This window comes from Aquarana catesbeiana, linkage group LG09 (genome assembly GCF_042186555.1).
Source record: "Aquarana catesbeiana isolate 2022-GZ linkage group LG09, ASM4218655v1, whole genome shotgun sequence".
Classification (NCBI taxonomy): Eukaryota; Metazoa; Chordata; class Amphibia; order Anura; family Ranidae; genus Aquarana; species Aquarana catesbeiana.
In genome coordinates, this window is record NC_133332.1 from 81,911,948 (window position 1) to 81,984,036 (window position 72,089).

General features: G+C 42.9%; 1 protein-coding gene across 1 annotated transcript; it reads left to right on the forward strand.

Moving 5' to 3' along the window:
• The first annotated feature begins 22,554 nt into the window (after positions 1 to 22,554).
• On the forward strand, positions 22,555 to 48,047 carry LOC141107855 (uncharacterized). The gene is made up of 4 exons (XM_073598886.1): positions 22,555 to 22,799; positions 30,870 to 33,452; positions 33,531 to 33,605; positions 43,802 to 48,047. The coding sequence occupies exons 1-4, from the start codon at positions 22,739 to 22,741 to the stop codon at positions 43,834 to 43,836; spliced, it is 2,754 nt and encodes a 917-aa protein (XP_073454987.1). The 5' UTR covers positions 22,555 to 22,738; the 3' UTR covers positions 43,837 to 48,047.
• The last annotated feature ends 24,042 nt before the right edge of the window (positions 48,048 to 72,089 follow it).

Genomic DNA, 72,089 nt, shown 5'->3' on the forward strand with positions numbered 1-72,089 from the left:
ATGTGTGCATGGACACAGTGGAGTTGATTTATTAAAACAGGATAGTGCAAAATCTGGTGCAGCTGTGCATAGAAACCAATCAGCTTCCAGGCTTAACTGCTTGCAGACCAGCCGTCGCAGTTATACTGCGGCAAGCTGGCATGGCTGCACGAATCGCCAAAACTGTACGTTGGCTTGTGCATGGCCCTGTACTGTACACGGCCCTCCCCCAGCAGGGGAGCCAATCAGCGGGTCAGGCAGATTCTATGTCTGCTGTGCACCCTCGATCGTTCCCCACAGAGACAGAACTGGGATCTGCTGAAGTAAACAAGGCAGATCTCCGTTCTGACAGGGGATGACACAGGATCTTGTCTTCCTGCTATGGAAGAAGACAGATCTCCGTGTTATCCCAGGTAGCCCATCCCCCATACAGTTAGTAAACACACTGACCCCTTGATCGCCCCTGATGTTAACCCCTTCAATGCCAGTGTCATTAGTACAATGTCAGTGCATATTTTTAGCACTGATCAATGTAATAATGTCACTGGTTCCCAAAAAAGTGTCAAAAATATCAGCTATGTGTCCGATCTGTCCGCTGCAATGTTGCAGTCCTGCTAAAAATCACTGATCACCACCATTACTAGTAGAAATAATAATAATAATAAAAATGCCATAAATCTATCCCTTTTTTTGTAGAACTGATAACTTTTGCGCACACCAATCAATATATGCTTATTGGCGTTTTTTTTACCAAAAATATGTAGCAGAATACATCTTGGCCTAATGTGATGAAGAAAGTCAATTTTTAAAAAAAAAATTATTGTGTATGTTTTATAGCAGAAGATAAAAAAATATACTTTTTTCAAAATTGATGGTTTTTTTTTTTTGTTTATAGTGCAAACAAAAAAAACACAGAGGTGATCAAATACCACCAAAAGAAAGCTGTATCTGTGGGAAAAAAAGCACATACATTTTATTTGGGTACAGCGTCGCACAACCGCGCAATTGTCAGCTAAAGTACCGCAGTGCCGTATCGCAAAATATGGCCTGGTCATTAAGGGGGTAAATCCTTCTGGTCCTTAAAGAGGAGTTCCCATTTTAAAAAAAAATTAAAAGTCAGCAGCTACAAATACTGCAGTTGACTTTTAATAATCGGACACTTACCTGTCCCAGGGTCCAGCCATGCGAGGGATAGAAGCCCCGCTCGTCTCCCCCTCCGTTCGGCACCGCCGGCATTGCAACTGTGGGCGCCCGGCTGTGGCTTCACAGCCAGGCACCCACTGCACATGCGTGATTGGCCGCTCAGTCATCTAGGACATGTAATGCGTCCCAGATGATTGGCAAGAGGGAGGGGGCAGAGCTGAGCCCTTCCTGCGCCGAGAGGAAGTGATGTCACCAGCACAGGCACTGAAGGAGGCAGACTACGAGGGACCCCCTAGCAACAGCCATTTAGAGGTGAGTTAAAAAAAAATTCCTTTTTTTTTTTTTTTTTAGGCACATTAATGCTTTTTTTTTTGGGTGGAACACCACTTTAAGTGGTTAAACAAGCTGAAGTTAGAAGCTGATTGGTTACCATGTACAGCTGCACCAGATTTTGCACTCTCCAGTTTTAGTAAATCTACCCCATAGGCTTTTATGGAGTTGAGCAAAAAAAGCCAAAAGCTCCTAAAATCAAGTTTCGAAGCTGAGCCCTTAGTAAATACCCATATATATATATTTCAAACAATTGAGTTCAGGTGTTTCCAGCGAAGGGTATGAAGGCCATTTTCACACTGATGCTCAGCAGTTTGGCTAGAGCCCAGGTGCAGAGTAGCGTACCAGCAGCTTTTGTGCAGATTGCCAGTGGTTTCCAATAGTTTCACCATTTTGGTGCGTTTTCTGAAAGCACACCAAAGATGCAGCATGCAGGACTTTTGGTGTGCTTTCAGAAAACACACCAAAATAGCGATATATAATAGAAAGTCTAAGGAAAACGGCAGGTAACCTGTACAAAAACCATGGCTACACTGCGCTGCACACGCACTGCAGCCAAACCACAGCACAGCAGTGTGAAAGCACCCTAAAGCATTTCTTAATCCAAGAAAAAAAAAGTATTATATTGCAGCTTATCAGTTCGTAGATGAATTGACTGCATCTGATTATTTTTTTTCAGCCTAAGTACAGTTTCTGCAAGTATAGAAAAACATCTCTTGATCCTTGATCCAATATCTTTGTAGATTTCTGAATTCTGAATTGAAATCTCGAACAAAGTTCCCCAAACATGGGAAAAATACTCAATCCTGGACTAACTTCTACCCAATTTCATTAACCACTTAAAGGAGAAGTCCAGCCTGAGCTCATTCGGCTGGACTTCTCCTCTGGGTCACAGGAGTGCAATTTGTTTTGCACTCCTGTGACCCGTTTTATAGCAGAGAGCGGTCTGAAGTCCACCCTCTGCTGGCGTCACCAAGATCAGTCCAGGCATCGCGTCATACCATCCCCGCCCCTCCACAGCTCAGCGCTCCAGCGCTCCAATGAGCGTGGAGGAGCAGGAGAGATGCTGACTGACAGGCAGGAGCTCTCCGCTAGGGAGGTGAGAGAACCGAGCCATCGGTGGCTCGGTTCTCAGTGAAGAGATGCCGGTGGACAGATGCAGCATTGGACCAATGCTGCATCCACCTAGGTGAGTATAAATATGGGATAAAGAAATCCCATACTTCTCTTTTAAGGACCAATCTTCTTTTTGAAACTTGTTGTTTACAAGTTAAAATCAGTTTTTTTTTGCTAGATAATTACTTAGAACCCCCAAACATTATATATTTTTTTCAGACACCCTAGAGAATAAAATGGCGGTCGTTGCAATACTTTATGTCACACCGTATTTGTGCAGCGGTCTTATAAGGGCACTTTTTTTGGAAAAAATACACTTTGACTTAAAAAATAAGACAACAGTGAAGTTAGCCCAATTTTTTTTTGAGATTGTGAAAGATAATAGTACGCCAAAATTGATATCCAACATGTCATGCCTCAAAATTGCGCCGGTTCAGGCAATGGCGACGAACTTTAACACTTAAAAATCTCCATAGGCGACATTTCAAAATTTCTGCAAGTCACATGTTTAGAGTTAAAGAGGAGGTCCAGGGCTAGAATTATTGCTCTCGCTCTAACGATCGTGGCGATACCTCACATGTGTAGTTTGAACACCGTTTTCATATGTGGGCACGACTTACGTATGCGTTCGCTTCTGCATGCAAGATGTCCTCCCAGAATCACGCTCCCGCACGCCCCCTGGGCTGCGCATCTGGCTCGATGCTCCCTCTCCCCCCCCTCGTAAAATCAACCTGGACGGTTGTTGGGAAAATGAAGGTCCCGTTCGTGCGGAAAAGCTACAGTCGGAGCACCCTGGAGGTATGGGAGATATGGGAGGCTCTGCAGCACCCTAGCCTGTTAAGAGGAGAGGAGGTGTGCAGGAAACCGAACAGCAAGCCTGGGGATTAGCACGGCTAAAGGTGGAGCAGTCAGAGGCAGGAACAGAGTGCCCTGGTGGTTGACAGAAAGCCAGCTGATGCCCCGGGAAGTCGTGAGTGATTGAGGAGTGAATGGACTCTCCCCGGTGGGGGAGAAGCAGAGTTGAGAGGAGAGACCCATACAAGGAGGGTCTTACCAAGCCCTAGCATACAATCGTGCCTGCATGATATCACTAGCAGAGCCCCACACATATTCAGCAAAACCCTAGGTAAACGGCAGGATATATTAAAGGGACCCAACCCGTGGAGCAGGGGAAAACACGATCCCAGAGTAAAGAACTCTTAAACAGCAAAGAAACAGGAACCACTGATTGGAGTGGTGAGTCTCTTTTAAATCTTTTTTTCTTGAATCATGAAATATAAAACAAAACTGTGAGGCCATATACTGTTACACCTGTGTATTAAAACAGTGAAAGACAGAGGTACCTGGATGAACGTGAGGATAAACCATATGTATTTGACTAGTGCAATGTTGGCCATTATACACTGTGATGAACTGTGATCTGAGATAGCTAACACAAGCACCACTGGACTGCAGTGGTGGCTAGTGTTCAAAATTATTGGGGGGGGGGCTCGCAAACAGAAAAATCCTGAAAAAAAACCCATCAATTGCATCCTCACTGTGCCATCAAACACAGCCACTGTGCCCATCAATTGCGGCCACTGTGCCATCAAACACAGCCACTGTACCATCAAACGCAGCCATTGTACCATCAAACGCAGCCACTGTGCCATCAAAGGCAACCACTGTACCATCAAGCGCAACCACTGTACCATCAAACGCAGCCACTGTACCATCAAACGCAGCCACTGTGCCATCAAACGCAGCCATTGTGCCATCAAACGCAGCCACTGTGCCCGTCAATTGCTGCCACTGTACCAACAAACACAGCTACTGTGTCATCAAACGCAGCCACTGTGCCCATCAATTGCCGCCACTGTGCCGTCAAGTGCAGTCACTGTGCCCATCAAACGCAGCCACTGTGCCATCAAACACAGCCACTGTGCCATATCAAATGCTCCCACTGTTCCATCAAATGTTGCCACTGTGCCCCATCAAATGCTCCCACTGTGCCCCATCAAATGCTCCCACTATGCCTCATCAAACGCAGCCACTGTGCCATATCTAATGCTGCAAGTATGCCCCCCCCGCCCGCCATCTGCACTTACCCTATCTCGGTGGGACAGCTCCTCGATGTCTTCTCCTATCCTCTCTTCCTGTCCTCTGCTGTGATTGGACGCCTGATAGGTGTCAGGTGATGGGTAACAGATCCGAGCACCTGATTGACTTAGAGGAGGTTTTGTGTTAGGAAAGCGAATATGACTCTAATCAGGTGCTTTAAAAACACCCCCCGCCACTGTAATTCAGGCGCCCGGCGCATGAAGAGGGGCCGGGCGCCTGAATAGGGGGTGGCAGCGGCGGCCATCGATAGATTCATGCAATGCATGAATCTGTCTATTGGTGCTAGAGAGGGTGGCAGGAGAGAGGGGGCAGTACCAGTGCGCCCTAATGGATGCACCGCCACTGCTGGACTGTGATAGTTAACCTATGCACCACTCAATGTGGATTGCTAGTTTAGACACAATTGAATTGGGAGTGCTAAACTTATATGCCATTGAATTGTGAATACTAGCATAAGTCCCACTGAACTGGGATTACTAGCCAAGGTACCGTTGAACTGAGAATACAAGCCTGTGCACCATTGAACTGAGATTACTAGCCAATATACCACTAAACTGGGAGTACTAGTCCATGCACCACTGAGCTAAGACGGCTGGCCTATGCACCTCTGAACAGTGATTAATAGCATATATATCATTGAGCTGTGATCACTGGTCTATGTTCCATCGAACTGAGATTGCTAGCCTATGTATTACTGAACTGTGCTTGCAGGCATATGCACCACTGAACTATGTCTGCTGGCTCATGTTCTAATGCACTGTGATCGTAAGTTATGTACTAACGAACTGTAACTGGTGGCCTAAATATCATAAATCTGTAACTGTTGGTCCATACAACACTGAGGTGGGATTACAGGCATATGTACCACCGAACAGGGAATCACAGTGTAGGCATCACTGAAGGATGAATGCTAGCATATACACCATCGAACAAGGTTTGCTAGCTTCAGGCACTGCTGAATTGTGAGCACCAGTCTATACACCACTGAATTGGGCCTGTGGACTTACGTACTACAGAGCAGTGAGGTACTATCGAACTATACATGCCTGAACCTTTTGGTGCAGGCAGAGTTGGGACTGTGTGCACGCAAGTAAAAATACCTTGGACTGGCTCTTAAATATACAGTGAAAAAAGATAGAGAAGATCATGAGAGGAAAACCAGTAAATGGATGAGAGGCAAATCCCCCTAAAATAAGTGCTAGCCCAGGTACAATAAAAAAATATTTGACACAAGATGGAAATCAGGACAGCACAGCATCAGGAAAACAGCCTGGAGCCCAGAATAAACAATTTGACAGGGCTAGTAAAAACGGTCAAAATAAGAAATCTATGGGTCTAAGTAGTTTAAATCAATCAAAAGAAGAGTATAAAATAGACAGTGATTTGGAAGGCATGAAAGCCCACTCTTTAACTAAATCTGACATGGCAGATATGCTGGCAAAACTGGAACAGTCTTTAGAAAAGGATATGGCAACAATACATGAAGATATGGGCCAGATATTAAAGCAGGTTGAAAACACAGAAGAAAAATTAGGTACCCATACATCAGAATAATAGAACTTAAGGAACAAATGAAAAAATACAAATTGACCAGAGGAATATGCTATACAAAATGAAAGATCAGGAGAACCAAAATAGAAGGAAAAATCTAAGAATTAGGGGTATCCCGGAAAGATCACAAGAAGAAGACCTAAAAAGTATAATGGATAAACTGTTTTGCCCTTTACTTAGAAGAACAACAGCAGAGCCAGTGAAGATTGAAAGAGTACATAGAATAAGAAAACTTTTAAATATGGCAAAGGAAATTCCAAGAGATGTAATCGTAAGCTTTCACAATTACAAAGATAAAAAACAGATCTGGGAGAAACTAAGAACATTCCAATAAAGTATGAAGAAGTAGTGTTCCAGATATATGCAGACTTAGCTCCAGAAACTTTAACAAGAAAACAACTTAAAGGGGGTGTAAACCCTTGTGTTTTTTCACCTTAATGCATCCTACGCATTAAGGTGAAAAAACACCTTGCAGTGACCAGCCCCCTAGCCCCCCATTTTACTGACCTGAGCCCCGTATTTCCCTCGGCGAGGGCTCTTGATTGGATAGATTGATAGCAGCACAGCCATTGACTCCTGCTGCTGTCAATCAAATCCAATGACGCAGGCTATACCCGAAGTTTTAGGCTGGTCATATATACAGAGAGAAGAATCAAGTTTGGAAGATCAACAATGGCATCTTGTACCAAAGAAGACAACAGCAACAAAAAGAAATAGGAAAAGATGAAGAAGGAGAGAAAGATGGACAGGGAAGGGGATGGGGGGGGGAATAGGACGAGTAGTAAGATCAAGAGAGGATACAAGGAAATAAAGCGAGAAACAGAGAAGGGATGGGAACCTAGGAGTAAAGCCGGGACAGGATAGCCACCCATATGAAGAATAGGCATCTGACCCAGTTCGCGTTCAAGGACAGAGCTCAACCTCAAGGGGAGAGAACTGATAGGCAGGTAGAAACAAGATGCAAAAGCCTGCAATCAAACTGAAGGCCAAAGAAGGACCAAAACACCCCAACAAAAGGGCAAGGGGGCTGGGAAGGGAGAGGGGGGGTTGAGGGGTGGGCAGGAGGGAGGAGAGAGGGAGAGGTGAGGGGAAAGGAGGAAGGGAGGAGGAAAAGGTATTCTCTCAATTAACAGCATAGAACATTTTCCTCAATCTTCTTTAAATTCTCTTTCCCATCTCTAGCGCCCTATGGCCCCTGCGGATTCCAAACAATGTATAAAACATGGAAGTCCCCAAGGGCAAGAAGGGAGAGGGGCAGATAAAGATATAAGATGACAAAGATAGACTTTTTAACATATAATGTTCGGGGTCTGAATATACCCGGGAAAAGACACAAAATACCAAAAGAATTTAAACACTCGGCTGGGATAATATTCCTTTCAGGAAACACATATTACCCAATGATTCCAAAATAATATAATATTCAAAAGAACACCCAACCTGGTACTATGGGGACACCCTAATAAAAAAAGCAAAGGTAGTAGCGATAGGCTTGGCTAGAAACATACAGTTTACGCTAAAGGAGAAAATGGTAGACCCAAAGGGTGGGTTTTTGTTCTTGAAATGGAAATAGTTTGCTATGGAATGTACATTAGCAAATATATACTGCCCTAATGAAAATCCAATAAGATACTTAGAAGAAATTATGAGAAAATGAATGGACTTTAAAGAAGGTAACATGATTCTGGCAGGTGACTTTAATGTCTGGGTAAATCTGAATATGAATAGTACATCCTGTGCACGGGGGATAAAAACAATCAGCAATCAAATAAGATTAAGAAGATATTATATCAAAGTCAAACGATACACATGTGGAGGATGCAACACCCAAAAAGGTACATTATACATATTATTCCCCGTCCATGGGACGTACTCCAGAATCGACTATATTTTAGTGGAGCATAGAATAATGCATTTGGCAGAAAAAATGAATATCGAGATAACATCAATATCAGATCATGCCCCAGTATCAATGAAAATTAGGATACTTGGAACATAAGAACACATGGAGAATAAATGAGGAGTTATTGCAGAATAAAGTTGTTGAAGAGAGGATAAAAAAGAACTGGAACAATATTTTAAACTAAATGAATCTTAGTTTAGTTAGTTATGGGAGGCCCATAAGGCATATATAGGGGGCATTTTGATAGCTATTGGGCCAGAAAAAAAGAAGGAAATTGTTAATAAAAGAAATCTATGACCTTGAACAAAAAAATAAACAAAAAGTAGATCCAACATGCTTTAGTGATAAAAAGAGATATGTTAAAAGAGCTAATGGAACAAGAGACTAGACAAGTATTTAATCAAATAGTAAAGGAAAGGTATCAATGGGGAAAAAAAAACAGGGAAATACTTAGCGAAAATGCTCAGAAAGAAAAAATCTTCATAGAGAAAATAAAAGATAAAGGGGGAGAAATGATATTCTTAATGCCTAAAATAGCTGAAGTATTTAAAAAAATATTATGGTACATTATATGCCATAAACCAAGAAGATAAGGGACTATTTAAAAGAGGCTAAACTACATAAAATCTCAGAAGAAAAACGAAAGGTGCTAGAGTAACCTATAACAGAAGAGGAGATTAATATAGCATTTTAAGAAACAGCAATGGGAAAAAGCCCAGGTCTTGACGGGTTTACAACCCTTTATTTAAAAAAATTCAAAGAAGTATTAATATCAAAAATATGTTCGTATATGAATGGACTAGGAATAAACTTTGAGATGAGAAGAGAAGCATTATTAGCCTCCATTACCGTTATACTAAAAGAAGGGAAAGATGCAACCCTATGTTCGAGCTATAGACCAATAGCATTATTTAAAGCAGATACTAAGTTATTTGCTAAAATATTAGCAATGAGGATGAAAGACCTGATGAGGGACTTGATACAGGCAGACCAGGTAGGATTTGTATCCGGGAAGGAGGGGAGAGATAATGAAGTAAGAACACTCCTCCTGCTAAACAATATCAGTGGAAGTGGATCCCCAACTCTTCTCCTGTCAATATATGCTGAAAAAGCATTTGACAGGGTAGATTGGGAATCATGATTTGTACACTAGAGGCAATAGATATTGGTCCAAGCAGGCCCAGACTGGAACAAAAAATAGGCCCAGGCATTTTTGACTGAGCAGCCCATGACATGTTAACCGGCCTCTTCCCCACTTCCCACCCCGAAGGATCCCCCGGAAGGGGTGGGACTAGGCAGAGGTGCAGGGGGTACCGGGAAAGGGCATGGGGGGGTGGAGAGCACAGGGAGGAACCTTGAGAACATTGGGTGGGGCGAGAGCACAGGGGAGAGGCAGAGAACACAGGGAGGAAGAGGAGAGCACGGAGGGCCGGAGAGCATGGGGAGCTGGAGAGTACAGGGGGTGGGGGGTTGGAGAGCACAGGGGGAAGCAAAAACACGGGGTGGAGAACACAGGAAGGGGCGGAGTGTTGGTAAACAAGAATAGGAGCTAAAAAGAGAATCCATTTTTATGGAAAACAACAGAATTGAAATACTTAAGAATAAAACTGACACCAACATTGGGGAAAATATATCAAACAAACTATATTGCTCTCCTCAATGAAATTAAGACAGAAATAAAAAGTCTATCAACAAGACCACTCTCTTGGATGGGTAGAGTGAATACAGTAAAGATGACAATATTACCAAAAAGTATGTATAAATTCCAAATGCTTCCAATTCCTATTCCTCAAGCACATTTTAAGATACTAAAAACAATAATTTCAAAGTTTATATGGCAGAATAAAAAGCAGAGAATAAAGTTCTCAGTAATAAGTAAAAACAAACTGCAAGGGGTCTTAGTGGTACCAGATGTTAAGGTATATTATAATTTGGTTTTAATTTCATGGGTATTAGATTGAGCAAAAGACACAAAGGAAAAAAGTTAGGTTCAAATAGAGAAAATAATGAGTGGAACACTGATGAGTAAAATTTTATAGATTCCTGCACAATACAGGGATCTGGGCACTGAAACAAAAGACACAAAGAAAAAAAGGTGGGTTCAAATAGAGAAAATAATGAGCGGAACACTGTTGAGTAAAATTTTATAGATTCCTGCACAATACAGGGATCTGGGCACTGAAACACATGCACTGACGTTAGATGTATTGAAAATATAGGACTTAATACATAAAAAAGCAAAGTGGAAGTTTAATTCACCATTAATCCCATTAGGGGACACAAGTTATTTTGCACCAGGGAAAGAGAGTTTATACGGGTATTGGATAATGGATAGAAATGCACAGTTGAAGGACATAATGGGAAATTACTCCCCTTACAAGATATAAAACACAAGAAAGAACTGATGATGATCGATGAATGGCGGTATTTTCAGTTAAACTGCGTAGCATTACTACCGCCAACAATAAGATCTGGAAAAAATTTACTACCACTAGAACAGATATGTACTTCTAAAATTACTAGACACGGTATCTCCCAAATATTTAAAATACTGGGGACGGCAATAGCGGGAACTAAAAAACCAAAATACATTGAAAAACGGGAAAAGGAGTTGGGGTCACAGGTGAATAAGGGGCAAATAAGGAAAATAATAAAAATTGTACATAGCTCTGCAGTAGATATAAACACAATTGAAATTAATTACAAATGCTTATCCAGATGGTATATAACCCCAGATAAAGTATATAAGTACCAAACAGGAAAATCACCAAACTGTTGGCGAGGTTGACATGCCTTAGGAAATATGAAGCATATTTGGTGGGATTGTCCAAAATGAAAAAAATTCTGGAAAGAAGTGTTATCACTGATTAATGAGATCATGAATATAGAAGTCCCTGAAGATCCATGGTATTGTTTATTCTATAGTATAGAGACCCCAATAAACCAGTATACAAATACTCTCCTACCACATTTAGTGAATGCAGATAAAAGTTTAATACCACAACATTGGCAGGAACAAGAAGGTCCCTCAGTTATAGAATGGATCAGGAAAATTGAATTCAGACATAAAATGGAGTACCTGAGAAGCAGTTACTGTGAGGAGGGTGAAAAAGTGGGGGAAGTGTGGAGAAGCTGGACTGAATTTAAAAGGAAATACGTGTAAATGATGGGAAATGATAAATTATGAGGGAGTAAAAAAAAGGACCGCAGAAATAAGAGAAGGAAATAGAGAGAAGAGAAGAGAGAGAGGATAAAGGGAGGGGAAGGGAGGGATTGGTATAATAACGAATGTTGCTGGATAAATGCTTTTTAATGTTTTGTATGAGAATTATTAAAAACGGAATAAACAAACAAAAAAAAAGAAAAGAAAAATTACTAATTTGCAAAACTGTATAACAGAAACAAAAAAAAATGCATTTTTTGACAAAATTGTCGGTCTTTTTTTCATTTATAGCACAAAAAAACCCAAAAAAACAAAAGGTGATCAAATACCACCAAAAGAAAGCTCTATTTCTGTGAAAAAAAGGACAAAAAAAATCATATGGGTACAGTGTTGCGTGACTGATTAATTGTCATTCAAAATGTGAGAGAACTGGAAACTGAAAATTGGTCTGGTTAGGAAGGGGGTTTAAGTGCCCAGTGGGCAAGTGGTTAATTAGAGGCAGGGCATTCATTGAAAATGGGTGTGGTTCTACAAGGATCACATCATTAACATATTTAATATATTTATATTAACATATTAATATTAACATCTTTTTAGAGAGGGGGTGAAAGAGAGGAAAGTGAGAGAGAGGAGAGGGGGGGTTGGGTGAGGGAGGGGGGGTAGAGAGATAGAGGTGTTCAGAATGCCTGCTAATCACAATCATGAGAAAAAGGACAAGAGGTCCGAAGAGATTCATCGAGAAACAACCGGTATTATCACATACCGCAGCCCAGGCTCTGACCTAATCAACACACCAGTGCGCAAGAGTATTTGCTTTCTTGTTGTTCTGACAAGTGTGTACGGAGGTTGCACTGTATAGTGTTTGTTAGCCCAGGGAGCGGGATATATTTCCCCTGATAATCTCGGCAACAGAGAGACTACAATCCAGCCTCCCTATTTTACCACCCAGGTGCAATCAACCTCAGCAGTAAATCTACTGCGTGGGAGTCAGTTATAAGAACATTTAAATGGTCCCAACATGGAGAAACATAATTGGTATCCACTTGTTATTTAATTTACCCAGGGGTTGTCCAAAACCCTGTCCACATATATATATATATATATATATATATATATATATATATATATATACACTGACCTTGGATTTACAATAATTAATCAGTGGGAATATCACAGTGATCCATTTACTGGGCAGTTAAAGTGGAGTTCCGCTAAAAAAAAAAAAAAATTAAAAGTCAGCAGCTACAAATACTGCAGCTGCTGACTTTTAATAATCGGACACTTACCTGTCCCAGGGTCCAGCGATGCGGGGGAACAAAGCCCCGCTCGTCTCCCCCTCCGGCACTGGCATTGTCACTGTGGGCGCCCAGCTGTGGCTGGGCAATCATCTGGGACCTGTGACGTGTCCCAGATGATTGCCAAGAGGGAGGGGGGAGAGGTGAACTTACTTCTGGTGCCCCGGTGCGCCGGGAGGAAGTGGGAGCTGGAACCCTCTAAAAAAAGGGTATCCGCTCCCCCCCCCAAAAAAAATTACATGCCAAATGTGGCATGTCAAGGGGTCACCTTCCCTTAAAGCGGAAGTTCCATTTTTGGGTGGAACTCCGCTTTAATGCCGCGTACACACGGTCGGACTTTTCGTCTACAAAAGTCCGACAGCCTGTCCGACAGACTTCCGGCGGACTTTCGGCGGACTTGCAGCAGACTTTCTAACGAACGGACTTGCCTACACACGACCACACAAAAGTCCGACGGATTCGTACGTGATGACGTACACCGGACTAAAATAAGGAAGTTCATAGCCAGTAGCCAATAGCTGCCCTAGCATGGGTTTTTGTCCGTCGGACTAGCACACAGACGAGCGTATTTCGGGTCCGTCGTAGTTACGACGTAAAGATTTGAAGCATGTTTCAAATCTAAAGTCCGTCGGATTTGAGGCTGAAAAAGTCTGCTGAAAGTCCGGAGAAGCCCACACACGAACGGATTACCAGCCAGCTTTAGTCCGTCGGCGTCCGTTGGACTTTTGCATAAGCCCCTTGGGATATGTGACCTAATTCCTCTATTAGGTTTCTTTGCCTTCCTGATCCAGTTACCTACAGTATGATTGTGGATGAGTGAATGTCTGTAGTAGCTACCTGTACCTTGACAACGTTGTCAGATTTTAATTGAATATTGTGGAGGTGCATTTTTTCAATAATTATTTGTATGTGGTTTTTCTTGATTAAAGAATTTTTTATTTTTGCTAATACCAGTTGTTTCTCCTTGATGAATCTCTTTGGACCTCTTCTCCATTTTCTTATATACAATTGATTCAGAGGAACACACTTCATTTCCTAACATGGTTAATCTGAAGTGACGGTACTAACTCAATTGGGGTTTGAGGAATTATATATATTTATTTTTCTCCCCTGTATTTGTTTGCCAAGGTTTAGCTTCAATAACTGTTTTATTTTTTCTCCCATCTAACACTCCTTCGGCACATAATTTAAAATGGTATGGAGGCTTCATTGATGATCTGCTGATGGTGTGGGATGGTATTCTTCACATGTTCTTTGATCCTTACCCGGAGGGGTCTTTTTGTGCGGCCTATGTACTGCAGGCCGCAACTGCATTCTAGGGCGTATACCGCTCCTTCCGTGTTACAACAGATAAATTCTTTTATTTTGTATGTTTCTCCTGTGCTGGTTGACGTGAAGTAGAATTTTTTCTCATTGGGACGCCTGGTTCTCAAACATGCATAGCATCTTTTACAGGGGAAGAAGCCATTTCGCGTAAAGAAGGAGATTGTTTTCTTTGGTGGATCAATTACGTTTTTCACAATTTTGTCTCTAAGAGTCGGTGCTTTCTTGTAAACAAATCTGGGATTGGGGGGTAACTTTTCATGTAATTCCTTATCTGCTAGGAGTATGTGCCAGTGTCTCTTAATGATCTTCTCAATTTTCTTATGTTGGGCATTGAAGTCCAGAATTATCGGTGCTACCATGGATGTTGTTTCTTTTCTGGTTTTATCTCTGATTAGTTCTTTTCGGTCCCTTTCTTTTACTTCGAATATCTTGTCTCTTATAAATTGTTGATCGTAACCTTTATTGGCGAATCTCTGTGCAATCAGTTCTGCCTGCTCTAGATAGATATTCAGATGGGTGCAGTTCCGTCTTACCCTCATGAGTTGACCTTTGGGGACATTAAACAGCCAATTCCTATGGTGGCAGCTTTCTATGGGCAGAAAACTGTTCCTGTCCACAGTTTTAAAATGCGTGCATGACCATAATTTACCATCTTCCTGTGTAATGTCTAAATCTAGAAAAGTCACCTTTTCTTCACTGGTCTCCCAGGACAGTTTAATATTTCTGTCGTTCCAATTAAGGTTTTCCAAAAAACTGGTAAGTTGGCACAGTTCGCCTTTCCAGAGTATAAAGACGTCATCAATATATCTCTTGTAAATGGCTAATTCGGTGGGTCTGTTGCTGAAAACATTCTGTTCCTCCCACTGAGCCATGAAGAGGCCTGCCACACTTGGGGCAAATTTGGCTCCCATCGCTACCCCTGTCTGTTGGTGATAGTAATTCTTGTCATACCAGAAATAGTTATTCTTGAGACAGAAGTCTAAGCATTTAACTATGAACTTCCTTTGAACGCATGGTAACTTGGTATATAACCTAAGGCCCCATTTTACCGCTTCGCATGCTTGGTGGTGAAGTACCACTGTGTATAGGGATGAAACATTCGCGGTAGCCAAAATCCATGGACCTCCTTCTTTCGGAACTTCTTCTAATATTTGTAGCATCTGCTTAGTGTCTTTGAGATATGCCTCTGTGTTTTGGACCGCTGGCTGTAGAAAAAAGTCTATGTATTGCCCGATTCTCGATGTCAGTGAATCTATTCCGTTCACTATCGGTCTTGGTGGTGGGTCTACTTTATCTTTATGTATTTTCGGCAATGAATATATAATCGGGGTTCTACAGGAATCAGGTATCAGGAATCTGTCTTCTTTTTTATTTAGTATGTTTTTCTTTACTCCTAAACATACCACCTTCTCTAGTGCTTTTCTGCATTTAAACATCGGGTTACTTAATAGTCTGCTGTAAGTCATCTCGTCTCCCAGCATCTTGGTCACACTGCTGTGGTATTGTTCTTTTGATCTTTTGATCTGCCGGTTGTATGACCAAGTCTTTCCTTCTTGTTAGTTTCTTAATGCCGCTCTTTATGTGGCTTGGTTCTTCTTTTTCCTTGATTTTTAAATCTTTAATATCATCTAAAACTACTTTTTTAAAAACTTCAGTGTACTTGTTGTTCTTTACTGGTGGATTAAAAACTGATTTGTTTCGTAGTTTACTGTGGACAATCTCTTCATCACAAGACTCTCTATGTCTGGGCCTTGGTGGAATTCCCGCAATATACTTGGCAATATTCAGTTTCCTCACAAATTTCTGGATCCCTAAATAAGTTTGGAATTTATCTAAATTCTTGGAGGGTGCATATTTTAATCCTTTGTCTAGAACCCCTATTTCTTCATGCGTCAATGTTTGGCCACTCAAATTAAAAATTCCCTCTCCTTTTACTCTCTTTTTCTTTTGCTCTCTCTTTCCAGATCGCTTTCCTCTCTTCTTTCTTGGCTTCTTGAAATGTACATGTTTTCTTCAGGCAGTCGTCTTCATAAATAAAAGAAAAAAAACGCGCTGAAAAATAATATAAACACTTAAAGCTGCACGAATAAAACACCAATACCTGTGTACAATAAAAATAAAAGAGAAAACAAACGTGCGCTCATAATGAACATAATCTGTGTAAAAAATACATAATCTAAATCCCTGTAAGAAAATCAAAAATGTGCATCAAAAAATATTGATAATTAATAAATGGTAAAAAGCTGTCAAAAAAAATATGCTTAAAAAGTGTCATAACATTTCAAGAAAAGTTTTCACAACCCAAATGGATAAGGAACAGTCCTTAGATGAAATACTCCAAGGAGCGAAAGTTCTTATGATGAACAGTAGGAGAGGGAGTCCCATACATAAACAGTTACTTCACAGAAGCAGGAGGAAGCATCCACCTTCCGACCAGTCAGACACTGCACATATATATGGAGAGGGAGGGAAATGAGGATAAGAGCTCTCATATAGTCCCACAGTATTAAAAGGTGGACCCTTACCCTCAATGATGGACCTCCTCTCTGGCGAGGTCTCACACACAGGCAGACTTTGCCCTCTGCAGGGACTGTGGATGGATGATGTCCGGATCCAGCTCATACAGTGTGCGTCTCCAGCTTGGCTTCTACCAACTCATCCACCTGGGGGGGGAGGGAGTGACAAGCACACAAACATTAGATGGGGAGGCTGTATTGGTTTTTTTGTCTTTAGATTGTTACCCCCTCTCTTTTCACCTGGTGATCTGGCCAGTAACACCCCTCCTGTAGTAATGAGACACAACTCTTGGGGAATGAGAACAGGAGACACCTGTCGTCTTCATACATTTTATTGGAAAGGCACCATGATGATGTAAATCCCCCCCCCCCAGCAACAGTAGATCCCACCAGCAACAATAGACCACTCGAAAAAAAATTCCACTCAGTGACAATAGGCCCCCAGAAGCAACAACAGATCTCTCTGCAGACAGCACCAATAGACCTTCCAGCAGCCAGCTGCAACAGACTGTTCCCTCAACAGCAGATCCCTCCCAACAACAACTGACTCCCAGCAACACAACAGACAGTGTCCCTTGGCACAGTAGAATTCTTATAGCAAATTCTTTTGATAGCTCAAAATCAAAAAAAAAAAAACCATTAACCAAGAGTGAAAATCCCTATCCCTTAATTTTAAGAAGGTCAAATCTAGGGTACACTAACCAACAAAAAATTGCCCGCTGTTTTGGAAGTCACCCACAATAAATTTATGTCAGTTTGGCAACCATGGCTTGACCATTACACCTCACTCCTCTTACAACTTCGACTACAAGTTGATAACTCTCACTCCCTCTGTTTCAATTTTTTAACCCCCCCCACCATCAGCAGCCTCTGTGGTTCCCTCCATTTTTTTTCTTACCACTTCCTTCCTATTTCCTCTTTTCCCACGCTTAACACTTCCTTAATTTATTTTCCGCATCTTTTACAACTTTCTTCCTTAATCCAACTTATTGCTGGCATTCTTTACACTAATTTATTTTCCCTCTTGTCTTCTTTTTCTTCTGTTCCACCCTTTTTTTTTTTTTTTTTTGATGCAGCTCTTGAGTTCACAGTTTACTTATCTGAATCACAATAGGGGGAACCCACTGCTTTTTCATTTTCATTATGCAGACTGAAATAGGCTCACTGGCTAATATCATGAGACAAGTGCCTAAGGCAGTGTACTCTGTACATAAGTTTATGCCCTTCTGCAAAATTCCCAGACCTCGTGCTTTATTTATGCTTGTTCCTAATGACACTGATTGCTTACTGCAAATTTAGGTTTCAGTATTTAATCTACCTTTACAATTTACTACGATCTGTACACTCTGAGCTTATAATTGTTTTGTACTAGAAATCTCAGACAAAGTTATCAGCTCTCACTGTGTACTACAAAAAAACTCCCCCCCCCCTATGTTATGGAGAGGAGGAGAGGGAGAAGTGTTTTGTAATCCTAACAGACTTCCTCTCCCAGGGTGGCAACACTACTCCTCCATAGATACATATAGTGATTGAACATTGTCACCCTAGGACAGAAAGTGTGTTAATGACAGGATCACCAGGTGACAAAAAGGGGGAAAAAATCCTGTCTGTTCTTGGGTATAAATGTAGGCACCCTGTTCTAAATTGGAGCTTCCAGTAAACTAATGCCACATACACACGGTCGGATTTTCCGATGGTAAATGTTCGATGTGAGCTTGTTGTCGGAAAGTCTGACCGCGGTTATGCTCCATCGAACATTTGCTGTCGGACTTTCCGCCAACAAATGTTTCTTAGCAGGTTCTCAAATTTTCCGCCAACAAAACTAGTTGTGGAAAAGTCTGATCGTGTGTATTAGGGATGAGCTTCGAATTCGAGTCGAACTCATGTTCGACACGAACATGGGCTGTTCGCCGAATGGCGAACAATTTGGGGTGTTTGCAGCAAATTCGAAAGCCGCGGAACACCCTTTAAAAGTCTATGGGAGAAATCAAAAGTGCTCATTTTAAAGGCTTATATGCATGGTATTGTCATAAAAAGCGTTTGGGGACCTGGGTCCTGCCCCAGGGGACATGGATCAATGCAAAAAAAAGTTTTTAAAACTGCCGTTTTTTTTCGGGAGCAGTGATTTTAATAATGCTTAAAGTGAAACAATAAAAGTGTAATATTCCTTTAAATTTCGTACCTGGGGGGTGTCTATAGTATGCCTGTAAAGGGGCGCATGTTTCCCGTGTTTAGAACAGTCTGACAGCAAAATGACATTTCAAAGGAAAAAAAGTCATTTAAAACTACTCGCGGCTACTAATGAATTGTCGGTCCAACAATACACATAAAAGTTCATTGATAAAAACAGCATGGGATTTCCCCACAGGGGAACCCCGAACCAAAATTTAAAAAAAATGGCGTGGGGGTCCCCCTAAATTCCACACCAGGCCCTTCAGGTCTGGTATGGATATTAAGGGGAACCCCGCGCCAATTTTTTTTTTTTAAATGGCGTGGGGTCCCCTCAAAAATCCATACCAGACCCTTATCCGAGCACGCAACCTGGCAGGCCGCAGGAAATGAGGGGGGGACGAGAGAGCGCCCCTCCTCCTGAACCGTACCAGGCCACATGCCCTCAACATTGGGATGTGCTTTGGGGTCCCCCCCAAAGCACCTTGTCCCCATGTTGCTGAGGACAAGGGCCTCATCCCCACAACCCTTGCCCGGTGGTTGTGGGGGTCTGCGGGCGGGGGGCTTATCGGAATCTGGAAGCACCCTTTAACAAGGGGACCCTCAGATCCCGGCCCCCCCCTGTGTGAAATGGTAAGGAGGTACAAAAATACCCCTACCATTTCACTAAAAAAGTGTCAAAAATGTTAAAAATGACAAGAGACAGTTTTTGACAATTCCTTTTTTTCAAGTCTTCTTCTTTCCATCTTCTTTCTTCTATCTTCTTTCTTCTATCTTCCTTTGGTTTCTTCCTCCATCTTCTTCTTCCTCTGGTTCTACCTCCGATCCTCTGCTTCTTGCTCAGGTATTCTCGTCCGGCATCTTCCTCCGCGGCGTCTTCTTCCCTTCTTCTTTCTCAGGCCGCTCCGCATCCATGATGGGAGGCTCCCGCTGTGTGACGCTTCTGTGTGACGCTTTCGAACCCTGAGGTTCAGGTCTTCTTGCCCGACATCAGTACCTGATCTCACAAATGATTTCTTGGCTGAACAGTTCTATCATCGTATAATCTATCTATCTATCTATCTATCTATCTATCTATCTATCTATCTATCTATCTATCTATCTATCTATCTATCTATCTATCTATCTATCTATCTATCATTTCATGAATCCTATGTATCCATTATGTAACCATTACTGATGCAGTGCAACTGATTTCACAATAACATTGTCCTTACTTACAATACAGTGTATGTATGTATGTATGTATATATATATATATACACACACACACATAAACATACATACATACATACATATACACACACATATATATATATATATATATATATATATATATATATATATATATATATATATATATATACAAAAATATATAAAAAAATAAATATATGTAATCGCCCCTCCCTTAGCTCAAAGCTGCATATTTGACCTATTCAAAGAAATCGTTTGGCAGGTGTGATGTCACAGGTGTATCTCACATGTCCCAGCACTCCTTGCCTCACACATATATTTGCACAAGTACAGTGATCACACTCTTAGGGCCCTTTCACACTGGGGCGGTGTCGGCGGTAAAGTGGCGCTATTGTAAGCGGCGCTTTACTGTCGGTATTCGGCCGCTAGCGGGGCAGTTTTACCCCCCGCTAGTGGCCGAGAAAGGGTTAAAAACCACTGCAAAGTGCCTCTGCAGAGGCGCTTTGCCGGCGGTATAGCCGCGCTGTCCCATTGATTTCAATGGGCAGGAGCGGTAAAGGAGCGGTATATACTCCGCTCCTTCACCGCTCCGAAGATGCTGCTAGCAGGACTTTTTTTCCCGTCCTGCTAGCGCACCGCTCCAGTGTGAAAGCCCCAAGGGCTTTCACACTGGAGAGACAGCAGCGGCACTTTCGGGTCGGTTTGAAGGCGCTATTATTAGCGCAATAACGCCTGCAAACCGCTCCAGTGTGAAAGGGCCCTTACTGCTGAAGAACCTAAAAAATAACTACTGAGATCACAGGGACAACGCACTATACATCATTAATTTACTATGACTTACCAAAGTGTGGATCCTAGGATCCTTACTGCTACTAACTACAGGTAAGCAGCCTATGTGTAAATGATGTATAAAATATTATAACAAAAGCTAAATGTGTGAGAAAGAAAGAAAGAAAGAAAGAAAGAAAGAAAGAAAGAAAGAAAGAAAGAAAGAAAGGAAAGAAAGGAAAGAAAGAAAGAAAGAAAGAAAGAAAGAAAGAAAGAAAGAAAGAAAGAAAGAAAGAAAGAAAGAAAGAAAGAAAGAAAGAAAGAAAGAAAGAAAGAAAGAAAGAAAGAAAGAAAGAAAGAAAGAAAGAAAGAATAGATGGATGATAAAATTGTTCATAGAAAAGTCATTGCTTCACCAGTTCAGTGATTTCTGTGAGAATTATTTTATCTTGTTCATAGAGCAGACTTTTGCATCTTGTTGTATGTTACATCATTGCGTACATGGCAGCTTTTCCATATTTCCAGGAACAGACATGCAGGCTTTGAAAGATTTGTTCTTAGAAATGTATAGCCTTAATATAAAAGTAGAAGGACAGCTATGATGTTTAAAGTCTAGCATGCTCTCAGGTTAGGCTTCTGCCATATGTCAAAAAAGGCAATTGCCTGTAGCTTTACCTAGGTGCACAGCATCCCTTCTCTTATATCATTCAGATTCTGCCAGTCTGGGTCACAACTATGATTGTCTCCGGATACCACTATCTTAAGACCGAGTACAAGTACCGATATCGATCATCAATACTTTTTTAATGTCATGTGACAGTTTTCAGGATTAGGTGGCACTGATGGGCACTGATATGCAGCACTGATGAGCACTGATAGGTGGCACTGATTATGCAGCACTGATGAGCAGTGCATTGATAGATGGCACTTACTGATGGCTGGCACTGGTAGATGACACTGATTGATGGCACTAACAGATGGACACTGATAGATGGCACTGACTGATGGCTGGCACTGATAGAGCGCATTGACTGATGGGCACTGATAGGTGGCACTGACTGATGGGCACTGATAGATGGCACTGGCTGATGGGCACTGATAGATGGCACTGACAGGTGGCTGACACTGATGGCTGGCACTGATAGGTGGCACTTAGGAGCACTGATAGGTGGCACTTATGGGCACTGATGTGCAGGCACTAAAATACAGAAATAAATGAGATGAGAGGAAAGGATTTATTTTGCAATGCTATGCTGCCTGCAATGCCCACCTTGGTACACCTTGCACTCGGCCGCAGTAAGCAGTAGCAACAGACATCTTTTTACACCCAGCCTGAACTATATGGGCTGGGTGTAACAAGATGTCAGCTGCTGGCTTACTGTGGCCGAGTGCAGGGTGTACCAAGATGAGGATCGAGATGTTCAATCGCTGGCGGCGACACGGAATGTCACTTCCGTTACCAAATGCAACGGCCCCAGTCACCGATCCTGATGGAAAATGCGGCTGCGCCCTGCACCCCTGCCAGCTTACCTAGTTCCACGGCTTGAGGACTCGCTCTCCACTCTGCCTGCTGACTCTGCCCACTGACTTCTGATTGCTCACAGCAACGCCGCCTCTCCTAGGTATCTGATTAGGCATTGGGGGCATTTGTGCGAGTACAAGTATTCACGCAAATGCTCAGTATCAGTCTCAATACCGATACTAGTATTGGTATCGGGACAACCCTAGTCAGAACCATATATGCAAATCCTTTAGGCTGCAATAAAGGCAGGAACCAGAATAATGACTATATATAAGGAATTATTAACCACCCTCACCCGTGTCACCCCTTATGAATCAGGAAATATTCCACATTTTAGCTGTGGTGCAACTGATTTCACAATAACATTGTCCTTACTTACAATACAGCATATATTATATATATATATATATATCGTATACTCACACACACAAACATATATATATATATATATAACACATGTATGTGCCACTCCCTTAGCTCATAGCTGCATATTTGACCTATTCAAAGAAATCTTTTGGCAGGTGTGATGTCACAGGTGTATGTCACATGTCCCAGCACTCCTTTCCTCACACATATATTTGTACAAGTACAGTGATCACACTCTTACTGATGCAGAACCTATAAGATAACTACTGAGATCACAGGGACAACGCACTACACAACATGAATTTACTAGGACTTACCAAAGTGTGGATCCTAGGATCCTTATTGCTACTAACTACAGGTAAGCAGACAATGTTTAATATGATGTATAAAATATTATAACAAAAGATAAATGTGTGTGTGCTATATAGTGTCAGTATGAAAAGGAAGAAAAAAAAGAAAGAAAAAGAAATAGATAATAGATCTCTTTAAATTTAATACATTTTTCATAGAAAAGTCATTGCTTCACCAGATCAGTGATTCATGTGAGAATTATTTAATCTTGTCCATGCATTTATAAGTAAAGTCCAAAAGATCATTGTTTGGACAGTGGGTTTTGTTTGATCTAATTAAAGAGTAATGAAATATGTGGGAAATGACCTATAAAATAACTACTGAGATCACAGGGAGAACACACTGCACAACGTGAATTTACTAGGACTCACCAAAGTGTGGATCCTAGGATCCTTACTGCTACTAACTACAGGTAAGCAGCCAATGTTTAAAATTATACAATATACAATAGTATTATTATAACAAAAGCTAAATGTGCGTGTGCTATATAGTGTCAGTATGAAAAGAAAGAAAAAAAGAAAGAAAGAAAGAAAGAAAGAAAGAAAGAAAGAAAGAAAGAAAGAAAGAAAGAAAGAATAGATGGATGATAAAATTGTTCATAGAAAAGTCATTGCTTCACCAGTTCAGTGATTTCTGTGAGAATTATTTTATCTTGTTCATAGAGCAGACTTTTGCATCTTGTTGTATGTTACATCATTGCGTACATGGCAGCTTTTCCATATCTCCAGGAACAGACATGCAGGCTTTGAAAGATTTGTTCTTAGAAATGTATAGCCTTATTATAAAAGCAGAAGGACAGCTATGATGTTTAAAGTCTAGCATGCTCTCAGGTTAGGCTTATGCCTTATGTTCAAAAAGGCAATTGCCTGTAGCTTTACCTAGGTGCACAGCATCCCTTCTCTTATATCATTCAGATACTGCCAGTCTGGGTCACAAATATGGTTGTCTCCCGATACCACTATCTTAAGACCGAGTACAAGTACCGATACTTTTTTTTGAGTACTCCCCGATATCGATCAACGATACTTTTTTAATGTCATGTGACAGTTTTCAGGATTAGGTAGCACTCATGGGCACTGATATGCAGCACTGATGAGCACTGATAGGTGGCACTGATTATGCAGCACTGATGAGCAGTGCATTGATAGGTGGCACTGATCATGCAGCACTGATGAGCAGTGCATTGATAGGTGGCACTGACTGATGGCTGGCACTGGTAGATGGTACTGATTGATGGCACTAACAGATGGACACTGATAGATGGCACTGACTGATGGCTGGCACTGATAGAGCGCATTGACTGATGGGCACTGATAGGTGGCACTGACTGATGGGCACTGATAGATGGCACTGGCTGATGGGCACTGATAGATGGCACTGACAGGTGGCTGACACTGATGGCTGGCACTGATAGGTGGCACTTAGGAGCACTGATAGGTGGCACTTATGGGCACTGATGTGCAGGCACTAAAATACAGAAATAAATGAGATGAGAGGAAAGGATTTATTTTGCAATGCTATGCTGCCTGCAATGCCCACCTTGGTACACCTTGCACTCGGCCGCAGTAAGCAGTAGCAACAGACATCTTTTTACACCCAGCCCGAACTATATGGGCTGGGTGTAACAAGATGTCAGCTGCTGGCTTACTGTGGCCGAGTGCAGGGTGTACCAAGATGAGCATCGAGATGTTCAACCGCTGGCGACGACACGGAACATCCCTTCCGTTACCAAATGCAACGGCTCCAGTCACCGATCCTGATGGAAAATGCAGCTGCGCCCTGCACCCCTGCCAGCTTACCCAGTTCCACGGCTTGAGGACTCGCTCTCCACTCTGCCCGCTGACTCTGCCCGCTGACTTCCGATTGCGCACAGCAACGCCGCCTCTCCTAGGTATCGGATTAGTCATTGGGGGCATTTGTGCGAGTACAAGTATTCGCGCAAATGCTCGGTATCAGTCCCAATACCAATACTAGTATTGGTATCGGGACAACCCTAGTCACAACCATATATGCAAATCCTTTAAATGCAGAAACCAGAATAATGACTACATATAAGGAATTAACCACCCTCACCCGTGTCACCCTTTATGAATCAGGAAATATTCCACATTTTAGCTGTGGTGCAACTGACTTCACAATAACATTGTACTTACAATACAGTATATATGTGTGTGTGTGTATATATATATATATATATATATATATATATATATATATTGTATACTCACACACACAAACATATATATATATATATATATATATATATATATAGGGAATGCTGAAAATAATACAATACATTAGCAAACATTAAATACATTAAAATGTGATGTTAAAGGAGAAATCTTTAATATAGTCCTTCTGCTGGACCTCTGGAGTAATGATCCCCAGAGCCTGGGGGGAGATGCCTGTCGAGAACTTGACTTCTCCCCATCGCCAACTACCGCAATGTGGCAACTAGCCTCTGCTCGGGAGTGATGGCTTGCCGCATGCAGGTGTCCTGCTTGGTAATATAAGGGGACAGCAAAGCCAACAGACGGTGAAAAACGCGGTCTGTCATCTGGAGATTATTCCTGAAATCATCAAGATTATTCTCCTGGATCCCGCGCAACAAAGGCATGTGTGAGAATTGGTCACTCTGGAGTAACCAATTCTTGGTCCCTGAACTCATCCCCGCCCTGTTCATGGACTGGGCTTGGGTCAAAGTAATAAGAACCCCAACACCAAGCCCCTGCATAGCACGAACTCTACGAGGAGTACGTATACGCAACATGGCTTCAAAATGGTCGGCTGGTCAGAACGAACTAACAGAACGCACTGAAAAACAGAAAGGCCTGAGAAAAGCGAGCTGAAAATCAGAAACGAACGGACAAGAACACACTGCAAAAAACAAATGCGAACTGACTACAAGCACTGAAACCAGATACAAACCCACAAGCACAAACTGAAGAGCAGTAATGATCTGAAAAGCACGAATCTGAAAAGCGCGAATCGTCTCTCACCAAACTTCTACTAACACGAGATTAGCGGAAGGAGCCCAAAGGGTGGCGTATGCAAGACAAGTTTGAGCCAACATCCGTCAGAAAAAATCCATGGATTGTGTTGTCGGAATGTCCGATCGTGTGTACACGGCATAAGGCTGTATTCACATTTGAGCATTCTGTGAACATGACAAGTGCTCCAAAAATACTCAAAGTTCAACACCCAAAAAGGTACATGAGCTTCTTTGGTGCGTTTGTTGCACATAGGGCAGTCCATTTAAAATAATGAGCTGTCCTATGTCTGTGCTTTAAAAACACAAGAGGAAATGTGCATTCACGAAACGCTAGGTGTGAACCTAGCCTAAATCACCAGTCATCTTCCCGTGGGCTGATTGCAGTTTACTGCAATAGCCAAAACATAAAAGTGGTAAAGGAAAAGCAGCGTGGGTATTTTTGAGTTTTTTTCTATAGCAGTTGATTTAAAACTAAACATTTTTAATTTTAACAATTATTTTTTCAAATGTAGAAATGTAGAAATAAACAAAAATAAAATGGATTTTGTACTGAACTGTCATTTTTGCAAATCCACATCTTTTGACAATTTTTTATTATATTTCTGTATACTGTATACTACTAAAATATTGTTGGGTAATTCAAAAGGGGCTTTAAAATCAATGGTTTCCAAAAATAAACTTGTGCACACTGCTACACTGAGGTTTGGCCACAGTGCAGGTGTATCCACAGATTTCACATGTTTTACCCACAGTTTAAACCATGGTCTCATAGATTTTCTATCAGGTTGTGCATTTTTTACACATTTTCCAAAATAAAACACCAAAAATGCATGACCTAATAGAAATCTATGGGGCCACAAACTGCCATGGATACGCCTCACTGCGGCCAAACTGCAGCGCAGCAGTCTGAGCCTTAGGTTCCTTTCACACTGGTGTCATCTGTTCAGTCATGATTTTTCTAGAAAAAAAATGGATTCCGTTTACATCAGTTTTACATCTGCTTTTTTTAAATGGAACAAAAACTTGTTCTGTTTAAAAAAACAGACCTGAACGGAAGTAGACAAAAAACTAATTTAAATGGACAAAATGTATTTACATCTGTTTGCTTAAAGGAATGCATTGCTGTCCTTTTTTCATCCATCAACAGACAGATGAAAAACAGACAGATGAAATGCCTGTGTGAAAGGGGACTTAAAGCGGAAGTAAACCCATCGATTTAACAGTTTCAAAAACCAGTTACATTTCCGGCACATGCCGGGAATGTAACTGTCACATTGGTTGTGCTCCCAACCAAACTGTCAAACCATCCAATGGCTGGTGTCATAACTGATCACATGTGCAGCATCATGGCAGTTGAAGATCAAATTGAGGCCAAGATGGCAGCTTCCTTGGCTGAAAACGATCGGAGGGTTTACTTCCACTTTAGACCCCTTTCATACTTGGGCGCTTTTCAGGCATTTTAGTACTAAAAATAGCACCTGTAAAGAGCCTCTCATGCCTCCCCAGTGTGAAAGCCTGAGTGCTTTCACACTGGGGTGGTGCGCAAGCAGAATGGGAAAAAATGTCCTGCAAGCAGCATCTTTGGGGTAGTGGAGGAGCAATATATACACCGCTCCCAAAATGCCCTGCCCATTGAAATGAATGGGCATCACTGCCGAAGTGCCTGCAAAGAGTTTCAGCAGCACCCGCAACACAGGCACTTTTAACCCTGTCCTCGGCCGATAGCAGGGGTTAATAACGCCCAGTTAGCGGCCGAAAAGCGCCGATAAAACAGCGGTAAATCACAGCTAAAACTACCGACACTTTACCACGTACCGAAATGGTGATGTTTTTGCAGTAACCCTTAGCAACCACTCACGTAGAAAAAATGGGAAGGTCGGCAATAAAATTGATTGGAATGTATACAAATCTGTATGAGAAAACACCAATATAACAGCGCACGATCAGAAGTGATCCGGTACCCGACGCATTTAAATTAAATTCTTTCCTCAGGGGTGTTCTTCAAGAACTCACACATGTGCATCTATAATATTGTTAGAAATATACAATATGAATAAACATAAAATACATATAAATCCATAAAAAGTATCATTTTTATATAATGGATGCACTTACATGTGCTGAAATGGTGTCACAGATGAAACATTCATAATAAAAAGCAGAGAAATAATTATGTTTTATAAAACGATCTTGATCGCCCCACTGAGGTGTAAGCCTCTAGGTTGGACATATGTTTATTCATATTATATATTTCTAACAATATTATAGATGCACATGTGTGAGTTCTTGAAGAACACCCCTGAGGAAAGAATTTAATTGAAACGCGTCGGGTGATGGATCACATCTGATCGTGCGCTGTTATATTGGTGTTTTCTCATACAGATTTGTATACATTCCAATCAATTTTCAGTCCTAAGTGACCATGTTTTTAAAATAAAATGTTTTGTATAATAAATATATTTTTGTAACACTTCAAATACATCCCAAAACTTCTTTTGTTGATTAGATATTAATGCCTCAAAAGTCCATTTAGGGTTGCCTATTCTTTTGGTTTAGCAACCAAATCACAGTTCACTCAGTTGAAGCTACACCAGTAAAAATGCATTTCTTTAAGTCATGTAAGGGTTTTTGTTTTGAATAAGGCTGCATATGTCTTTGATGGTAGACAGCATTACCTGCTACTTTATTTGATTGAATCCAATATGAAGGTCTCTTAGAAAAGTTTGGGTTTTGCTTCATTATTTTGAGTAAATAATCTTATTATGGTACAACATACTTTTTCTTTCTTAAATGCATTGACATAACAGCAAAGACTGTAGCAACCATCAACAAAGGCCTAAAAAAGAAAAAAAACAACTTATTATTTTTTCCATTTTAAAAATCTGAATGTTAAGTTAAAATGTTTTTTCCAATAGACACTGTTTTCTTTGGGAAGCTCTTTGGTGTAACCTTCATATGCATAAAGGTGGAACTCCATCATTTTTTTTTTTTTGCTTTGGATAGAGCAGGGAAAAGTTATCCATTAAAGTAACCCTGTTGCTAGACAAATGATACCCAGCAAATGTTTATTTATAAAAGAAGACTGTAAATACTTAACTTACCTGCTACCCATGCTACAAAAAGCTGTTCAGATTCTGTGAAACTGTGAAATGATCTCTGAATTCTACTGGGAAACCAACAATTCTGGGAGTGTCAATCTTCTGGGTCCCCCATAGCTCTTACTTGTTTCTTCCTCTGACCTCCACATTATTAGTTTTTCCTGTAAAGGTCAACGAGAGGAATCATTGAGAGCTGCAGGGAACCCCAGTTTCAGTTTTCTGGAGGACTTTTGAGAACCAGTGCATAACACTGGAGCTATGCTCTGTGATGTGGGCAGTAGATAGTTTATCACAAAAGTTCCTATGCAGATAAGAGATGCCTGTAGATAAAAACAAGCTATACAACTTTGACCAAAGTTGAATAATACCCTTGCTATAGGTGTAGGCCATTTAAGTACCTCATGATGCTTGCCTGGGAAACTGTTAGGATGTTGCTAAGAGATGCCTAGCTGTTACTGTTCATCGTCACCAATACAGGAGTGAGCTCTTTTCTGATTCAAATCCTCTTACATCCCTTACTTTTCTCTCACCTGATGCAGTAGCTCTGAGCTCAGAGTTTGAGAGCTTGCTCCTGTGAAGGTGAACAGTAACAGTCAGGTGTCTCTTAGCAATGTCCATAGCAACACCCAAGGAGTTTTCTAGTCAGGCTTCATGAGGTATGTAAATAGCCTACACCTATAGCAATGGCATTGTTCAAATTTAGTCAAAGCTGCACAGTTTGTTTTTATTTACAGACGCCCCTCATCTGCATAGGCATTTTTTTGGTAAAGGTGAACTAACCCTTAACCCAGGGGCCTCTGAACTATGGCTCTCCAGTTGTTCCAGTACTACAATTCCCATAATTCCTAGTCATGTCTTTGAATGCCAGAGTTCTACAATGCCTCATGGGACGTGTAGATCTGCAACAGCTGGAGGTCCATAGTTTGGAGATCCCTGCTAACCTGACCAGACTTATTTACCAATCTTTTATAATTGCCAGAGTGCTATCAACAACTTCCAGAGTCTTTGCACATGCAACCACAGTAAACCTCCATTTTGTGCCCAAACTTCTTAGCTCATGCCATAGAGAGGGAGATCTGTTATGTATAAAGATAAAGAACAAAAGAATAGACAAAGCACATTGTCCTTGTGAAATATGTATTTGGTTATCATAACATACTTGTAAAAAGGTAGTCATAAGATTAAATGAATGATTTACACTTACTATCAACAGTCAGGTTAAAAAAGGCAAACGCAAGCCCAGAATCATAAAAACATCAAGATATTTCAAAATTCAACATTCATTAGTCAAAATGTGCTGGTGGTTGTGGATGGCGTTTTGATATACAGTATGTAAAGATTATATGCCCCAGGCCTGATCATGCCTGATTGAACCTGACTGTGGATTTTACAAGCAATTTATTCCTTTACTCTTGTGAGTACCTGTTTACAAGTATTTTATAATTAACAAATGCATATGTCATGAGGACAAGGAGCTTTGCCCTTTCATATGTTAATTTACAATGTGTTCACAATCTCCATTAGGCCTACAAACATGATTTAATGTGAAAGCTTACTTAAACAATTCATTTTATTTACATTTAGTCATCAAAGACCTTTCTCTACATGGCTGCTAGTAGATCTAATATAGATTATACATATAAGACTGAAACATGTATGGTCAGTTTTAGGGAAATTTTCCTTGCTTTCTCTTACTGTCAATATCAGGGTTGGGAACATTTCCTCTCCTTTTCTGTCTTGGTAAAATCTGGGCATTGGAACAGAAAGTGAGGGTAAATCTTCCCAAAAAAGACAGAGACAGCAATAAAATCCTACTAGAGGTTCCCAATGATACACATAACTAAACATGGCTGGCATTTTACTGTAATCACTATTTTTGTAGCAAAAACATGAGCAAAATGAAATTATATACATTCAAGCTTACAGTATATTTAGAAGTTCATTACAATCCACTAACTCCTGCGTGATTGGTACTTTTTTTTAACAGTCAACACAGTTGAAGGTCAGACAGCGCTCTCACCACTGACAAGTCTGGGTGATCTCATTAAGAAGCTACTGAATGACTTATCTTCATTGATAAAACAGCTGATAAACAATATACATCCAACTGCAACCCCAACAGTTACTGCAGCAACAAGTGCTTCAACTTTGTTTAGTAGCAAATCAAGCACTGCTACATCAGGTTCTACAAGTACTTTAGTAAAGTCTACTACCAAAACAACAGTGTTCAGCACATTATTAATCTCTACAAAAAGCAAAACTACTACTGTTGGAACAGGTTCCACTGTCCAGCCTCTATCAACTAATGCATCATCAATACAAAGTACTGGAACACATGGAAGCTCACCAGTTTCCAAAACCAGTCAAAGACTTGGTTCAACAAGTGGCTTACCAGATGAGTTAAATACGACTAATACGCATTTATCTGATAATACCAACACACCTCTTGCTTCTGAAAGAACATTTGCATCTACCACAGCATATCCTTTTGTTACAACCTCTAGTAAATATTCTCTGTCACCACTAGTAACCACGAAGTTCACCACTGGTAGTGTGTCACCATCAACCAATAATGGGGAGACATCTTCAGTATCAAAGTTTAGTGGTCAACCAGCGACTACCAATTATGTTGAGCAATCATTATTTACAACAACGAAAGTGACATCTTTGAATACAGAGATTAGTAAATCAGCATCTCTACACACAGAAACTGGCAGTAGCAGTCAAACACCAACCACAGTTGTTTCCCACAGCACTGGACCCAGCAGCAAATCTGCCATAACACCATCATCCATTGCTGGCCCAAGTAGCCATTACCCGTTAACCAGATCAACATCTGGTATTCCCAATACAGGAACTGAAAACCAGACAGCTGCAACAGTACTACTATCCTCCACAGCCAGTACCAGCAGTCAAACAACATCTGGTTTTCCAAATACGAGACCCAAGAACCAGATAAATACCACAACAATAACATCATTCACAGCCAGTACCAGTAGTCAGCTTCTAACAACTGCGGTTGTTTTTACTAATACTCAACCCAGCAACCAGTCAGTCTCTACCAGTAGTCAATATCTTTCAACCACCACAAAATCTGTTATTCCCAGTACAGGACTATACAGTGAGACAGCCACAACCACCAAGCCCTCATCCACTGTTGGTGTTAGTAGCCAAAGACAGTCAACCACCACAGGTTCTTCATCTAATACCATGCATTCTAACCAGTATACATCTACTTTACCATCAACTACCACTATTGCAGTTAACAGTCAGAAATCATCAGCTATCACAATATCTGGAGGAAGCAACCAAACATCATCCACCAGCGCCACAACAGCTTCAACTAACAGTGTAAGTAGTCATAGTCTACCAACCACTAAATTAACTTCTCCTTTACCATCATCTACAATTACAGTTGTTAGTAGCCAGCAAACAGCATCATCTTCTACTACAATTGTTGGCAGCCAGCAAACATACTTAACTACAACACCTCCCAGTGCAGAAACCAGTATCAAGGCTACAGCCACCAGGAGCCCCACAGTATCTTCTACTACAGTTGTTAGTAGCCAGCAACCAACCATAACTCCAACACCTAACAGTTCAGTAACCAGTACCCAAGTTACAAACAACAGGAGCACCACATTATCTTCTACTACAGATGTTGGTATTCAGCAAGCAACCTCAACTACAGCACCTCCCAGTACAGCAATTGGTACCCAAGCTACAGCCAGCAGGAACACCACACTATCTTCTACTACATCTGTTAGTAGCCAGCACACAGCCTCAACTACAACACCTCCCAGTACAGCAACCGATATCCAAGCTACAGCCACCAGGAGCAGCACATTATCTTCTACTACAGCTGTTAGTAGCCAGCAAACAGCCTCAACTACAACACCTCCCAGTACAGCAACCAGTACCAAAGCTACAGCCACCAGGAGCCCCACATTATCTTCTAGTACAGCTTTTAATAGCCAGCAACCCAGCTCAGCTACACCACCTCCCAGTACAGCAACCAGTACCCCATCTACAGTCACCAGGAGCACCACATCATCTTTGGTTACTGGCACCACATTATCTTCTACTACAGCTGTTGGTATTCAGCAAGCAACCTCAACTACAGCACCTCCCAGTACAGCAATTGGTACCCAAGCTACAGCCAGCAGGAACACCACACTACCTTCTACTACATCTGTTAGTAGCCAGCACACAGCCTCAACTCCAAAACCTACCAGTACTGTAACCAGTACCCAAGTTACAGCCAACAAGAGCACCACATTATCTTCCACTACAGCTGTAAGTAGCCAGCAAGCAACCTCAACTACAGCACCTCCCAGTACAGCAACTGGTACTCAAGCTACAGCCACCAGGAGCCCCACATTATCTTCTAGTACAGCTTTTAATAGCCAGCAACCCAGCTCAGCTACACCACCTCCCAGTACAGCAACCAGTACCCCATCTACAGCCACCAGGAGCACCACATCATCTTTGGTTACTGGCACCCCTAACCAAACAATATCAACGCGAACAACATCCTTTACTACAGAAACAAGAAGCAAATCAACTACTTGTAAGTAAAATAATACATGCAAATATATAGACAATAAATATAAAGAATATGACTGACTTATCTTTGTTGTCCTTACAGCATCTTCATCAAGAACAGGCAATTCTTCTTGGCCCAATGTAGTAATTTCTCTTGTACTTGGGCTTTATCTTCACAGTAAGTAATTTTTCTCCAGATTCTCATTTTATTTTAGTCTTTTTTTTCTGTTTTTGTTTATTAATAATTTTAACACTATAATTGTAATTGACAATTACAGTATTATTCAGAGGCACATTGCTGCCTTCAGTCTGCAGTTGACCCTGCAGGCTGAAGATTATTTTGTTAATGAATCCCAACGTGTATATGATCACTATGTAATCATAACTGGCATAGAGATTGTATGATCAGGAACCACTCTGGTTGGATCTAAATTGCCATTGGGGACCAGAACTATCAGTGACAGGTGCAAAGTACTAGCTGGTGGCTCTCAATGCGATGATATTTATTAAAGTACAACGTTGTTTACTTTGGATGGAATGGGGGGAGGGTTATAACCCTTTTTTGCCATCTTTGTCCCATTAGGGAGATTCCCCTTCACTTTCTGTCCTATACCAAAAATGAGAAGTAAGAAGAAATCCCTCCAAAGTGAGGCAATTTCTGGTTGTCACCAGGGTCACTAGAACTAGTGTCCACATTGGAAGATTTCCCCTATATTTCCGATCTAGTAACAACTCAAAATTTGGGATGGTCTTTCACTCTCAGTGATACTGTAATAGTAAATAGACCAAATAGAGAGAGTGAATCTCCCTAACAAATAGGGAGACAGAAATAAAAACCTGACAGGTGTTATAATTCCATCTCCACTCTAAAATTAAAACCATTTTTCCCTTTAGTTATACTTTAACCTCTTCAATACAGGGCACTTTCACCCCCTTCCTGCCCAGGCCAATTTTCAGCTTTCAGCACTGTCGCAGTTTGAATGACAATTGCCACATTACTCTAAGTTATATAATATACCAACACAGCAAAGGAGTAAAGATTGGGAAGAGAGTCAAGAGGAAATACGCCAATATAGTAAGGAAACTGCATTGCCCGTTCTTCCTAAGGAAACAATGGAAGAATTGGAAAAAGATTTTTCAGTAGAAGAAATACAAGAGGCTATATCCGCACTGGCCCTGGGTAAAAGCCCAGGCCTGGATGGATATACCCCTCGATTTTATAAGGTATTTCAGGGGACACTTACTCCTATTCTCAGAAAGACATTTAACTCTATATCTGCCACCCAATCTTTTCCACCACAGAGTATGGAAGCCCACATTTCACTTATCCCTAAACCTGAAAAGGACAATGCGTTATGCGGCGTTATGCGGCAACTATCGACCAATTTCCCTTAAAAATATAGACCTGCGTTTATACTCCAAAATTATTGCGAATGGAATGGAATGTACATTAATTTAGATCAAGTTGGTTTTACAATGGGTCAGGAGGCAAGGGATAGCACAATTAAAACATGTAATTAGTGGAATATGCCCAGAGAAAGCCATCCCATCATGTCTTTTATCAGTTGATGCTGAGAAAGCATTTGATAGGGTGGGTTGGCATTTTCTGGGAGAAGCCTTGGTTCAACTTGGGATTGGGCCCCGGATGTTGCAAAGGATTATGGCTCTATATATATATTCCAACCCTAAAGCGAAAATACGTACACACGGTAAACTCTCTGATAAAGTAAAGATATCAAATGGTACCCGACATGGATCTCCCTATACTCCCTTGTTATATGTGATAGTAATGGAACATCTTACTACAGCTATTCGTAACAATAGGGATAGCCAAGGGATTTGTGTGAAAGGAAAGGAGTATAAGATGTCAGTATGTGCCGACGATTTATTAATATATGTCACCAATCCAATATTGACACGACCAAATCGAATACATGAATTTAAATGGTTTGGAGGGGTAAGCAATTTTAAAGTCAATTATGATAAGTCAGAGATGTTAAATATATCACTACCAAATAAAATAATTCAGGAACTTCTTCAAAAAAAACTTTTCCTTCAAATGGCAAGAAATAGCAATTAAATATCTGGGGGTATATATCCCAAGGGACATGGCCAATTTACAGGAGTTAAACTATTCTCCAATAGTTCGTAAAGTTATAAAATCACTTCTAAGATACGATAAAATGGTTTATATATGGATGGGGAGAATTAACATAGTGAAAATGGATATACCGTATATACTCAAGTATAAGTCGATCCGAGTATAAGTCGAGGCCCTAATTTACCACAAAAAAATGGGAAAAACTTATTGACCCGAGTATAAGACGAGGGTGAGAAATGCAGCAGCTACTGTAAGTGGAAAAAGAGCGTCAACAATGCCCATCTGCAGCTGTATACCTCCCTGTGTCCTGTGCATGTGTCCTGTGCATATGTGCATGTATCATGTGTCCTGTGTATATGTGCATGTGTCATGTACCTGTGTATATGTGCATGTGTCATGTACCTGTGTCCTGTGTATATGTGCATGTGTCATGTACCTGTGTCCTGTGTATATGTGCATGTGTCATGTGTCCTGTGTATATGTGCATGTGTCCTGTGTATATGTGCATGTGTCATGTACCTGTGTCCTGTGTATATGTGCATGTGTCATGTACCTGTGTCCTGTGTATATGTGCATGTGTCATGTACCTGTGTCCTGTGTATATGTGCATGTGTCATGTACCTGTGTATATGTACCCGTGTCCTGTGTATGTGTGCATGTGTCATGTGTATATGTACCTGTGTGCATGTGTCTGTGTGCATGTGTCTGTGTGCATCCTACCTGTGTCCTGTGCATCTTCCATGTGCCGCTCTGCACGATCAGCATGTGCGGCGGCCATTCACTATTCAAAAGCCGTGCCTCCTCCTCGTCCATGATAGGCAGAAAACTCAATTTTCCAGCGGTCAGCCTATCACGGACATTCTCTCATCCTCATACCATGGACGAGGATGAGAGAATGTCCGTGAAAGGCTGTACACTGACTGCCTATCACAGACGAGGAGGAGGCGTGGCTTTTGAACAGTGAGAGGCTGCCGAGTGCTATGTAGCACACGCTGGCCGCCGTCTGCCTGCATGACACGCTGATCATGTAGGCAGACGGCGGTGACTTGAGTATAAGTCGAGGGGGGCACTTTCAGCCCCAAAAAAGGGGCTGAAAATTTAGACTTATACTTGAGTATATTACCAAAATTACTATATGTATTTCAAGCTATACCCTTGATTCCTCCAGTTAATTTAATGGCACAGCTAAGTAAAGCTATAGGAAGTTTTATTTGGGCTTAGAAATCACCACGAATAAAAAGAGAAATCCTAATTAGAACAAAAAAAGAATGGATATCTTGCTCTTCCGAACTTTACAATATATTTGTGAGCAGCGTCTATAATTAGGATTATAGATTGGTTTCATAATGCGAAAAATAAATGATGGGTAACTCTAGAGGAAGACATTATTTGTCTGCAACTTAAATCATTCCCATGGATTAAACCCCAGTTTCGACCTGGGAAAAAAATGAACACTCTTTGTGTCATCATCAACTCTCAAAATATGGGACACAATGTTGAAAAGGGGTGCCTCTCCACATTGATTGGGCCAATGACTCTTTTGTTCTCTAATCCCGAATTCCCACCAGCATCAGAGGCTACAAATTTCTTAAATGCAAGAGGATTGAGAATGTAAGGATAGTTCAGACCCTACTGGATGGAAAGTTTCCTCGGCTATCCGATTTGGGGCCTGAACATGAACATAAATGGATGCAATATCAGCAGTTATATACATATATAAGATCTAGTTTATAACTTTCCTTAATAGATAGACCGCTAACTAGTTTTGAATAACTATTAACAAAGGAACAGAGATCGATTCATAATTTGTCAATTATATATAAGCTTCTACTTCCTTCTGGATCCCTTAATGAATTAACATGTTTGAGAAAATGGGAAGTCGAAATAGAGAAGCCGATGTCACTATCAGAATGGAAGAAGGCATTTCTTTTGACACATAAATTATCGATAGCGGTTAAACATCAGGAAATAAATTATAAAATTATGATGAGATGGTATTGGAGTCCAGTTGATTTACATAAAATAAATGGAGATAATTCGGAAACATGCTGGAGATGTCTTAAGGAAAGTGGTACAATGACACATATTTGGTACAATTGTCCCATGGTGAAGGATTTCTGGCTTAAGATATTTGGTATCTACCGGATGGTATCAGGATCTCAGATACAATCAAGTATTAGTATTTCAGTACTATCTATTATTCCAGGATCAATGAAATCTATTAGGGCAGACATCCTGCGCCACATGATAACAGCCGCCAGGACAATAATAGCTTGAAACTGGCGAAAAACAAAAAGCCCAGGAGAATGGGCTTGTGAGATGAGCGAAATGCAATCCATGGAGGAAATGATTAGGTTCAAGGAGAATTTAAGTAATCAAACTCAAGAAATATGGCAACAATGGGAAGAGGTTCGGACCTTGGCAATTATTTTACATCTATAAACTAATGTATATCCCCCACACACACACCCCTTTTTTTTGTGTGTTATAATCTATACGTTTAGGGATGAATGGAGGAGAGACAGGGAAATTAATTATATGTGAACGATGCAAGATTATTGGACTGATATAAAATCAGAAAATAAAAAATACTATGGGATATAGTTATCCTTTCCTGAAGATGAAGGACAATATTTGATTCTATAATGTGAATAATATGCATGTATATGTATTTATATCATTGTTTTAGAAAATTAATAAAAAGAGATTGAAAAAAAAAAATGTGAGGGGTGTACTCACTTTTGTGAGATACTGTATATCTGAAAATTGATCAATCCTGATGTACTGACGGCCTATCTCATTTCTTGAGGCCCGAAAATGCCAGGACAGTCCAAATATTCCACAAGTTACCCCTTTTTTGAAAAGTAGACAGTCCAAGGTATTTAGTAAGAGGCATGGCGAGTTTTTTTAAGTTGTAATTCTTCATTACAATTTTTGGGAAAATTATCCACAGTTAATCACATGGTACAGAGGAGCTGTGATTGACCTTGTCTGTACCATGTAATCACTGTGACCAATCACAGCTAGCAACACAATTGTGCACTATGAATAGCATGAAAGGAAGCCATCCATTACTTTCAACTGTCATGTGATCTACAGCGGTACCATGATCAGTCATCAGCTGTGACAGATTGCACTGTAGCATGGCCTGCGGGACGAGTTCCGGGAGGACGTAATATGACGTTCGCCCAGAATGACAAATGTCCCACCCAACCGTCATTTGACAATAGGCTGAGCGGGAAGTGGTCAGGGTAAACTCAGCATGAGCTCCATTTACCTATTAAGCATTTAAAAACTCACTAGCCCAGTGAATCATATATTGTTCTGCTGTGATCCGCTTATCAGGTGCAGCAGCCCAGGTCCTGCACACCTATCTTCATCTTCCTCTTTTGGGCTCAGCAGCCGGCCTCCGATGGTGACCACAGTCTGACCACTGTTATTCCTTACTCCTGCAGCCTCCTGGGATATATGACTTGGAATCCCAGGAGGCTGAGGCAGCCAGGACATGTCATTTTTACCTAGGCGAGCATGACGGTGGGCGGGCCGGGCCAGGACTAAAGAGTAAAAAAAAATAAAATAAAGAGCCAGAAAAAGTTCAGATTCATATTACAAAGGTTAGCAGCTGTTGAGGGAGCCTTAGATGATCTGCAGGGTAAAGTGCTAATCATACTGACACATTGTACTGGTTCCGCTAAGCAACCTCTAAATAGTCAACATTTTTACTGGGATCTCCTTACTATTGCTGCTTGGCTGAGTAAGAATCAAGCTCACAAACAAAAAAACAACAATTTTTTAATAGCTAAAACTATTGTATAAAATGTACAGCTTGAACATTATTTTACTAAAATATTTCAGTATAACCCTTTCACACCTAAGCCTATTTCTGATATTTGGTGTTTACAAGTTAAAATCCATATTTTTTGCTAGAAAATTACTTAGAACCACCAAACATTATATATATATATATATATATTTTTTAGCAGAGAATCTAGAGAATAAAATGGCGATTGCTGCAATATTTTATGTCACACGGTATTTGTGCAGCGGTATTTTAAATGCAACTTTTTGGGAAAAGGGACACATTCATGAATTTAAAAAAAACGAAACAGTAAATTTAGCCCAATTTTTTTGTATAATGTGAAAGATGATATTACACCCAGTAAACAGATATCAAACATGTCACGCTTTATAATTGCACACACTCGTGGAATGGCAACAAACTACGATACCTAAAAATCTCCATAGGCGAAGCTTTAAATTTTTTTATGGTTACCAGGTTAGAGTTACAGAGGATGTCTAGTGCTAGAATTATTGCTCTCACTCTGACGATCGTGGCGATACTTCACATGTGTGATTTGAACACCGTTTACATATGCGGGCGTGACTTCCGTATGCGTTTTCTTTGCTGCGCGAGCTTGCGGGGACAGGGGCGCTTTAAAATGTTTTTTTTTCTTATTTATTTTATTTATTTTTATATTATTATATTATATTTTATATTATTAAATTGTGTTTAAAAAAAAAAAGATCACTTTTATTGCTGTCACAAGGAATGTAAACATCCCTTGTGACAGTAATAGGTGGTGACAGGTACTCTTTATGCAGGGATCGGGGGTCTAAAAGACCTCCAATCCCTCCTTTGCACTTCAAAGTATTCATATCACCAAAAACGGCTATTCTGAATACTGAATATTTTTTAAAATCCGGCGCCATTGGCAGCCGAGTAAACAGGAAGTGACGTTGTGACGCTGCTTCCGTGTTTGCATTAAGGAGACTGGAACAAAGCCATTTCCAGCTTAGTGCCAATTTGCCTCTAGCTGCTGGAAGTGGCGGATCGAGGATCAGGTCTCCCGGTGAGACAGGGGGCCCGGTCAGAGTGGCGGGAGATGGTGGGAGGGGGGATGTCCCCTCCTACTCCTCCAGGATAACAATCGAGCGGCTTTTAGCTGCATCAGTTGTTATCCCTGGATAGCCGATCGCCCGCTCTAAAAAACGCTACTGGGATGATGCCTGCAGCCGTGGGCATCATCCCGGTATAACTCCCGAAAGCCAAGACCACATATCTGGGTACGCTCAGCGGGAAGAGGATAATAGAAAGTCACAAAAAAATTTTTTACAAACTGTTGACAAGCAAACATGTTCATTATTCTAAACATTTGTGCTGTCTCCTACTACAGTATAATATAAAAGAAGCAGGTGAACTTTTTTCTCGCTGTAGCAGTTAAAATGAACAGTCTGGTATTTGTTGATGTTGGTAGTAAATCTGCAAGAAGTGTTAAAACATCCTTTATGATTTTGTGGGGATTTTTTGCAGCTTGTGTCCCTGCTGAGCAGAGTCACCCTCTCCATTTGGTTTGGTGATTATTGTCTTTGGGACAAAAAGTTATGCGACAACAGTCTGAGACGGGATTTCTACTAACATTGAAAAGATTTCCTCTTGCTTCCTGTTGTGTCTCCTGGACAAAAGAGGAAATCTCCCCAATGGCACACAGAGGGTTACAAGGGTTCTAACTGCAATGTATTTCCTACTCCTAACTGATTCCTATGTGCCACAGATTTTAAAATTAGCAGTTTTTAAAAAAGGTGGCTTGCTTATTTTTAATAAAAACAGCTGCCACAATTCTGCACATGCAATATAAAATAGAAAACATGTAAAAACATGTACGTAAAAATGTTGAAGCAACTTGAAACAAAAGTAAACTAAATTATGCTCAAGCTATCTTTAAATTCAAATCTTTCCTTTACCACACTGCTCTGTTGTGATTAGGTCTGATATATCCTTACAACTAGAGATTAGCAAACTAACTACATATTGAGCATGCTGGATTTTTCACGGGTAAATGACAATTCACTGCTTTCACATAATCAGCTGGCAAGGTACAGTGTAGGCAGGTTTAAATTTGTTACCCCTTTAAAAAGGATTTTTGCTTTGAATCCTTCCAGGAAGTGAGGTCACTTCACATCCTTACTGGCAAGATCCTATGGTACCTTTGATGATGTAGCATGAGATAGTGCCCCTGTTAGACTATTGCTAGACTGGTGCATTCCATGAAGAAACAGGCATTGGGAGGTATAATCTCAGTTGAACAACCCAGTGCAAACCTGGTCAGGCTAGGGGCTGGTGGTGGATAGAGGGCTTGTGTTGGATAGAGGAGTAGGAACTTTATCCTGTAACCACCTGGAAGACCACTGATGGAAAAAGTGTCCCCAGCCAAAGGAGAGTTGTTGCTAAGGGTGAAAACTGAGTATAGTGAGTGTGTGTTCAGCTCACACCATGTCTGAGATAGACTATAGGTACACATGTGCAGCAGAGTCCTGTGTGGATTGTGGACTGTCGGTGGACTCTGTGCTAGGCCTAAGTTGACCCTGTTTTAGGTTCCAGAAGAGAGTGCACAGGGAGTCAGGGACCTCAGGTGCAGTTCGATCCTCCTACAACCTGGTGCTCCATTGCATTCCCAATCCATCAAATGAACATTAAAAGAGTCATACCATTCAAAAGGTGACATTTTAGCTATACTTGGAACATGGTGAGCTAAGCTAGCCCTTGGCTTCTTTAATATCTTGGAAACGTTAATAGAAAAATCCTCCTGCCATAATACTGTCCTGTGTTCCTATTCACCTGGTTATTTAAGGTGTCCCTGTGTACTTTTGTATGTTCCAGCTACTCCTGTTAAATTCTCTATAGTGAAAGTTAAAAATTAAAGATATTCAACAAGAGTGGGAGCCCCTCATAATGGGTTCAGCTGGTGTGCAGATCCAGAAACTCACTCAGAGTGGAGATCTCAAAAATAAAGTGCCAAGAGATATAATAAAATCTCAGGTAGTTTAAAGGGGAACTCCAGCTCCTGTTGGAAGGTGAACCTCCGTCCTAGCCTCAAATCACACACAGAGTGGTACAGGTTTTGCTCAAGAATATCCCTGTATTTAGCACCATCCATCTTTCCCTCAACTCTGACCAGTTTCCCAGTTCCAACTGCTGAAAAACATCCCCACAGCATGATGCTGCCACCACCATGTTTCACTGTGTGATGTTCTTTGAGTGATGTGATGTGTTCGGTTTGGGTCAGACATAGCATTTTCTTTGATGGCCAAAAAGTTCAATTTTAGTCTCATCAGACCAGAGCACCTTCCTCCATTCATTTTGGGGATCTCTCACATGCCTTTTCGCAAACTCAAAATGTACCATTTAGTTTTTTGCTGAAAGTAATGGCTTTCTTCTGGCCACTTTACCATAAAGTCCAACTCTATGGAGCATACGGCTTATTGTCGTCCTATGTACAGATACTCCAGTCTCTGCTGTGGAACTCCGCAGCTTCTCCAGGGTTACATTAGGTCTCTGTGCTGCCTCTCTGATTAATGCCCTCCTTGCCCGGTCCGTGAGTTTTGGTGTGCGGCTGTCTCTTGGCAGGTTTGCTGTTGTGCCATGTTCTTTCCATTTGGATATGATAGATTTGATGGTGCTCCTAGGGATCATCAAAGATTTGGATTTTTTTTATAACCTAACCCTGACATGTACTACTCTCAACATCATTGTCCCTTACTTGTTTGGAGGGTTCCTTGGTCTTCATGGCAGTGTTAGTGGTGCCTCTTGCTTAGGTGTTGCAGCCTCCTGGGCCTTTCAAAAAGGTGTGTATATGTAATGACAGATCATGTGACACTTAGATTGCACACAGGTGGACATCATTTCACTAATTATGTGACTTCTGAAGGTAATTGGTTGCACCAGAGCTTTTTATGGGCTTCATAACAAAGGGGGTGAATACATACGCACATGCCAATTATCAGTTTTTTTATTTCTGAAAAATAGTTTTATGTATATATTTTTCTATTTTTACTTCACCAACTTAGACTATTGTGTTTGGATCCATCACATATAATTCAGATATAACAAAATAGGTAAAAAGCCAAGGGGGGTGAATACTTGGGTTGTGTCAATGGCATCCTGGGCTCACAGGAAGAGGGTAGAATGATGCTGCCTGTTTTTTAACAAAGGACAGGGGAGATAATTGGGAACAGCGCTGGAGTATGGAAAAGTAGACATTTTTTTCAATACAGGGGAGTAAAAATATTAAATAAATACATATAGACAATTTGCCTCAATTCACTGGATCTATGGTAATTGGTAGATCAATAAACCCTCTCTAGTCATGCCTTTTCTGAAGTCAACTATCAAATTGTTGTTGTTATAATGACATTTTTTCTTATGAAGTTCTGCATTTCTTTGCTTGGACAGTCAATTATTTCATCCTCAACTTTTCCCATTTTATCTTATCCAGAGCTCATGTACCTTGGGATGTTAACAAGTACATGATGGAAAAACACTGGAAGACAAAGAACAGTTCCCAGAATCATTTGCACTGAAATGCACCTGCCTCTGGATAATTCCTTATCCTGGATGGAAGTATATAGCTGACATTTGAAGTTAATCTATCGCTTAGGACCGCCAATGATAACTGTAAAGTGATTAAATCATATGCGCAGGAGGTCTTTCCTAAGCAATTCTTATATACTTGATTAAAAGCTTGGAGTATGTTCCCAACATCACCAAGAAGAAACCTTATCCACTGACAAATGTTTTCTATTTCTGTTGTTTGATCTTGCTAATACATTGTTAAATCATGGGTAAACTGCCTAATTCAAATATTTCTGGATAAATGCCACCATATTTTATTGCTGGATAGTTCTATCTTTGCTCAAAATTGCAAGCAATGTCAGATGGTGACTGAATCTAAGGATCTAGTGCTAAACTCTATAGGCCCTATAGCATTTATGGACAAAAGAAACATAGTACAATTAGGTTGTTTGGCTAGCAGTAGCTTTAAGTGGTTTTGTATGTTGCTTATAATTAGCAAGCATGTTCACTTAAAGTGTTTGTTACTTCAACATTTCATATTCCTGATATACTGTATGCCTGCTATATCATGTACTTGTATGAAAAAGTATCCTGTCCTCTTTGTATTGCTTCCTTTGTGTAAAATCCTTGGTGTTCCTGCCAGTCCCTTTGCTTTCCTATTTAATACTGACCACACAACAGGAGAGCACAAGGTGGTCAGTTCTCTAGCTGTGCTGGGAACTCAATGTGCTCTCCTCCAATGATCAGACTTGTCCTGACACCACCCACCCCATACCCAACCCCCCCCCTGCTGCACAGCCGTTCACTAAGAAGATCAACAGCAACTTGCTTAGCAAAGTTTGAACTTACTCACGTTCCGGGGACAATCCCCTCGCCCTCTAGTGGCAGGCACCAAAGGCTGCATTCTGGGGAGGCAAGGTCAGTGTCTTTTACTTCCCGATTTATCCCTAATGGGAAAGCAGAAGGTAAATATATACACCTTTTGCCCCATACATAAATTAACAGAAACTGTACAGAAAAGTACAGATTCACTCTAAGCTCTCAAATAAATACCATCATAAAAAAGATTACTGGTGGTTATCTAATATCCAATTTTCATAGCACATAAAATGTTTATCTTTTGGAAAGCCCTTATAACTTGATTTAATTGCCTTCTCACCCAAGTCAGTAGCTGTTCTATACTTGATGAATACACCATGTTTGACTGCACACTTGATAAACCCAGCTCTTTTTTTTCATCGTCATAAGAACATAGTCATGTTTTGAGCAAGTGCACAGCAGCTTGACATGCGCTAGCATCTCCATTCTCCTGTTATGCTGTGATTGTTGTTCATGTTCTTAAGATGATGGAATACAAGAATTGGCTTTATCCAGTGTGGTTATCCATGGAATATTGTTGTGCAATGGCGCTTCTGTATCAGCACTTGGTTTGAGTTGTGGTAAGTTTGCTGGGAACCAACCTGGAGCAGTGGTTTACTCTTTTATACCCAATGCTTTAGGGTAAGTTGTATCTTGAAAGATGTGCACACTGTCCCTTTATGTGCTGCTTTGCGATTGAGTGTGCCAGCTACAAAAAATAAAAACTCTACAACTGACAGATATCCAATCACTGAACATATAGGGGGGAATAAGTAATTAAGTGGTAGTTAAAAAAAGTTATGATTTTGACAAATTGTATTTTTTTAAGTTATACTTTTATAAACTGATATTTATATATTTTTTATTATTCATATAAAAGCTTTTATTGGCATTAAACATTTAATGCAGAGTATGCCCTTGGTACTAAAAATAAAATAAAAAATCAGCACTCCATTCTTGCTTGTTCACAGCTGGTGTAAACTTACTAATGAAGATAGCCCATCACCGCTAACAGAGGGGGGGGGTGTTTGCTCTTAAAATCAATGACTAGTCTATAATCTGATCTCTCCTACTATTTAGCTTAAAATTTAGTTTCATGATGAACTAAAAAGTGGATAGCTTAGCTCACAGCTTGCCGCATATCAGCAATAGTTCATATTAAGAGCCCTTTCAAACTGACAGCGCGGCCGCGTTAACGGTAAAGTGCCGCTACTTTTAGCAATGATTTACTGTTGTTTTAGAGGCGCTTTTCGACCGCTAGCGGGGAGCTTTTAACCCCCGCTAGCGGCCGAATAAAGGGTTAAAAGTGCCCGCAAAGTGCTGCCGCCGAGGGACTTTGCAGACTCTTCGGCGGCGCTGCCCATTGAATTCAATAGGCAAGGGCGCTTTAGGAGCGATGTATACACTGCTCCTAAAGCGCCCCAAAGATTCTGCTTGCAGGAGTTTTTTTAATGTCCTGCCAGCGCAGCGCCCCAGTGTGAAAGCCTGAGTGCAGATGAGCCATATTTCAGGCGCTATGTTTAGCGCTAAAGTGCCTGAAAAACACCTCCAGTGTGAAAGGGGTCTTACTGTACCTTATTTAGAACTTTAACCCCTTGGCGCCAGCCGCAATGAAATATGCAGCCTCTCAGCGCCCGGCGCTGAGGGGAAGCATATCTGCGTGAATTGCTGCCCAAACAGCTGTGCCGAGTGCGCACGCATTGCACGCTCTCAACATAGTTACCGGCGCCTAACCGAAAACTCCTGATTGCTGCTTGCGATCAGGAGTTTTCGGATCACGTGACTGCCGTGATTGGCTCTCACGTGCTCTTAAGTCCTGCCCTACCTCCCGGCATCATAAACCTCTTAAAGGGCCAGGAGGCACTGGCATAAAAAGATTACAGTACTGAGCATAAATAAATGAACACTATGCTAAATAAATGTATTTCGAATTTAAATTAGTGCAGGACATTTAGCAGACATGCATAAGATAGCACTTTAAATGGTATTCAACTTAAGCACTTACTATTATTATTCTTAGAATTATAAATACTATTATTTTTATAAAAATGACATACTCTTAACATATCATGGCAGAGATAAACAACCAAGAAACATTTTCCATTCTGCTCCTTCAAATTTTCTGGTCACTACGGTCAAAAACTAACATTGATTTGACCCCACTAATGACTAGAAAATTTAATGAATGTTCTTGAAACAAAAAATTTCATTCAAAATTCTACTAGTGTATGGCCAGCTTTAGTTTTGTATGCACACATGGCCCCTGGAGTATCAAGAAATGATTTGCATGGCCCCTTTTCTTATTTGAGGAATTCATCCCTTATATTACGGATTTGTGATGGCAATGGCATGTACATATCTTCTGTTTTAAGAAGGAAATAACTCTTGTGGACACGTTATTTCTAATGGACAATACATTTTTGTGGACAAGTAAGATTATGGGTTCATTTACACCACAACTCGCCATAACAAAGAACTTTGGCCATACTTCTCCTTTAATTACTCTTCAATGCAGTGTGGCACAATGCACCAGTTATACACAGAGATGCATATGCCCTGTGTGATGTATTGTCCTGCTCTTAAAATCAAGCAGGGCTTATTTTTTACGCGTCAAGGTGAGTTAACAGTCTGCCTAACATAAATGCCTCCAGACACAAAAAATATGTACTAGGGGAGATTTACTAAAACTGGAGAGTGCAAAATCTGGTGCAGCTCTGCATAGAAACCAATCAGCTTCCAGGTTTTATTGTCAAAGCTTAATTGAACAAGCTAAAGTTAGAAGCTGATTGGCAACCGTGCTCCAGTTTTAGTAAATCTCCCCCACTGCATCATGGTGTGAATGGGCCACTAAACTTTAAAGATGTCGTGATATCTTGGTTATTATAAAGATGTCACCATTGGATGCATACAGACCTAAGGTCCTCCAAACACAAATAACTCTGCAATGCGTGTTTAGTTTCACCAGCTCCGTTGCAAAGTCCCTATTAAAATTATTTTAAAAATGTTTGTAACTATGTGACAAAGATGACATGGTTATGATTTTCATGTTTTTGTTTGAACTTTGTGGGAGATGTAAACAAGTAAATATAAAGACAAGATGGTACTTGTGCATTCTAAATGTTAGTTCAAGGAGAGGAACTGTCAATGAGAATGTCACGTCATGTCATGTCTTTGCTGTAGACAGATAATAAGCAATAGTGACATCTGCTGGTCAGTGTGTATGTGACTGAATATTTTACACCTATTTCTCAAATATTTCACTTGTTTGTAATCTTTTCATTTGTGGTGTAATAAATATTTATGCATCTGAATGTCAGTATTAATATTATTTTATGTTATTATGTAAAAATTTTTGTGCTAACATACATACATACATACACACACACACACACACACACTGTTACCAAAAGTACTGGGATGCCTGCCTTTACACGCACATGAACTTTAATGGCATTGCAGTCTTATGCCCTGTACACACGATCGGACATTGATCGGACATTCCGACAACAAAATCCATGGATTTTTTTCAGACGGATGTTGGCTCAAACTTGTCTTGCATACACACGGTCACACAAAGTTGTCGGAAAATCCGATCGTTCTGAACGCGGTGACGTAAAACACGTACGTCGGGACTATAAACTGGGCAGTAGCCAATAGCTTTCGTCTCTTAATTTATTCTGAGCATGCATGGCACTTTGTGTGTCGGATTTGTGTACACACGATCGGAATTTTTTCGGATTTTGTTGTCGGAAAATTTTATAGCAAGCTCTCAAACTTTGTGTGTCGGAAATTATTTTGTATCTTTTTTATTTGCCTGACGTTCAGCTTTAAACCAAAAGTTAGCATAAAATCCAAGAATAATTTAATAGTAGCAAAACCTAATAAATATAATCCATGTATAAAGCATACAGTAGCATTCAGTTAATGTCAGCTGACAAACATAAAGCATAAATCAAGCTATAAGCTATAAGCTGGACTTCACTGGGAGGAATCAACCACAGACACCAGCAATGTTATCTCATTTTTTTTTTTTTTTTTGCTTTGCAGATGCTCTATACACAACATAAAAACCTTTTCCAAGCTCTTCAGCCACTGATGATCTCCTTGTTGCAGTCGGCTTGTACCCACAATGTTACTTTACATGTTGTGGAATTTCAGCCATAGCACTTGTCTTGAGGTGGAATAATAGGGAAATTTTTTGACTTGTGCATAAACACTCTTCTTACAGGGGTGTGGAATTTTTTTAAAAAACTACTTGTTTAAAGGGATTAAATCGGGATCCTAATCTACTTGTCCCTCATGACAATCTACTTGTCCTAATAACAAAAAATAATTTTAACCAAACCCATATTTAACCACTTGCCGCCCGCCCACCGTCAAATGACAGAAGAGCAGTGCGGCTCTCATTCTGGGATGATGTCACATGATGGCGCCCCAGAACGGCCGCTCCTGCGGGGGCATGCAGAGAGCCGATCGCAGCCGCGCCGTTTTCTACGACCCAGATCTCGGTAAAGAGTCGATGACGTGGCTCTCTAGCCATGTGATCGGCTGTGTCCAATCACAGCCGGTCACATGTAAATGTGGAGGTGCCAATTATCGTCTCTCCTTGTTTCACACTGACAGAGTGTTGAGGCATTTCCTCACAGGGGAGACCAGGACAAGTAATCGGGGCACTGATCATCAGTGCCCTGATTACAGTAAAGCCCCAGTAGTGTCCATCAGTGACACCAATCAGTGCCCATCAGTGACATCAATCAGTGCCCATTAGCGATGCCAGTCAGTGCTGCCTTTCATTGCTCATCGGTGCCACCCATCAGTGCCGCCTATCCATGCCGCCTATCAGTGCCCACCAGTGCCACCTATCAGTGCTCATCAGTGCTGCCTATCAGTGTCACCTATCAATGCCCATCAGTGTGGCATATTAGTGCCTCCTCATCAGTGTCACCTAATCAGTGCCCTTCAGTGCTGCCTCATCAGTGCCCATAAGTGCCACCGCATCAGTGCCCATCAGCACATCCTATCAGTGCTCATTGGTGCCGCTTTATCAGCACATATCAGTGAAGGAGAAAAATTACTTATTTACAAAATTTACTGACAGAAACTTTTTTCTTTTCAAAATTTGCGGTCTTTTTTCTTTTTTTTTGCAAAAAATAAAAAAACCAGCAGTGATTAAATACCCTCCAAAAAAAGCTCTATTTGTGTGAAAAAAAAATTATAAAAATTTAATTTGGGTACAGTGCTGCATGACCGCACAATTGTAATTCAAAGTGTGAGAGTGCTGAAAGCTGAAAATTGGCCTGGGCAGGAAGAGGCCCAGGAAAGTGCCCAGTAGGCAAGTGGTTAAATAAGGTATTTTATTAAAAATGAGACAGCTGTCATAATACTGCTGAATAAGACAGTTTTATCACTAGGAATTTTCCATGGCTGTATGTCCCTTTAAACCTGAAATGGACCAAAAAAGACACACAGGACCCACATCCAATTCGCACTAGCGTGAACCCAGCTTTAAGACCCCTTTCATACTGGGGCGTTTTTCAGGCGTTTTTCAGGCGCTTTAGCGTTAAAAAGAGCGCCTGTAAAGTACCTGAAAGAAGCCTCATCTGCAATCCCAATGTGAAAGTCCGAGTGCTTTCACACTGAGACCCCTTTCACACTGGGGCGTTTTTCAGGCGCTTTAGCGTTAAAAAAAGCACTTGTAAAGCACCTGAAAGAAGCCTCATCTGCAATCCCAATGTGAAAGCCCGAGTGCTTTCACACAGAGACCCCTTTCACACTGGGGCATTTTTCAGGCGCTTTAGCGTTGAAAAAAGCGCTTGTAAAGCGCCTGAAAGAAGCCTCATCTGCAATTTCAATGTGAAAGCCTGAGTGCTTTCACACTGGGGCGCTGCGCTGGCAGGGTGTCAAAAAAAGTCCTGCAAGCAGCTTCTTTGCAGCGCTTTCGTGTTTTTGCCACAGGGCTGGGTGCGCCGATGGCCCGAGCCCTTTCACACTGCCAGCGCCTGAAAAACGCCTGAAAAATGCCCCAGTGTGAAAGGGGTCATAAGCGGCACTTTACCAGTGTTTTTCGGGCGCTGGCAGTGTGAAAGGACTCGGCTTTCACATTGGGATTGCAGATGAGGCTTCTTTCAGGCACTTTACAGGCGCTTTTTTTAACGCTAAAGCGCCTGAAAAATGCCTGAAAAACGCCCAGTGTGAAAGGGGTCTAAACCTTAAAATTGCAGTAAGCGGTAATAATACACTGTAACCTCTGACAACCAGTAGCAATTGCTGCCTGATCTGATTCAGTAAACTGATTTTGGGTCTAGCTGCTATTTATTGTCTCAAAGCATGTGGAGAGCAAAATTGCATGGAAGAGGGGGCCCAAAAAATGTTTGCCCAGGGTCCAATCAATATTAAAGACGGCCCTGACTGGTAGGCTGCATCTAACATGCACTGGCAAGGCTGCTGATACAAGAGATGGTTAGAAACTGTGGACTGGGGATGAGCTTCGAGTTCGAGTCGAACTCATGTTCGACTCGAACATCGGCTGTTCGCCAGTTTGCCGAACAGCGAACAATTTGGGGTGTTCGCGCCAAATTGGAAAGCCGCGGAACACCCTTTAAAAGTCTATAGGTGAAATCAAAAGTGCTAATTTTAAAGGCTTATATGCATGGTATTGTCATAAAAAGTGTTTGGGGACCTGGGTCCTGCCCCAGGGGACATGGATCAATGCAAAAAAAAGTTTTAAAAATGTCAGTTTTTTCGGGAGCAGTGTTTTTAATAATGCTTAAAGTGAAACAATAAAAGTGTAATATTCCTTTAAATTTCGTACCTGGGGGGTGTCTATAGTATGCCTGTAAAGGGGGGCATGTTTCCTGTGTTTAGAACCGTCTGACAGCAAAATTACATATCAAAGGAAAAAAAGTCATTTAAAACTACTCGCAGCTATTAATGAATTGCCGGTCCGGCAATACACATAAAAGTTCATTCCCACAGGGAAACACCGAACCAAAATTTTTAAAAAAATGGCGTGGGGGGTCCTCCTAAATTCCATACCAGACCCTTCAGGTCTGGTATGGATATTAAGGGGAACCCAGGTCAAAATTTTTAAAAAAATGGCGTGGGGTCCCCCTCAAAATCTATATCAGACCCTTGAGGTCTGGTATGGATTTTAAGGGGAACCCTGCGCCAAATTTTTTTTAAAAATGGTGTGGGGTCCCCCCAAAAATCCATACCAGACCCTTATTCAAGCACGCAACCTGGCAGGCCACAGCAAAAGAGGGGAGGACGAGAGAACGCCCCCCCCTCCTGAACCGTACCAGGCCACATGCCCTCAACATTGGGAGGGTGCTTTGGGGTAGCCCCCCAAAGCACCTTGTCCCCATGTTGATGGGGACAAGGGCCTCATCCCCACAACCCTTGCCCGGTGGTTGTGGGGGTCTGTGGACGGGGGCTTATTGGAATCTGGAAGCCCCCTTTAACAAGGGGACTCCCAGATCCTGCCCCCCCTGTGTGAAATGGTAAGGGGGTACAAAAGTACCCCTACCACCATTTCACAAAAAAAGTGTCAAAAATGTTAAAAATGACACGACAGTTTTTGACAATTCCTTTATTTAAATGCTTCTTCTTTCCATCTTCCATCTTCTTTCTTCTATCTTCTATCTTCTTTCGGTTTCTTCCTCCATCTTCTTCTTCCTCCGATCCTCTGCTTCTTGCTCCGGTGTTCTCGTCCGGCATCTTCCTCCGCAGCACCTTCTTCCCTTCTTTGTGCTCGGCCGCTCCGAATTCACGATGGTAGATGCTTCTCGTCTTCTGACGGTTCTTAAATAATGGAGGGGGGGGCACCCGGTAACCCCACCCCCCTCTGATGCACGGGGACTTGACGGGGACTTCCCTGTGGCATTCCCCATGATGTCAGAGGGGGGCGGGGTTACCCGTTATGTAACGGGTGATCCCGCCCACTCTGACATCACGGGGAAAGCCTCAGGGAAGTCCCCGTCAAGTCCCTGTGCATCAGAGGGGGGCGGGGTCACCGGGTGGCCCCGTCCTCTGTTATTTAAGAACCATCAGAAGACGAGAAGTGTCACACAGTGGGAGCCTCCCATCATGGATGCGGAGCGGCCCGAGCACGAAGAAGGGAAGAAGACGCCGCGGAGGAAGATGACAGATGAGAACACAGGAGCAAGGAGCAGAGGATCGGAGGAAGAAGAAGAAGAAGATGGAGGAAGAAACCAAAGGAAGATATAAGATAGAAGAAAGAAAATAGAAGAAAGAAGATAGAAGAAAGAAGAAGCATTTAAATAAAGGAATTGTCAAAAACTGTCTCTTGTCATTTTTAACATAATTGACACTTTTTTTGTGAAATGGTAGGGGTACTTTTGTACACCCTTACCATTTCACACAGGGGGGGCGGGATATGGGGGTACCCTTGTTAAAGGGGGCTTCCAGATTGCAATAAGCCCTTCGCCCGCAGACCCCCACAACCACCGGGCAAGGGTTGTGGGAATGAGGCCCTTGTCCCCATCAACATGGGGACAAGGTGCTTTGGGCGGCTACCCCAAAGCACCCTCCCAATGTTAAGGGCATGTGGCCTGGTACGGTTCAGGGGGAGCGCTCTCTCATCCCCCCTCTCTTCCTGCGGCCTGCCAGGTTGCGTGCTTGGATAAGGGTCTGGTATGGATTTTTGGGGAGACCCCACGCCATTTTTTTTTAAATTTTGGCATGGGGTTCCCCTTAAAATCCATACCAGACCTGAAGGGCCTGGTATGGAATTTAGGGGGACCCCCCACGCCATTTTTTTTTAATTTTGGGTCTGGGTTCCCCTGTGGGGAATTCTTGTGCCGTTTTTATCAATGAACTTTTATGTGTGTTGTCGGACCGGCAATTCATTAATAGCCGCGAGTAGTTTTAAATGACTTTTTTTGCTTTGAAATGTAATTTTGCTGTCAGACTGTTCTAAACACGGGAAACATGCCACCCTTTACAGGCCTTCTATAGACACCCCCCAGGTACGAAATTTAAAGGAATATTACACTTTTATTGTTTCACATTAAGCATTATTAAAATCACTGCTCCCAAAAAAACGGACGTTTTTAAAACTTGTTTTTGCATTGATCCATGTCCCCTGGGGCAGGACCCGGGTCCCCAAACACTTTTTATGACAATAACTTGTATTTATGGTTGGAGCCCTATGTCCGATATGTACATGGATAACACTTATAGTAAAGATAAGACTTACCAATCGGAGATAGACCTGAAAGTGTGGACTTACCATATGAAATGGACCTGAAAGTGTGCCTTGGTCTAATGGCCGGTATGCCAAAATAAGGGGGCATACCCTGGTTTAAGAAATGATTATTCTGTAAGAGAAATGAATGAAATGAATAGTTTGAGAAATGCTGTGAAATGGGGATGGGAGGGTGGGTATCGCGCACAGGAAACCGACAAGCACCACAGGTGAGCGGGCTGCTTAAGTACCCCCCGGGCTCCTCCCATAAATTCAGGCCACCATACTGGCCTTCCTACTTATGGTTGGAGCCCTATGTCCGATATGTACATGGATAACACTTATAGTAAAGATAAGACTTACCAATCGGAGATAGACCTGAAAGTGTGGACTTACCATATGAAATGGACCTGAAAGTGTGCCTTGGTCTAATGGCCGGTATGCCAAAATAAGGGGGCAAAAACATTCAGGTAGGGTTATAATTTTATTGGTTTTCAGTTATTTATTGAGCCAATTTGGAGAATGCCTGTGCCATCTCTGTTTGTGGATTGGGGATATACCGGGCGAAGCAGGCTGACCTCCACCTGCCTAGTCTTTTGATGATGTGGTCTGGAACCCCGTGGCGGGACGCCGCGGAGGCGGCTCCGATGCGGAAAGAGTGTCCGGAATACTGACTAGGGTTAAGGTGAAGATTGCGGAGAAGTATCCTTATGTGTTCCACAAACTGAGAGGCGTTTAAGGGTTTAACTGGGAATGGTAGAAGGGGACTGTTGTCTGGTTGCTCAGGCAGGAGTGACAGGAGTCGGTTGAGTACGGCGACTGGACACCAGCTGTTGTTGGTTTTGTAGAGGTGAATGTTCACTCCTGGGCCCGTTTGCTGGGTTTTAGAGACCTCGAGGTGCAGGATGAAGTGGTCTTGGTATCGAAGCAAGTGTCGTCTGCATAGTACTTGGTCTGTGGGTTTGTTAGAGGTGAATTCGCCAGGCCGCAAGAACCCATAGTAAGCTAAATATATGGCTGCTTGTAAGACCGTGCTGTGGAGCAGACCGAATGGCGAAGTAGCCAGAATAGTTGACATGTCCCTAAAGATGGGCCCCGTAATGGGCAAGCGCTTAGTGCTGATGACTGGTTGTTGTTTCTGAATTCCCCTTAGAACGGCTCGTATAGCGTGAGATGAGAACAGTGAAGATTTCGTGGGGTCTTCAAGCGCCATGAAATGTTGAATGCCGGCTAGGTATAGCCGGATGGTATTGTAGGATAAGGCCAGCTGCGTGTGGCAGTGTGCAGTGAAGGCCAGTACCTGTTTGATATCTGTAGGTCCTTTACGGCAGGACGTGAGGAATTTATTGAAGGCCTTCCAAGCTGTCTGGTAGGCTTTAAGTGTGTTGTAGGAGAGGGAATGATTTATGAGTTGCGTAGCTCCGTGTAGATGTTGAACTAGTCCAGGGTCAGTTGTGACCAGACAGGGATAGGGGCCGACATTGGATCGGCATCGGGAACCTGTTTGAAAAAGGAGGGATAATTGAAACGTGACAGTGCGTCAGCTGCTGAGTTGTATCTGCCGGGAATAAATGCACAGTGTATATTGAACTGCTGCTGTAAGGACAGTTGTACCAACCTGCGCAGGAAGGACATGACTGCTAGGGACTTGGACCTGCCTCTGTTGATGATGTCTGCCGTGGCCTGGTTGTCGGTGGTGAAGACTACGGTTTGTCCTGTCCAGTGGTGGCCCCAGAGTTGTGCGGCTGCCACTATGGGATAAAGCTCAAAGAGGGCAGATGTTTGGGAAAAGCCGGGTATCAATAGTATCTGTTGAGGCCAGGGTCCTGAAAACCAATGATGGCCAAAAATTGCCGCGAAACCTGTGGAGGCTGCAGCGTCCGTCACCACCTGGGGTGAATGGACCAAAACCATAGGTATAAATAGAGATATGCCATTCCAGGCGGACAAGAATTCCTCCCACATAGATAGGTCCGCTATAGCTGCGGAGTCTAAATTCAAAATCTGATCAGGGTCTTGAGTTTCTGACAGAAATCTGAGCAGGCGTGATACAAATGTGCGGCCTTGTGGGATAATTCGCATGGCGAAGTTGAGCATACCGAGGAGAGACTGCAACTGTTTTTTGGTACAGCCCTTGGTGTGTGTAAACTCGTGAAGGACTGCCCTAATGCGTGTTAATTTGTCGGGGGGGAGACTGGCTTGCATTGCGCAGGTATCCAAGCTGACCCCGAGAAAAGTGATGATGTTTGCTGGGCCATCGAATTTGTGCTCGGCGATAGGAACATTGAGGTTTCCAAAAATTACTCTAAGTTTGTCGAGATCTCCTGGGGGCTTGCTGGGCGGTTCTATCAGTAGGAAGTCATCCAGATAATGAATGACTTCATGGCATTGACCCTTATGTAATAGTATCCAAACGAGGGACTGGGCGAACGTGTCGAAGAGCCACGGGCTACTCTTCGAACCGAAGGTGAGTTTTGTAGCAAAATAATATGCTTCCTTCCATTTGATGCCATGCCAGCACCAAAGGGATGGGTGGATGGGCAGGAGCTTGAAAGCATCCGAGATGTCGGCTTTGGAGAGCCAGGCACCTGTGCCTGCTTTGATGATCGCTTGTATTGCCATGTCCACGGAGGAATATTTCAGGGAAAACTCTTCGGGGTTTAATAAGGGAATTGAGACTGGGTATGTGGGAAGAATGAGGCGCAGACAGGTCGTACACCAAACGCAATTTATTTGAGAACTTGCCCTTGACAAGCCCAATAGGGCTGACTCTCCATGTGCTGAAAGGGGGGCAAGTGAAAGGGCCTATCACGTAGTCTTGATCTACCTCTGCCTGTAAGAGCTGATCTATGGCTTGTTCGTCAATGGCTGCCGAACAAAGATTGGCACATTCGTGAGTACTGTGGGGTAGTGAAATGAGGCCGGTGTGAAAGCCTGCTGTGAAGCCTTGGATAAGGTAGGTGGCCAGGGAAGGGGTGGGATGTGAAGTGAGATACAGTCGTAACCATAAGAGGTTGATCCGGCTTAGTCATGCCCTCTTGTGTTGCTTGACTTCACACAAATTCCTAGGGTGTTCTCTTTGGCATAAGGTGCAGATGTGAAGTAGACGGCACTGGCTGAAGTTGCAGGACCCATAGTTGAAGTTGTTACAGATGGCTGCCCCTCCCACGCTTCGGACTGGGCGTCCGAGTTTGTCCACCTGAGGCGTTGGTTCAGGGATCGACTGACCCTGTACTGTACCTGAGGTAGAGGGGAACTCGAAGGGCCGTCTGATCGCCGTATTGGCGCACCAGGTGGCAGTGTGGGTGGAAGACTGGCAAATCGCACACAGAGGTGAGCGTAAGCCGGCAAAGTGGCGGCAGAAGAGCTCTGTGTCCATGAGACTCCAATCTGTCGTAGTCTGGAATTGTATGAATCTGGCGGCGGCCTTGGCTGAAAAGGAACGATGATAATCGTAAAAGGCAAAACCTCCATACTTGTGGCCCAAGTCTACCACAGTATGGAGATACAAGTCCAGCTCTTCCCGCCTGCTAGGGGTGGCTGAGCACAGGACATCTCTGAGCATGCCAAAGGCCAAGGTAAACTCTGGGACTGATAGCTTGCGGTTCAACCTGGGGTCTTTGGCTTTAAGGACCACCGATATGTCGCCCCAGGAGTAGGCCTTATTTTCTGCCAAATCATGCACTGAAATAAGGAGAGAGGCCAGGTTGACGTCCTTGCCGTCCAAAATGTCCTTCCTGATACTGGTTGGGACCAGATGGGAGGGGTAGACAATGGCGCTCGAGCCTAAGGTACCTGCAGGAAGAGGTGTCAAGGTTTGAGTTGCAGTTGGGTCGGGGACAGCCGTGGCCGGTCGGGCCTCCAGAAGTGCAACCCTGGTTTGGACGTCTGCAACTGAGGTGGATAGAGATGACACCATCGTGTGTAATTGCGAGATGGCCAATGATATGGACTGGAGGGATGCCTGTTGGGTACTGGGTCCTGCTGCTGGTGGGGGAAAGAGGAGTTTGAAGAGCTCGCCTTTCCTCGCTGTGGCGGGAAAGGGCACACCTCTGCGTCTGAGCTCTGCCGTCAGTTTGGGGATAGTCCATCCCCTGAGGGATTGCACGCTGCCGCTTCCTGAGACCGGAGAGGGTGACAGAGGGGCCGTGAAGTCTTCGCTGCCGGCCTGGGACATGGTTGCTCTGGTGAGGATCTCTCGAGCTTTATTTCCTGGTTGACTGTAACCTATTGGGGTGACATGAATTTCAAGTTTTTTCTTTTGATCCGCTGAGTCATACTTACCCGACTTATTCTCCCATTCCTTTTTTTTTTTTTTTTTTACCTGGGGGGATATCGTCCAACCTGGTGCAGGGTGGACCTACTGAACTTTGACTGACCTGAGGAAAATGAAAAGGTGACAATTCATGAAGGGATTGCTAACTAACTTGAAGCAACGATTTGTATGGTGCTTGCAATCTTGTGACAATGAAATGATTCGAAATGTTTGCCTTGATTATGAAATGAATGAACTCCATGACAGAGGTCCGGCCTGGTCGTCATGATTTATTCGACCGTGAACCGGGCTCTGGAGCATGTATTGAAATGAGGCAACTGAAAACATTGGTGCACCCGAGATGAATCGGTGCCTGTTTGATGCATCTGGATTCGAATCGGAGCGCAGTATGAAATGAAATGAGAGAAATGATTATTTTGACCGAGGCTCGAATTGGTTGTGCCGTGTATGCGACTGGCAACCAACCGAGCTCTGGTATAGGTATGAAATGCGATCGGAACCAGCGAGACATTTCGTGCCGAATCGGTGCATGTCAGATGCGACTGGTTTCGGAACGGTGATGCGTTGTGGGAGTGAAATGGTAGAAATTGCATGACAGAGATATGGATCAATCCCCCGATGTCTGCGATTAGCTATGAACCGGACTCTGGAGCATGTATCAGAAATGAGGCCGAGCCCTGGGGCACGCCGTAATGAATCGGTGCATTTCCATGCGACAGAATTCATGTCGGAACGTGATACGTGGAAATGAAATGATAACCATGACAGAGGTACAAATGACTGATGATAACGTAACTCTGGAGCATGTATAGAAATGAGGCCAATCCTGGGGCACGCCGAGACGAATCGGTGCATTTCCATGCGACTGAATTCATGTCGGAACGTGATACGTGGAAATGAAATGATAACCATGACAGAGGTACGTATGACTGATAAAACGTAACTCTGGAGCATGTATAGAAATAAGGCCAATCCTGGGGCACGCCGAGACGAATCGGTGCATTTCCATGCGACTGGATTCATGTCGGAACGTGATACGTGGAAATGAAATGATAACCATGACAGAGGTACAAATGACTGACAATAATGTAACTCTGGAGCATGTATAGAAATGAGGCCAATCCTGGGACACGCCGAGACGAATCGGTGCATTTCCATGCGACTGGATTCATGTCGGAACGTGAATACGTGGAAATGAAATGATAACCATGACAGAGGTACAAATAACTGAAGATAACGTAACTCTGGAGCATGTATAGAAATGAGGCCGTAATAACTGGGGCACACCGGAACGAATCGGCGCACCTTTTGGTGCGACTGGATTCGAATCGGAGCGCGGTAAGTGACTGAAATGAGAAATGATTTGAAATGTCAGAAATGAGTTTAGAAATGTTTCAGAAATGAGAAATGGTTGGTATCGAACTGACTTGATAAATTGCAAATTGCGACTCGCTATGGCTGTCTACCGACGCATATATATATTTTTTTTTTTTTTCGTTTTTGAATACCGACATGCTAGAAATGAAGCGACGTCTGCGTCGCGGTGCTGTCGAAATGGTAACATATCGAACGTACGAGCGATATACATTGCAGTTTGTGAAATGCGAGTGAAACGAAAATTTGAAATCACGGTTTAGTGACATGATATGAAACGAAAAGTCCGACGGGACCTTACCTGCGACAGCCAAGCCAGACGCGTGGTACAAAATACGAACGAAAAACGCGGACTTCGAAGGTTTTGAGTACGGAATATCGAATACGGGAACTTGCGAGGCAAGAACTTGCGGACGCTGGTATATCGAATAGTCGGCCTAGTGACGTATATCGCGCACAGGAAACCGACAAGCACCACAGGTGAGCGGGCTGCTTAAGTACCCCCCGGGCTCCTCCCATAAATTCAGGCCACCATACTGGCCTTCCTACATAAGTCTTTCAAATTAGCACTTTTGATTATTCATGTTCATGTCCCATAGACTTTAATGGTGTTCGCGTGTTCGAACAAATTTTTTGCCTGTTCGCATGTTCTGGTGCGAACCAAACAAGGGGGTGTTCGGCTCATCCCTACTGTGGACCTGATACAAGAGATGGTTAGAGACTGAGGACATTATACAAGAGATGGTTAGAGACTGAGGACATGATACATAGAGATGGTTAGAGGCTGAGGACATGATACAAGAAATGGTTAGAGACTGAGGACATGATACAAGAGATGGGAATAAGGGATAAGGGAATAATGGACTTTATAGGCACATATAAAAAATAGAAAAGAATCTAACATTAAGGCAGTTCCCTGACTTAGTCGAGCCTTAAAATGTGTGCTGTAAAAATACAGAGTTCCTCTGAAAACGTGGTGTCCCATGTCACTGCACACTGTATCTTGGTAGATGTTGCATTAGTGGCGGCCCATCCATAGGGAGCGCACAGGCGCCCCCTATCCATGCGTCTGGCCCCCAATCTACATGCAGGGCACCAGACACTTGGATTCCAATGGGGTTTTTTTTTTTTTTTAAGTACGTGATTAGAGCCTGTTCTGCCCTCACAATGTGTTCAAAGTACAAGGCTTGGCAGACAGCTAACAGCTTCCCAATAAAGACTCAGGAGGAAGGGCTAATAGTTGTAATCTTTACTGAGAATAAGTTTTTTGTAAAACTGCAAAACACAAATTATAAAAATATGCATTAGCATTTAACATTACATCACAAATGCAAATAGTAACAGGCATGCTACAATACTGTTAAGGCACTAGCTAGCACAAATGAGGCCTAGCTGAATGAACTCCCTGACAGAAACATCCTACCAAACAAACAGATGAAATGTAGTTGAATTAGTAGAACATATACTAATTAATTGAAAACTAATGACAGCCTACTTACAGACTTATGCTTCCAAGGCCAGTATTAAGAAATAGTGGAGGTCTTTATCATGCTTCCTTCACTGTAGAAAGATTATCTGCTGGACAGGAAGTGGGTGTAATATACTACACTTCCTGTTAATAATGGATGCCAAATTAAAGCAACAGTACTATCAGTAAATATATACCTTATAATGATCAGAACAGAGCCTGAGGCTCTAAATTGACTTAAAAAAGGGTGGGGTCAGGGTTCAGAGCGTTACGTCCTGAGCCGACCCAGTTCTTCCTGCTTCTCCTCCTGGCACTTATTCCTGCTGTTTATCGGCAGCCTGGCGCTCCCCGACTTCAACAGCAGCTGCTCACCAGCCCTATCATCTGTCACCTGTGCCACTTCTTCGTGGCTGAGCTGTGACCAGAGAGCCACAGAGCTGTGACCGTTGTGAGTGTGGCATCTTTACATATTACATTCAGTGTGCGGGCGCTGCATGCCTTCCCTGCCTGCTGGTCAGCTGTGACTTCCCCGGTGTTACATCATCAGCACTGTAACCAGACACAGTCTGCAGAGATGCTGGCACATGCCATGGAGGGAGCTCAGCGCTGTCAGTGCTGGGAGTCCCTGTGTACAGAGTGTGATCAGTGCCTGCCACCTCTGCACCATGGGTGTGACTATCAGTGCACATCTATCATCAAATCCTCCTAGCAGATGTCATGCAACCAGCACTAAGATCACTGACCCCCCAGCACTAAGATCGACACCCCAGCACTGCGAACACCGACACCCAGCACTGAGTTTACTGACACCCAGCACTGAGATCACTGACACCCCAGCACTAAAACTAAGATCACTGGCACCCAACGCTGTATCTTGGCCTAGGCCAACAAGGCCCAGGCCCAGGGTGGCACTTTGCAGGGGGGCAGCATTAAAAGAGTCCCTGCCGGCTTGCACTACACTTTTAGTATAGCACCAGTCTTATGGGGCGGACTGGTCCAGGAAACAAATCGGTCTGATGCCCCCATAAAGCGGCTGCACCGCTGCCGGTATGACAGCCTATACATATGTAGTGGGCCTGGGCAGCGGACCCCAAACAATGAGTTGTTGTGTGGGTGTTCCGCAATGGTGGGGGGGGGGGGGGGGGCGACGCTTCTAATTTTGACTGTCCTATCATCACAGCGAACCTCTCACCTGAGTTCTCAGCTACAGAGAGACAGATGCCATGTCAGGAGGCTGAAACTGTCTGGAGGAGAAAATCAGTTGACGGGTGTGGGCATGTAGAGTGAAGCAGGAGGAGCTCACCACTATGTCAGGTGACCCCATGACAGGATAGGTGCAGTGGAGACACGAGAAGGGAGCCAGGCAGGCTGTAATTACCCAGGCTGAAAGGAAAATCACACCAGTTGAGTGGAAATTGCCGGACAACTATCTAGCTGCCATGGGGCTTCTAAACTGGGTAGTAGGGATGGTGCAGACGCAAGGGAGACTAAGATGGTCAGCTACACTTAGGAGGTAGGTAGTAAGACTTTCCTGCAAACCTTTGGGTGATCACAATCTAATATATACAGTCAGGTCCATAAATATTTGGGACATCCACACAATTCTAATCTTTTTGGCTCTATATACCGCCACAATGGATTTGAAATAAAACAAACAAGATGTGCTTTAACTGCAGACTTTCAGCTTTAATTTGAGGGTATTTACATCCAAATCAGGTGAACGGTGTAGGAATTACAACAGTTTGTATATGTGCCTCCCACTTTTTAAGGGGCCAAAAGTAATGGGGCAATTGGCTGCTCAGCTGTTCCATGGCCAGGTGTGTGTTATTCCCTCATTATCCCATTTACAAGGAGCAGATAAAAGGTCCAGAGTTCATTTCAAGTGTGCTATTTGCATTTGGAATCTGTTGCTGTCAACTCTCAATATGAGATCCAAAGAGCTGCCACTATCAGTGAAGCAAGCCATCATTAGGCTGAAAAAACAAAACAGACCCATCAGGGAGATAGCAAAAACATTAGGTGTGGCCAAATCAACTGTTTGGAACATCCATAAAAAGAAAGAACGCACCGGTGAGCTCAGCAATACCAAAAGACCCGAAAGACCACGGAAAACAACTGCGGTGGATGACCGAACAATTTTTTCCCTGGTGAAGAAAACACCCTTCACAACAGTTGGCCAGATCAAGAACACTCTCCAGAAGGTAGGTGTATGTGTGTCAAAGTCAACAATCAAGAGAAGACTTCACCAGAGTGAATACAGAGGGTTCACCACAAGATGTAAACCATTGGTAAGCCTCAAAAACAGGAAGGTCAGATTAGAGTTTGCCAAACAACATTTAAAAGAGCCTTCACAGTTCTGGAACAACATCCTATGGACAGTTGAGACCAAGATCAACTTGTACCAGAGTGATGGGAAGAGAAGAGTATGAAGAAGGAAAGGAACTTCTCATGATCCAAAGCATACCACCTCATCAGTGAAGCATGGTGGTGGTAGTGTCATGGCGTGGGCATGTATGGCTGCCAGTGGAACTGGTTCTCTTATATTTATTGATGATGTGACTGCTGACAAAAGCAGCATGATAAATTGTGAAGTGTTTGGGGCAATATTATCTGCTCATATTCAGCAAAATGCTTCAGAATTCATTGGACGGCGCTTCACAGTGCAGATGGACAATGACCCAAAGCATACTGCAAAAGCAACCAAAGAGTTTTTTAAGGGAAAGAAGTGGAATGTTATGCAATGGCCAAGTCAATCACCTGACCTGAATCCGATTGAGCATGCATTTCACTTGCTGAAGACAAAACTGAAGGGAAAATGCCCCAAGAACAAGCAGGAACTGAAGACAGTTGCAGTAGAGGCCTGGCAGAGCATCACCAGGGATGAAACCCAGCGCCTGGTGATGTCTATGCATTCCAGACTTCAGGCTGTAATTGACTGCAAAGGATTTGCAACCAAGTATTAAAAAGTGAAAGTTTGATGGATGATTGTTAATCTGTCCCATTACTTTTGGTCCCTTAAAAAGTGTGAGGCACATATACAAACTGTTGTAATTCCTACACTGTTCACCTGATTTGGATGTAAATACCCTCAAACTGAAGCTGAAAGTCTGCAGTTAAAGCGCATCTTGTTCATTTCATTTCAAATCTTTTGTGGTGGTGTATAGAGCCAAAAAGATTAGAATTGTGTCGATGTCCCAATATTTATGGACCTGACTGTATATATACTGTATATAGTAGAAACCCCTGAGGGCTTTCGAGCTTGCAATGGTGCATATGGCAGTTAAATATTAGGAAATCTTCTTATTTATTTGCCTTTGGCAGAGGAGTACGAGTTGCTATATATTATAGTGACTTACCATAGATATCAGCTACTGGTAATATAGGAGGTAGGTGTTAATGTTTATACGGTAGCTGACTAGATTATATAGTATGGGGTACCCAGGGTAGAAGGAAAGCTACACTATTTGGGTGAAGCTTGCACTGCACTTACCTTGCTGCCAAAGGGCTTTTAATCTACAAATGGTGCAGACACAAGGGACACTGACATGGTTACCTATACCTGGCAGGTAGGTAGTAGGACTCTCCTGCAATCCTTTGCTTGTGTTGGCTGTACAAATTAAGGAATCTTAATTTTATTTCTGTTGATTTCTGATGAGAAAAATAAACAGATGGATTTATTTGTTCCTGCCCCCAATTCTTTGTTTGCTCAATGCCTGGAAAACATACCTTCATCACTCTGCTATATGTTTTCTGCTGCACCACTAGCATGGTTATAGTCTCTTAGTCCTCTCCATAAATTTAACAGAAATTTGTACTTGAAGCAGAATTATAGGCAACACGTTTTTTTTCATTTTGGATGAAGTAAGGGAGGGTTATAGCCCCTGTCAGTTTTGTCATCCCTGTCCCGTGGCAGAGATTTCCCTTCATTTCCTGTCCCATAGCCAAACAGGAAGTGAGAAGAAATCTATTTGGGAATCCATTGCCCCCTCCGACCAAGGCCCTCAGAACTAGTGTCCCCACCACATTTCAGGGCGTGTCTTAAACAGCAAGGGGTGTGGCCTTGACAGGAAGGGGTGGGTCATATTTAAATTAGGGGATGCACGAGTTTAGTCAGGCCTAAGGCAAGACCTAAATACACCACTGCTGACACTCCAGCAGTGCGATCACTGGCACCCAGCCCTGAGATCACTGACACCCCAGCACTAAGATCACTGACACCCAGCACTAAAACTAAGATCACTGACACCCAGCACTAAGATCACTGACACCCCAGAACTAAAACTAAGATCAATGACACCCAGCAGTGTGATCAATGACATCCAGAACTAAGATCACTGACACCCAGCACTAAGATCACTGACACCCAGCGTTAAGATCACTGATACCCCAGCACTAAGATCACTGATCCCCCAGCAGTGTGATCACCGACACCCCAGCAGTGTGATCACTGACACCCAGCACTAAGATCACTGACACCCCAGAACTAAAACTAAGATCACTGACACCCAGCAGTGTGATCAATGACATCCAGAACTAAGATCACTGACACCCAGCACTAAGATCACTGACACCCAGCGTTAAGATCACGGATACCCCAGCACTAAGATCACTGATCCCCCAGCAGTGTGATCACCGACACCCCAGCAGTGTGATCACTGACACCCAGCACTAAGATCGCTGACACCCCAGAACTAAAACTAAGATCACTGACACCCAGCAGTGTGATCAATGACATCCAGAACTAAGATCACTGACACCCAGCACTAAGATCACTGACACCCAGCGTTAAGATCACGGATACCCCAGCACTAAGATCACTGATCCCCCAGCAGTGTGATCACCGACACCCCAGCAGTGTGATCACTGACACCCAGCACTAAGATCGCTGACACCCCAGAACTAAAACTAAGATCACTAACACCCAGCAGTGTGATTACTGACATCCAGTACTAAGATCACTGACACCCAGCACTAAGATCACTGACACCCAGCTTTGAGATCACGGATACCCCAGCACTAAGATCACTGATCCCCCAGCAGTGTGATCACCGACACCCCAGCAGTGTGATCACTGACGCCCAGCACTAAGATCACTGACACCCAGCAATGAGGAAGGGATCACCCGGTCAAAGGAGTCGGGTGGACCCGCCCGGTCACCTATGCCACTTCTTCGGGCGGAGCTGTGACCAGAGAGTCGGGGGGGTTGTGACCACAGTGAGTGTGGCATGTTTACCTATTACATTCATCCTTTGGAAAGGTTTGTTTGAGCCCCCCCCAAACCAAATTGTTTTTATAGCACCAGCTGCCACTGCTGAGCATCAACACAGTTTAACAGCATAGCACACTGAAACAGAGACCAGCTGTAACGAACTAATGCAAGCTGCCCAGGCTCATAGCTAGGGTGACCACATTTCCAAACTTCCATTCAGGGACGGTGGCATCACAAGGGGGCGTTGCCACCATGTGATGTCGCTGGGTGGTCCTGCTCCTTACCTATTTAAGCATTTGTTTCATGAATGTTAGCCCAACATTGCAGGCGGCCACTTAGAGTCACAGAGTGTAATTGTTCTTACAATGTTGGGCTAACATACAGGAAACAAATGCTTTTTATATCCAAGGCACTAAAGTTGTATATAAAATCCCATACTTTATACTACAAAGGGAATACAAATAACCTGAGGGATCTGGAGTAAAAACTGGACATCCACTGACCTACCTGTCTACTATACTGACCTCCCCGATTCCTACACTGTCCACTACACTAACCTACCTGATTCCTACACTGACCTACCTGATCCCTACACTGACCACTACATTAACCTACCTGATTCCTACAGTGACCATTACACTGACGTACATGACCACTACACAGACCTACCTGATCCCTACAATGACCACTACACTGACCTACCAGGGGGGCTTGCCACAACCTCAGCTCTGAGAGGCTCATGCTGGGACCTGTAGTCCTTCATTAGGAGGATGAGGTCAGTGGCAGTGGTGGGGGGTTGGATGAGTGGTAGTGCTGTAGGGGGATGGGATTACTAACTCTCATCTGTTAGTCAGTGTCCACTTGGGAGGAGAGAGGGGGTTGGTGAGGGTGTGAGAGATGGGGTGAGAGAGGGTGGGGAGGGTGAGAGAAGGGGTGGGAGAGAGATAGAAAGGGGGGATTGGAGAGGGGGAGAGAGAGGGGGAGGGGTTATGAGTGAGGGGGGATGGGAGAGAGAGAGGGGGATGGGTGAGAGAGTTGGTTGGAGTCAAAGTGACCCCCTATCCCCTGCCTGCAGTTCCTCCTGTGCCCCCCTGTCCCAGCCCCTGTCTGTGGGTAGGTGTGTGTGAGATGCACCTACCTCCCACCCATCCTCGTCCTCTGGGCCCTTGGTCAGCCTGTCTTCCTTCTTGTTGATGACAGTGACAGCTAGGAGAGGAGGCTGGAGAAAGTGTGCAGGCTCTGGGAGGTTCCAGGGATGCTGCAGCCACTGCTGCTCAGGTCAGGGTGGTCTTCTCCCACTCCCTCCAGGGCTGTTGGTTCTAGCCAGCCTCGTGTTGCTCACCAGGGCTGCCGCTCGCTGTTTCAAGATGCTAGTGCTGTTGGCGCCGGCTTTAGCTCCGCTTCCGCTGCCCTGCCGCCACTAGACTAGCAGGACTGTCACTCTCTAGGCTCATAGCATAACAAGGGGGTGGCGGCAGGACTCAGTTCAAAGGGCAGCTGCTTTGGGCCCCAGGAGCACTAGCGCAGAGGAGGAGGAAGTAAAATCCTGCTCCGCATTCAACACTGGGCAGGGAGTGAGTCACGGCCGTGATGTCACTGGTTGCTAGACACCAGGCGGCTATAGCAGCCAGTGATCAGGAGTACAGTCAGGTGGAGGTGGAGGCGGAGCCAGAGCTACAGCGCTATGGCGGCTCAGTCCGCCCCTGTCCCATGAATTCCTGAATGTTCACAGTTTTGTTCCAGGATACTGTATTGTCCCAGAATGAAGGTGCCTGGGACAGAGATGTCAATTACGGGATAGTCCTGGGCAATCCGGGACACGTGGGCACCCTACTCATAGCTTCAGACTAAGCAAAGGCTAGTCAGCAAAAATCCAGTAGTTCCTGGTCCAGGAAGAATCCCAGCAGGGTGACCCATGGGGGGGGGGGGTATGTTTTTCAGAAGGACTACATGTTGCAGCAGTTCTTCTTCTGTTAATCCAATGTAGAAGAGAGACAAGCTCCGAGCCCTCCCCTGGTATTTATGAGGCTTACAGTAGGAGGCAGGATTACAAAGCCTGGGAAAGGAGTCTAGACACAGTTAACCTCTTTCCATCCTGGGAAGCCTGTAACTCACTATATGCATGAATAAAATGCAGTGCAGAAAGGGCTAAAATATTCACAGGCACCCTGTCATCACCCATTTACACATTGGCAAAGTTCACACCTATGCATTTACCCCAATGCATTAAAAAAAAAAGAGTTGTTTGATGCATTTTGGAACCACTTGTAACCTGTGTGAAAGGCAAAAGAAAATGCACAATATATGCATTCTATATGCATTTTAATACATGAAGCACCCTGTCTTCCTGGAAAAGCAGGAAAATGCATTTAAAATATGTTATAAAAGCATGAAAAACATAAACATAAACATCCTGACATGACAAAGCTTGAATCAGCTAATGTACATGAGTGTTCTCAGAAGTTTAAATGCATTTCCCAGGCGTTTACTATGGCAGAATACAAGCAAAGCACAACTGACTTAGAAATGACCACACTTTATGATGCATTGCTCAATAAAATTAATGGAAGCGCATCAAAACGCAAGTTAATGCACAGAAACACTTGTTGCCATGCATTCTCCCGTTACAATTTATTTTCCATTGCGTGTCAATGTGTCACATAATGAACAATAAAAACATCTGCCAGCTCCGATGTGCATCGTAATTTGCATTGCAACGTCATGACACACATTGATGTGCATTTCAAATTATAGTATGATGCATGTTGATGTGTGTTTTATGTGTTACCATTGATTTCAATTGAGAACGCAACAGACAACAAAGTGTGAATCCAGCCAAAGTGATCTTAAAAGCCACTAACTCTTATTATTCCCTGTGACAAGATTAGTAAGTTAGTAGAGAAGGAAGAAAAGGAGGAGCTCCAGACATAAAAGTTGTGTTTGTCTAGTCTATGTCACACGTTTAGCTTTAATTTACCTGCCTAAACAGTAGCAGACATTGCAACCTACAGAAACTCATTTCAGGGAGGTGGCAAACTCATTTCAGGGAGGTGGCGCTTTGCGCCCGCAAATGCCCACCCCCCCACCCCCGCGGCAAAATATTATTTAAATCACTTTTTCAATATTTTTACACAGTGCTTCTGGGGAAGGGGATGGGGGTGGGGGGTATTTGGACGGTGTCAGTAGTTTTTTTTTTTTTTTTTTTAATTGATATTTTTTACAATTGAATTTGTTTTTAATTTTTTTTTAACAATGCTTTTTGGGGGGAGGGGGTTGGGGCAGTGGACAGTGTTGGTAGGGCAGGGGAGAGTGGTGTCAGTAGTTTTTTTATTTTATTTTTTGGGGGGGATTTGGTGAGATGTCAGGGGTCTAAACAGACCCCTGACATCTCCCCTTTGAGACAGACAAAGGGACTGAGGACACATTCCCCAGTCCCTTTCTCTGCACTAAAGATGAATGAACAGGAGACAGAGGCTCCTGTCCATTCATAAACTGTGGGGGTGGAGAAGGATACAGAGGGGGCCGGAGGAGAACGGGGCGGAGAAGGACATGGAGGGGCCGGAGGCGAACAGGGGTGGAGAAGGACATGAAGGCGGGCGGAGGAGAACGGGGATGAAGAAGGACATGGAGGGGGCCAGAGGAGAACGGGGGTGGAAAGGGAAACAGAGGGGGCAGAGAAGGACATGGAGGGGGCCAGAGGCGAACGGGGGTGGAGAAGGACATGGAGGGGGTCAGAGGAGAACAGGGTGGAGAAGGACATGGAGGGAGCCTAAGGAGAAAGGGGGTGGAGAAGGACACAGAGGGGGCCCGAGGAGAACGGGGGTGGAGATGAACATGGAGGGGGCTGGAGGAGAACAGAGGTGGAGAAAGACATGGAGGGGGTCGGAGGAGAACAGGGTGGAGAAGGACATGGAGGGGGCCGGAGGAGATGGGGGTGGAGAAGGACACAGAGGGGGCCGGAGGAGAACGGGGGTGGAGAAGGACATGGAGGGGGCCGGAGGAGAACAGGGGTGGAGAAGGACACAGAGGGGGCCGGAGGAGAATGGGGGTGGAGAAGGACATAGAGGGGGCTGGAGGAGAACGGGGGTGGAGAAGGACATGGAGGGGACCGGAGGGACATGGAGGAGGCCGGGGGAGGAGCACACAGAGCAGCTGGGAATGATTGTTGTAGCAGGAGGGACTCTGTGATCACCGATCTCCCTGTATAGCTTTTTAGCTGACAACCACAGGGGGAAGAGAAGGAGAAGCGGCTGTCAGCTAAAAATCTATACAAAGGAGATCACAGCTGATCCCCGCCGCACCGATCATTCCGGGAGATCGGGAGGCGCTTGCGGGTGTGCAGAAGCCGCAGCAGAAATGCAGGAGTCTCCCGCACCTTCCGGAAAACTTAAGATGTCTGCAATAGGTGCACCAAGGTTTTAAAGCTAAGCTAAAGTCTAAAAATAAACACACCCCTTTCTCCTCACTGCTCTAAAACCCAAATTGCTATTTTCATTAACATTATGAACCCAGAGTGAGCCTGGACCTGATATTACTGTAATATACCAGTCAGTATTCTGACATGGTATTCTTTGTTCGAAGTCACACTGCAGCCTCCCCACTCCCCAGTATATTTGAAGCATGCTACTGGAACTGTACCATGAACATAATACCTTTACTAGTGGTATTGCACAAAACCATGAAAAAGAGACAGAAAAAATGTTTTAGGGTAGAAATTATGAAATAACAACAAAATGTGTCAAGAGTTTCCAATTTGCCCGCCGCAATATTGCAGCTCCGATAAAAATCGCAGATCACCGCCATTACTAGTAAAAAAAAAATAATAATAATAAAAATGCCATAAATCTATCCCCTATTTTGTAGATGCTATAACTTTTGAGCAAACCAATCAATATACGCTTATTGCGATTTTTTTTTACCAAAAATATGTAGAAGAATACATATCAGCCTAAACTGTTAACACAAAAAAAACACATATTTTCTTAGTTTCTGTGATAAAATTTTGCAAATTATTAATTTTTCTTCATAAATTTTGGCCACAATTTATACTGCTACATATCTTTGGTAAAAATAACCCAAATTAGTGGATATTATTTGGCCTTTGTGAAATTTACAGAGTCTACAAGCTTTGGTGCAAATCATAAAAAATTGATCACACCTGATGTGCTGGTGGCCTCATTTCTTGCGACCCGAACAAGCAAGGAAAGTACAAATACCCACCAAATGACCCCTTATTTTAAAGTAGACATTTCAAGGTATTTAGTAAGATGCATGGTGAGGTTTTTGATGTTGTCATTTTTTCCCACAATTTTTTGCAAAATGAAGATTTTTTTTTCCACAAAATTGTCATTGTGATAGGTTATTTCCCTCACATGGCATATGCATACCACAAATGACACCCCAAAATACATTCTGTTACTCCTCCTGAGTATTACAATACCACATGTGTGGGACTTTTTCACAGCCTAGCCACATAGAGAGGCCCAACATGCAGGGAGCGCCATCAGGTGTTCTAGGAGCATAAATTACACATCTAACTTGTTGACTACCTATTACACTTTTGAAGGCCCTGGAGCACCAGGACAATGACACATGACACTGATGACAGATGGCACTGATACGTGGCATTGATGACATGTGACACTGATGTGGCACTGATGACAGATGGCACTAACACGTGGCACTGATGGCACGTGACACTGATGTGGCACTGATGACAAATGGCACTAATACGTGGCACTGATGACATGTAACAATGATGTGGCACTGATGACAGATGGCGCTAATACGTGGCACTGATGGCAGATGGCACTAATATGTG

What these genes read in the sequence shown, in the direction of transcription:
- LOC141107855 (XM_073598886.1), top strand. Translation starts at nt 22,739, where the DNA reads ATGAATTTACTAGGACTTACCAAAGTGTGGATCCTAGGATCCTTATTG. An exon ending in AAGAAGCAAATCAACTACTT is followed by an intron (nt 33,453 to 33,530) that starts GTAAGTAAAATA and finishes TTGTCCTTACAG; the next exon opens with CATCTTCATCAAGAACAGGC. An exon ending in ACTTGGGCTTTATCTTCACA is followed by an intron (nt 33,606 to 43,801) that starts GTAAGTAATTTT and finishes TATCTTATCCAG; the next exon opens with AGCTCATGTACCTTGGGATG.